The 62,795-nt window shown below is 51.1% G+C and overlaps 4 protein-coding genes across 6 annotated transcripts; 3 read left to right on the top strand and 1 right to left on the bottom strand.

The window, feature by feature from the left end:
- Positions 1–31,385: 31,385 nt before the first annotated feature.
- Positions 31,386–39,766, bottom strand: NYAP1 (neuronal tyrosine phosphorylated phosphoinositide-3-kinase adaptor 1). 3 transcript variants are annotated; one of them, XM_047779691.1, is made up of 7 exons: positions 39,633–39,766; positions 38,211–38,362; positions 36,376–36,725; positions 34,407–35,924; positions 33,367–33,582; positions 33,061–33,170; positions 31,386–32,561 (listed from the first exon to the last, which is right to left on the bottom strand). In XM_047779691.1, the coding sequence occupies exons 2-7, from the start codon at positions 38,276–38,278 to the stop codon at positions 32,304–32,306; spliced, it is 2,520 nt and encodes an 839-aa protein (XP_047635647.1). In that variant the 5' UTR covers positions 38,279–38,362; positions 39,633–39,766; the 3' UTR covers positions 31,386–32,303. The 3 variants fall into 3 exon arrangements, with proteins under 3 accessions (XP_047635647.1, XP_047635646.1, XP_047635648.1); XM_047779690.1 differs by having other exon boundaries at positions 31,546–32,561; positions 33,367–33,585; XM_047779692.1 differs by lacking the exon at positions 39,633–39,766 and having other exon boundaries at positions 31,546–32,561; positions 33,367–33,585; positions 36,376–36,908; positions 38,211–38,249.
- Positions 39,659–43,568, top strand: LOC125126931 (translation initiation factor IF-2-like). The gene is made up of 4 exons (XM_047779267.1): positions 39,659–40,089; positions 42,314–42,441; positions 42,638–42,913; positions 43,459–43,568. The coding sequence occupies exons 1-4, from the start codon at positions 39,659–39,661 to the stop codon at positions 43,566–43,568; spliced, it is 945 nt and encodes a 314-aa protein (XP_047635223.1).
- Positions 42,243–53,236, top strand: TSC22D4 (TSC22 domain family member 4). Its single transcript, XM_047779688.1, has 5 exons — positions 42,243–42,913; positions 43,358–44,383; positions 46,699–46,865; positions 52,102–52,150; positions 52,563–53,236. The coding sequence occupies exons 2-5, from the start codon at positions 43,637–43,639 to the stop codon at positions 52,770–52,772; spliced, it is 1,173 nt and encodes a 390-aa protein (XP_047635644.1). The 5' UTR covers positions 42,243–42,913; positions 43,358–43,636; the 3' UTR covers positions 52,773–53,236.
- Positions 53,237–53,374: 138 nt separating this feature from the next.
- Positions 53,375–57,528, top strand: SPACDR (sperm acrosome developmental regulator). The gene is made up of 3 exons (XM_047779689.1): positions 53,375–54,481; positions 54,749–55,075; positions 57,066–57,528. The coding sequence occupies exons 1-3, from the start codon at positions 54,428–54,430 to the stop codon at positions 57,297–57,299; spliced, it is 615 nt and encodes a 204-aa protein (XP_047635645.1). The 5' UTR covers positions 53,375–54,427; the 3' UTR covers positions 57,300–57,528.
- Positions 57,529–62,795: the final 5,267 nt, after the last annotated feature.

Raw genomic sequence — 62,795 nt, 5'->3', positions numbered from 1 at the left:
AACTTTTGTTTCTTGCAGTGAAAAAAGCCCTGTTAGCAAGCTATTGTGTATAGAATGGATAAACAACAAAGCCCTACTGTATAGCACAGGGAACCGTATTCAATATCCTGTGATAAATCATAATGGAAAAGAATATGGAAATAATGTACATAGATATGTATAACTGAATCACTTTGCTATACAGCAGAAATTGACCCAACATTGTAAATTAACTATACTTCAATAAAAAAAGAAAAGAAAAAAAATTCCTGCTAACATTGAGATATGTGCTTCTTTCAAAACATAAGTTGAGGAGTTCCCGTCGTGGCGCAGTGGTTAACGAATCCGACTAGGAACCATGAGGTTGCGGGTTCGATCCCTGGCCTTCCTCAGTGGGTTAAGGATCTGGCGTTGCTGTGAGCTGTGGTGTAGGTCACAGACGCAGCTCAGATCCCACATTGCTATGGCCCTGGCGTAGGCCGGTGGCTACAGCTCCGATTAGACCCCTAGCCTAGGAACCTCCATATGCCATGGGAGCAGCCCTAGAAAAGGAAAAAGACAAAAAAAAAAAAATCCTTAAGTTGAAAGAGTATAAGGTGTAACAACTCGTCCTTCAAGTTCTCCCCCTTGCCTTCATTTTGAAGGAGACATTCCATTATACGTTATGACCTCCTAAGAACTCCACTGATGTGGCAGGATCTTGTATTTCTGCAAACTTTACCTCACACCCCATTACATTCATGTCTCAACAAGACAACAAAGATACTTGCTACTTCCTCATGTCCAAGGCAGATCAACATGATATTATCAATATAGTAGATTAAGGTGACGTTCATGGAGGAGTAAATTAGTGTGATCAGGCTCCTCTGTTTGCTGGAGACCCAGGGGTTTCCTGGGACGCAGAACTTTCAGATGGTCCTGGGCAAATGCAATAGTTGGTTATCCTTGGTAAAATGAACTAGGTCCCTTTGAAGATATGCTATTGTTATACTTGCCAGCTGAAGGTAAATAGCTTCTGCTGGTATGGGTAAAGAGGTCAGAAAGAAAGCTTTTATCGGAGTTCCTGTTGTGGCTCAGCAGTAACAATCATCCATGAGGATGTGGGTTCGATCCCTAGCCCTGCTCAGTGGGTTGAGGATCCGGCGTTGCTGTGAGCTGTGGTGTAGTACGCAGACGTGGCTCAAACCATGCATTGGTGTGGCCGTGGCATAGGCCAGCAGCTGTAGCTCCGTTTCAACCCCTAGCCTGGGAACTTCCATATGCTGCAGGTGTGGCTCTAAAAAGCAAAAATAAAGCTTTTATCATATATTTAGTACCCACCTAATTAAGCTGGAGGTAACCCTCTGTTATTTTTCAGGTACTGTCTTTGGTACCAACCAGCCTGGAGAATGGAATGATGCTCTAGGAGCCTACCTTCAAGGTTCCCAAGCTCTAGGTCAATAACTGACTGAGGGATGGTTACAGCCAGAGGGCATGTGACTGGATAGTGTGCTGGCTTAAGTTACTTCTTTGTTTGTTAAACTAAGGAATTATTTTTCTGTACAAATCAAGCAGAACCCAGACCTGCCTGTCTGCTCTGTTGCTGCCAACACCTCAAGTACCACACCTACTTGGCTTTTGCTTTTTTGTGGCCACAGCTAGGGGTGATATTCAAAATATTTAGCAGCTGGTTACCACATGGCCACCAGCCAATTAGAATAGACACTGACTTTAGCACTGAGACAGATTTCTGGAGGCCAACAGCTGTGCTGGGTGTTAACCCTTTAGTTGCAGCACGAGAGGGAGGTCTGGTGGCTTGGAGGCAGGTAGATGGTGGTGGGGCATCAGGGGACTCTAGGCAGCAATTTACCAGCCAATAGGAAAGCATTTCAGTCCTTTAACAACCAGTGTGGCCCGAAGCAGGTCAACCTGAACAGCTTGAACAGAGACTAGATGGTCCACTCACTTTGCTTTTAACACCTGCCTCCCCTTGAGTCTAACTAACCATCTGGTATCCTCCTGTCCCAATGTTAGCAGGGATTTCATTGTGGTCAGCCACCCTCCTTCCACATTCTTAGCTGGGACAGCTCTTCGGGTGCCCTGCCCGGCCCCCCAACAAAGAGGTTTTAGTGGTGAATTTTTCTGAGGAAGATGAGGTGTGTGTGTTGGGGGAAGGGAGTTAGCTGTCAGCAGGTCATTGGCGACATACTGTCATTCCTTCTCCTTCAGTCTTGGTATTTTTTTTCATCTAGGATGATGTGCCAAGATCCATCAGGCTCTTCAGTGTCAGCTCGACAAAGTATAATCAGCCAAACCGTGCGCAGGAAGAGAAAGAAAACGGGGGTGGGGAGGAGGGAACAGAGACAGAGAGAAATAAGGGGAGAAAGGAGGGAGGAAGGGCGTGAAGTAATCGTCTAGCCGTGTTTGTTTGTTCCGTCTTCCTCAATTGTGAGCCCATGGAATTCAAGTCCACATAGTCCCTCCCGCAGCAACTCCCTAGAACATTTCTGAGCTCATTTTGCCTCTAATGCCTCTTTTCCCTGCTCAGATTTTGCACACCATCCTCGGTTTCACAGTATTTCCAAACTCCTATGACCAGATGTTCTTCATTACGAGGTGACTCATCACATTTGCTTGGCAGTCGTGGCGAATGCAGTAGAAATTATTTGGAGGGGCCCAGGAGACTGGGGAGTTCCATCCCCTCAGGATAGTGCCCTTCCAGCTGCCAGGATTTCAGGCTTTGAAAATCAAGACATTAATTTTAACCATAGAAACCCAGCACAGTTGTGAACTTAGCAAATGCGGTACTTTGGCAATTTACAGTGTCTTTTTTATTATAAAATATTTGGCAGCAAAGTTTCACGATAACACATTTGAAAATGTACAAAGAATATGTGTTACATGTATTATCTATGATGCATAAAAATAAACGAAGACTGGTAAACCTGCCACTCAAGTTGAAAAATAGAATATGATCAATGTTCACTTTAGGGAGACTATATGATAAAAAAAAAAAGTCACTGAAATTTAATTTTCAGTGGTTACCAACCACTGGCTGATAGTAAAATGGTTTCTTGTTTCAGGGCCATTGAGTAGCCTTGATTATTGGTATCTGATTCTATCCAGGTACCCTGGGACTAGCATTTTTCCCTTCTTGATTCAAGTCACTTAATGCTGTGAAACATGTCCCTGCGGTGTTTCTATTCCTTATTCCCTTAGAATGTCTTAAGCAGTGGTTCTCAAACTTTGATGTACTTTAGGTTCAGTTGAGGAGAGCTGAAAAATCCTGATGCCGGAGCCCTGCCCCGAAATATCTGTGGATGCAACCCAGGCATCCATGCTTTTTAAAGTACTTTAGGTAATCTAATGTGCCCTAAATAACAGCAATAAAGTCGACCAGTGCATTACTTTCAATGGACATAATACCTGAATATGAAAACTTCATTAACTGTTTGATTAACCCGTGGTCTTTCACCTGCCTATTCAGGGATATAGAAATCATGTCTGCCTTTCTCTACTATATTGCTAACAGAAGGTTCCATACCTCTTCGGAGAGTCTGTTGCTTGCAACTCCACTCCTGGAATAAATTTCTATGTTTTTTAGGGTAGTTTGCAAGAAATAGGGCTAACTCTGAAAATTTTAGGAACAAAAGTGTGTAGGTATACTGTAAGGATACAGGTGGGCTGGAACTGGAAATCTACTTAGAATCTGAGGTTAGACTGGGGACTAGTTACTGTCTCTTCGGTCTCTCAGTAGACCTGTAAAAGGAGATTGAATTACAAAACAAAACAAACAACACACAAAGAAAAGCCCAGGCCCATATATCCTCACTGGTGAATCCTACCAATATAGAAAAGAGAATTAATACCAGTTATTCACAGACTCTTCAAAAAAAAAAAAAAAAAGGATGAAAGGGAATACTTTCCAAGTCATTTTATAAAAGACCAGTATTATCCTTATACAAAACGGGCAAAGACATCAAAGAGAAAACTATGGAGCAGTATGAATATGGACATGAGAATCATCAACAAAATATGAGCAAACTGAATCCAGAAACATCTAAAAAAGATTATACAACTGGCTCAGTGGGATTTATTTCTGTAATGCTAGATCCAGTTTAACATCCCAAAGTCAATTAAAGTAATACACCATATCAGTAGGATAAAAACCAGAAACCATATGACCATCTCAATAGAAGCAGAAAAAGCATTTGATAAAATCCAACACCCTTTCATGATAAAAATACTAAACAAACTAGGATTGACGGGAACTTCCTTCTCCAGTCTGACAAAGGAAATCTGCAAAAAACCTGTACAGCTACGATTACTCTTCATAGTGAAAGACTGAATGCTTCCCCCTGATATCAGAAATAAGACAAGGATGTCCTGTCTCACCTCTTTTATTAAATGTTATACTGGAGGTCTAACCAGGGCAATTGGGCAAGAAAATGAAATAAAAGTCATCTAGATTGTAAAGGAAGAAGTAAACCTATCTCTGTTCACAGATGACATGACCTGGTATATACACAGTTCTTGGCAATTCACTAAAAAAATTATTAGAACTAATAAATGATTTCAGAAAGATTGCAAGATACAAGACCAATAAACAAAAATCAGTTGTCTTCCTATATACTAGCAATGAACCGTCTGAAAGTGAAATTAAGAAAACTCAAAGTACAATAGCATCAAAAAGAATAAAACACTGAGGAATAAATTTAACAAAAGAAGTGTAAAACATAAGTCTGAAATTTATACAACATTGTTGAAAGAAATTTTTAAAAGAATGAAATAAGTGGAAAGACATTTTTTTGGGGGGGGAAAGATTCTTTATTTATAGGTTAGAAGAAAATGTTAAGCTAGCAATACTTCCCAAATTGATCTACAGATTCAGTGCAATCCCTATCAAAATTCCACATGGCTTCTTTACAGAATTTGACAACCTGATTCTAAAATTCATATGGAAATTCAAGGGACTCAGAAGATCCAAAACAATCATGGATGGGAAGACTCATACTTTTTGATTTCAAAATTTATGACAAAGCTACAGTAAGCAATACAGTGTGGTACTAACATAAGGGTTAGACATACAGTTCAGTGGAATGGAATCGAAAGTCCAAAAATAAACCCTATGCCTATGGTAATGTGATTTTTGACAAAGGTGCCAAGAACAGTATCTGAGGGAAATATAATATTTTCAACAAACACTAATGGGACAACTGGATAACTACAGGCAAAAGAATGAAGTTGGACTCTTAACTCATACCATATACCAAAATTAATTCAAAATGAACCAAAGACCTAATTGTAAAAACAAAACTACAAAACTCATAGAAAAAAACATAGACCTAAATCTTTGTGACCTTGTACTTGGCAAAGATTTCCTGGATATGATGCTGCAAGCATAAACAACCAAAGAAAAGAAATAAATAAATTAGACTTCATCAAAATTTAAAAGTTTGTGTTTCAGGAGTTCTCGTCATGGCTCATCAGAAGCAAATCTGACTAGTATCCATGAAGATGCAGGTTCGACCCCTGACCTCTCTCAGTGGGTTAAGGATCTGGCATTGCCCTTAGCTGTGGTGTAGGTCATAGTTGCGGCTTGGATCTGGTGTTGCTGTGGCTGTGGTGTAGGCCAGAGGCTACAGCTCCGATTAGATCCCTAGCCTGGGAACCTCCATATGCTGAGGGTGTGGCCCTAAAAAGACACTCGCGTGCGCGCGTGCGTGCGCGCGCACAGACACACACACACACACACACAAAGTTTGTGTTTCAAAGGACATCATCAAAAAGCAAAAGGATAAACAGAGAATGAGAAAATATTTTTGCAAATTATATATTTTGCAAAGGATAAAAGATTTATATCTAGAATAAAGAACTGTTACAATTCAATATTAATAAGACAAATAAGCTAATTAAAAATAAGCAAAGGATCCAAAAAAACATTTCTCTAAAGATGTACAGATAGCCAATAAGCACACAAAGAGATGCTCCACATCGTTAGTCATTAGGGAAATGCAAATTAAAACTGCAAATCAGTGAGATACTCCTTCACACCCAGGATGGCCATAGTGAAAAAGTTAGATAGTAAGAAGTAGTGGTGGGGATGCAGAGACATCGGAACGCTCATATACTGCTGATGGGAATGTAAAATGGTGCAGCTGCTTTGGAAAATAGTCTGGCAGTTACTCAGAGTTAGGACCCAGTAATTCCACTTCTAGGTATAGATGCATAAGAGTGGAAAACATGTTCGCACAAAACTGGTACATGCATGTTCATAGCAGTGTTATACATAACAGTCAAAAAGTGAAAGCATTAAAAAAAAAAAAAAGTGGGAGTTCCTGTCATGGCTCAGTGGTTAATGAATCCGACTAGGAACCATGAGGTTGCAGGTTCGATCCCTGGCCTCGATCAGTGGGTTAAGGATCCGGCGTTGCCGTGAGCTGTGGTGTAGGTCACAGACGCAGCTCGGATCCCGAGTTGCTGTGGCTCTGGCGTAGGCCAGTGGCTACAGCTCCGATTCGACCCCTAGCCTGGGAACCTCCATATGCCACAGGAGCAACCCAAGAAATGGCAAAAAGACAAAAAAAAAAAAAAGCGAAAGCAATCCAAATGTGCATCAGCTGTTGTGTGGATAAACAAAGTGTGGTGCCGCATGAAATATTATTTGGCAATAAAAAAGGAGTGAAGTTCTGATACATGCTACAACACGAATGACTCTGGAAATCACTACGCTCAGTGAAGAAAGCCAGATACCAAAAAGACCACCTGTTGAATGATTTCATTTAGATGACATGTCGGAATAGACAAGTCTGTGGAGACAGAAAGTAAATTAGTGCTTGTGTGGGACTGGGAGGGGATGGGGGCATTGAGTGACGGAGAAAGGGTATGGGATTATAAAGATGTTCCAAAACTGACTGTGGTGTTTGGTGCACAAATTTGCGAGGACACTAAAAACCACTGAAATGTATACCTACAGAAGTAAATGGACCACGCTCGCTTTTCTTGAGCAGTTGGGAGCTGTGTAGCTGGACGCTATCATGGAAGATTTTCAGCCTGCCCTAGACAAAAGGCCGAGATGGGGAAGGCTGAGCTAGGTCAGTGGTGGGACGTCCTGAAATCTTGGGGTGATGTGCGGCACGTGGGGACTGAGGAAAGGGAAAGGTCCAGTAAGAATCTTCACGTTCCTTCAGTTAGTTACCAAGTCCTGCTAGCTTCGAACCGATCTCCCTGTTGCCTCTCTCTCCCCTGCAATAGACTGTATGTTGTACCCCCCAAATGCATACATTGGAATATCAACCCCCAATGTGATAGAGCTTGGCGACACCGGACTCTGGGGAGTGGGCCCTTTTGGCAGAATCCTCATGAATGTGATTGTGCCTTATAAGAGAGACCCCAGAGAGAAGACAGCTGTCTGTGAACCAGGGAGCAGGCCCTCACCTCCCAGAATCTGCCAGCACCTTGATCTTGGACTTCCAGTCTCCTGAAGGATTAAAAACACATTTCTGTAGTTTATAAACCTTAATCTATGGGATTCCATTATAAGGACAGACTAAGACACCCCTCATTCAATCCATCTTCTAAACCACCACCCTAGTTTCCTTCCTAAAACTTGGATCTAATTGTATCACTTTATCAAAATCTCTCTGCACCCAGTTTTTCTAACTCAGCCTCCCCTCCCCTGCCGTGCATGAGTGGCGGACGCACACAGCTTTCATTATGTGTCGTCTTTGACCTTGCCACATCCTCTTTCGCTCACCCTGTTCCCTTAAGTAGGACTGTCCTTCTGCTTCTACGTCTACAACAAGGATCGAAATTCTCTCCATTCTTCGAGGCCTGATTACAATTCCACACCTTCATGTAACCGCCACCCCCACCCCCCTTTTTGTTCATTTTCCTTCCCGCTCCTGAAGCACACAGTCTGGTAGAGGAGATAGATAAGACAATTGAGAGCTGTATTACAAGGTGAGAAGCCTCCAGCTGTGTGCACAGCATCCTGGGAGAACAGGGGAGGAGGGCAGAAACTGTTCAGTCAGTTGAAGAACTGAAAATTTCACACTCAAGTTGACTTCCCAGCCCAAGGGCTGGGAACTCAGTGAGAAGACATTGATTTAATCTTAATGAATACCTTACCACCAATCTGCTCTTTTTTTAAGACTAGGAACTATGTTTTAAATTTCTGTACCTACAGCACCTACTGTAGGGTCCTGTAGGGTCCTGACCTACTGGTGACAGTAAATCTTAACAGAAGGCTGAATGAATGAGAAGGGTTGTCTAACTCACCTTGGAGAGGGGGCGGGAAGTACTTCCTAAAAGAGGTAACACATGAGTTGAATCCTGGAATGTGGGTGGAGATGAGCCCAGAGGTTAGGGGAGAAAGGAGGCTCCAAGCAGAGGAAATGAGCCATGGCATGGAAGTATGAGAAAGCCAGGGTGGGGGCGGGGCGGGGGGGTTGGAGGGAGGTCAGCAGCCTTGAGCCAGAGGTAAACTGGCTTCAGATGATGTGAAAGATTTTGAGAAAGAAAGTAACACCACTAGACATGTTTTAGGAAAGTAACTAGGATGGTGGTTTAGAAGATGGATTGCATGGGAGGTGTCTTAGCCCATTCATCCTGTTATAACAAAATATCACAGACAGGAGGGACTTAGAAGCAACAGGCATTTATTTCTCACAGTTCTTGTTCTTTCCTTTTTTCTTTTTTTTTTTTTTTTTTTGGTCTTTTTAGGGCCGCACCTGCTGTCAATGGAGGTTCCCAGGCTAGGGGTCTAATTGGGGCTACAGCTGCTGGCCTACGCCACAGACACAGCAACGGGGGATCTGAGCCGCGTCTGAGATCTACACCACAGCTCATGGCAACACCAGATCCTTAACCCACTGAGCAAGGCCAGGAATTGAACCCGCAACCTCATGGTTCCTAGTCGGATTCGTTAACCACTGTGCCACGATGGGAACTCCCCTTTTAAAATGTTTTAATTATAGTTGACTTACAATGTTCTGTCAGTTTCCAGTGTGAAGCAAAGTGACCCAGTCACACACATATATACATTCTTTTTCTCACATTATCCTCCATCATGTTCCATCACAAATGATTGGATATAGTTCCCTGTGCTGTACAGCCCGACCTCATTGCCCATCCACTTCAAATGTCATAGTTTGCCTCTACTAACCCCAAACTCCCAGTCCATCCCCCCTCCCTCCCCCTTGGCAACCACATGTCTCTTCTCCATGTCCATGAGTTTGTTTCTTTTCTGCAGATAGGTTCATTTGTGCCATATACTAGATTCCATCTGTAAGTGATATCATATGGTATTTGTCTTTCTCTTTCTGACTTACTTCACTTAGTATGAGGGTCTCTAGTTCCATCCATGCTGCTGCAAATGGCATTATTTTGTTCTTTTTTATGGCTGAAATATTCCATTGTGTATATGTACCACATCTTCTTATCCATTCACCTTGATGGACATTTAGGTTGTTTCCATGTGTTGGCTATTGTGAATGGTGCTGCAAAGAACATAGGGGTACATGTATCTTTTTCAATGAGAGCTTTGACTGGATATATGCCCAGGAGTGGGATTGCTGGATCGTACGGTTGTTCTATATTTAGTTTTCTGAGGTTCCTCCATACTGTTTTCCATAGTGGTTGTACCAATTTACATTCCCACCAACAGTGAAGGAGGGGTACCCTTTTCTCCACTTCCTCTCCAGCATTTGTTATTTGTAGACTTATTAACGATGGCCATTCTGACCGATGTGAGGTAGTACCTCATTGTAGTTTTGACTTGCATTTCTCTAATAATTAGTAATGTTGAACATTTTTTCATGTGCTTCTTGGCCACCTGTATGTCTTATTTAAAGAAATGTGTGTTCAGAAGTTCCCGTCATGGCTCAGTGGTTAACGAATCCGACTAGAACTATGAGGTTGCGGGTTCAATCCCTGGCCTTGCTCAGTGGGTTAAGGATCCGGCGTTGCCGTGAGCTGTGGTGTAGGTTGCAGATGAGGCTCGGATCCCGCGTTGCTGTGGCTGTGGCGTAGGCCAGCGGCTACAGCTCTGATTAGATCCCTAGCCCGGGAACCTGCATATGCCACGGGAGCGGCCCTAGAAAAGGCAAAAAAGACAAAAGAAAAAGAAAAAACAAATGTCTATTCAGGTCTTCTGCCCATTTTTCTATTGAGTTGTTGGTTTTTTTGCTGTTGAGTTGTATGAGTTGTTTGTATATTTTAGAGATTAAGCCCTTGTCAGTTGCATCGTTTGAAACTATTTTCTTTCACATTGTTGGTTATCTTTTTTTTTTTTTTTATGGTTTCCTTTGCTGTGCAAAGGCTTGTAAGTTTGATTAGGTCCCATGGGTTTATTTTTATTTATTTTTTATTGCTTTGGGAGACTGACCTAAGAAAACAGTTGTATGGTTGAAGTCAGAAAATGTTTTGCTTATGTTCTCTTCTGGGAGTTTGATGGTGTCTTGTCTTATGTTTAAGTCTTTAAGCCATTTTGGGTTTATTTTTGTGCATGGCGTGAGAGTGTGTTCTAGTTTCACTGATTTATATGCAGCTGTCCAGTTTTCCCAGCACTGCTTGCTGAAAAGACTGTCTTTTTCCAATTTTATATCCTCGCCTCCTTTGTTGAAGATTAATTGACTGTAGGTGTCTGGTATTTCTCATAGTTCTGAACCAGAGATTTTGGAAGAGAAGGCAGGAAGAGAGAGAGCCGAAAAGGGCCAGATCATGAGGACTGTGAATGCTGGGTTGATGAATTTGAAATTGCTGCAAAAAGCAGCAAGGAGATACTCAAGGATTTTATGAGAGAAGTTTGGATGCATGTGAGTGATGTTACGGAGATAGAATCTAAGTCCATAGATGCCAGCCTACAGCACAGCCACAGCAACACCAGATCCTTAACCCACTGAGCGAGGTCAGAGATCGAACCCGCATCCTCATGGTTCCTAGTCAGATTCGTTTCTGCTGAGGCACAATGGGAACTCCATAGCATCCAGGTTTTTGATGTCCTTCACTGGAATGATAACACCAGAGGAGCAGCAGGTTTGGAAAAGAGGCACACGGTTTGAGCATATTGAGTTCACCATGACTTTAGAACATGTATGTTATATCCCACCCTAAACCTTAAAATTTCCTAAGCAAGCCTGAAGGGTTTGCTAGGGGAGTGTTGAGGGCATTTGGAGGAAAGGTCAAACAGCCTGAACCACTGCATCCAAGTTCCTTGAACCCATTCTGAGAAGCCAGAGAAAGTCTACCTGCTCCCTTGTCAGGGTGACTAGATTCTCTGCTACTATTCAAGCAATAGCTGAATATCTTGTGAGTGCCCCCTTGGTGCCAAGCCTTGTGTCGGAGTCCCGCTGTGGGGGTCCTCACAGACTAGCAGGGACTACACAGAGAAACACATAATTAAATATGTATATGGGTATAACTGAGTCACTTTGCTGTATAATAGAAGTTGGTACAGCATTGTAAGTCAACCATACTTTAATTTTTAAAAACTGTAATTCAAAATAGTTGTGGTAGTGCTAAAATACGTCCACATATTCTATGATGCTTCTCCCTCCAAAAAGTAGAACCAAATTCCCCTCTTCTTGAATGTTTGCTAGACTAGGGGACTCACTCTCAGCAAATAGAATGCAATGGAAAGACAGTGTGTGACTTCTGAGGCCGGATCGTAAAAGACTTGCTGTCTCTTGGACCGCCTATTCTGGGGGAAGCCAGCTGCCATATCTTGGGGCCACCCAAGCAGCCTGCAGAGAGGCCCATACAGGGAGGATCTAAGACCTCTGCCAAGAGCCAGCACCAACTCGCCATCCATGGGCATGACCTATCTGGGAAAAGAATTCTCCAGCCTCAGTCAAGCCTGTAGGTGACTTCAGCTTTCCAGCCTTCTAGTCTTCCAGCTGAGGCCCCAAACTTTGTGGAGCAGGAACAAGCTGTGTCCTGAATTCCTGACCCACAGACACTGAGATGGTCAATTTTAGTGGTTTTAAGCAACTGTTTTAAGGTAATTTGTTTTGTAGCAATAGCTAGTACAGTGGTGGCAAGTGAACACAGAGCACTAAGGGAACACAAAAATGGGTAGTCGGCTCAACAAGAGCGGTCAAGAAGACTTTCTGAAGGAAAGGAAGGGTGCATGAGAATTGTCCAAAAAGACTGAAGGATATTCTAGGCATAGAGGAAGGCTTAAAAGAGCACAGAGTATGGGAATGAGCTACATATGTAACTTACCCCTTGAATAGGATCCTAAATGAATGGGCTTGATACCCGGTTCTGCTCTAGAATAATTATATTTGTCACACTTTTCCTGTTAGCAGACATACATAGCATGATAGGGAGTCTGACCTTTTTCATCTCTTGACCTTCCATAAAAAGAATTTCTGAAGTTCAAGAGTCTTAGACTCCACACAGTTCAACTTCATTTTTTTTTTAAATCATTGGAATACTGAATTTTCTAAAAAGAGATTTCCAAACTTATATACATATCAGAATCATGTGGGAACTTAAAAAAAAATCAGATTTCTGGGGCTCAACCCAGAGCTATTACATCTTTTCTGGGTGAGGTTCAGGATTTAATCTTTCCAGGTGAGAACAAAAGACACAGGGGACAGAGCTGAGACCTAAAGCCTGGCTTTTTCATTTCTGTTTGTGGTCTTACTGCCTTATTCCTCTGCTGCTTACCAGACTTTCTTTCTCAGCATCACAGCCAATCCCAGCCATGTGATGGTTAAATGCTGGGTGAGCTGCAGAGGTTTAGCCCACAACATAGATCCTGATCTTCACATTCCACGTCTCCACAACCCATGACAAAAAGAGAATTTGATGTACTATTAAAATTTTATGTTACTTAAAGTGTTTTTGTCCTAGCTTTTACTCTTTTTCTCAGCCACATACATTTAAAAAGTTGAGATGTAATTCATATACCACAAAATTCACCATCTTGAAGTGTCCAGTTCAGTGATTTCTAGTATATTCATATAAATGGAATCATACAATATGTAATCTTTAGTGCCTGGCTTCTTTCACTTAGCATAGTGTTTTCAAGGTTCATCCACATTATTCGTATCAGTACTTCATTTTTATGGCTGAATAATATTCCATTGTATAGATATACCATACTCCGTTTATCCACTCATCTGCTGATGAACGTTTGAATTGTTTCCACTTTTTGGCCGATACGAATAATGCTGCTATGAACATTCATTTTCATGAGGACACATGTTTATAATTCTCTTGAGTATATGCCCAGGAATGGAATTAATGGATAGTATGATTAATTCTGTTTAATAAACTGTTGTTGATAATCACATGTATTTTTACAATAAGGAAGTAATTTTTTTAAACTAAAAACTGCTTATCCACAAGGGGAAAAATAATCAGAAGCCCTGTCCCTCAGAGGTAACACAACTTAGAGACTGAGTAAATATGGAGGGCCATTCACATTTACCGCTTCTCCTTCCTGAGCCCCCGCTGAAACGATAGTTTAAATTTTCTTTTAAGGAGCTCCCACTGTGGTGCAATGGGATTAGCAGTGTCTTGGGAATGCTAGGACACAGGTTTGATCTGTGGCCACACCGTGGATAAGGATCCGGCATTGCCACAGCTGAGGCTTAGTTTGTGGCTGCGGCTTGGATCTGATCCCTGGCCCCGGAGCTCCATATGCTACAGGGCGGTCCCCCAATTTTTTTCTTTTAAGATGTAAACCCTCGTGGATAAAGAAGATTAGAAGGAGAAAATGATAAGAAAATGTTTTGAAGTTGAAAAGCAGATGGACCTTGGCAAGTGACTTAGAGCAGATCAAAGAAGGCTAAGACCTAACCTAGCCCTGGGGGAGCTCAGTAGAGCTGACTGGTGTCCCAGGACCCCAGAAAGGCTCAGATGTTAGAGATACCAAGTGTCTCTGAAAGTGAGAGTGAAATGGAGTTGAACAGAGACATCAGGCAAAAGTTTATAAAAAATGTGTACACCCATGTTCATAGCAGTATTATTCACAAGAGCCAAAAGGTGGAAGCCACCCAAACATCCACCGGTGGATAATGGATAAACACAAATGTGGTACTTATATACAATGGAATATTTTTAGCCTTAAAAAGGAAGGAAACTCTGACATGTGCTACAACATGGACAAACCTTGAGGACATTATGCTCAGTGAAACACACCAGTCACAATGATTCTACTCAGATGAAGTACCTGAGAGTCTGAGATGGAGACGGAAAGTAGAGTGGTGGTTGTCAGGGGCTAGGGGAGAGGGAATGGGGAGTTGAATGGGGACAGAGTTGACATTTTGCAAGATGAAGAAGAGTTCTGGAGATTGGTGAATGTACTTGATACTGCCAAACAAATCGTAGGCTGGTTAAGATGATAGATTTTATGTTAAGTATATTTCACCCCGGTTAAAATAAAGTTGAGGAGTTCCGTCGTGGCACAGTGGTTAACAAATTCGACTAGGAACCATGAGGTTTCGGGTTCAGTCCCTGGCCTTGCTCAGTGGGTTAAGGATCCGGCATTGCCGTGAGCTGTGGTGTAGGTTGCAGATGTGGCTCGGATCCCACGTTGCTGTGGCTCTGGTATAGGCTGGTGGCTACAGCTCCGATTGGACCCCTAGCCTGGGAACCTCCATATGCTGCGGGAGCAGCCCTAGAAAAGGCAAAAAGACAAAAAATAAATAAATAAGTAAAGTCGATAGGCATTCCCGTCGTGGCTCCACGGAAATGAATCTGACTAGGAACCATGAGGTTGCGGGTTCGATCCTGATCCCTGGCCTCGCTCAGTGGGTTAAGAATCCGGCGTTGCTCTGAGCTGTGGTGTAGGTTGCAGATGCAGCTCACATCTGATGTGGCTGTGGCTGTGGCATAGGCTGGCATCTGTGGCTCCAATTTGACACCTAGCCTGGAAACCTCTCTGTGCTGTGGGTGCAGCCCTAAAAAACAAAAAACAAAAATAAGTAAAGTTGATAGAGTAACAGAGTCTCAGCTCCCCTTCCTCACCCAGCACAAGATGACAGTCCCTCCACCAGTCCAGATGGAAGACGTGATGCTGACTCTCTGGAGAGGCTGAACAAGAGGAACTCTGGGTCGGAGGATGTAACACAGCTGAGGGCAAGGGGCTTAGCAGGGCGAATGAGACCTCCAGCAGCCCCTCTCCTGTCACTCACCTTTCTAAGTGCTGGAAGCCAGGATAATGACCTCCGTTCCCACCCCCACCTCCCCACTGATGATTGGTGAAGTCCTGTCTGGATTAATAGACTGGCTCAAGAGGAAGGCCTTTGGATATGGATATATAACCTGTAAACAGAGAGCTGAAAGTCACACCACAGCCTCTGACATAAAAGACAGAAACCAAAGCAACAAAGAGAAAAAATGACCTTGGGAGAAGCAGGAGCAGAAGAAAACCTTAGAGAAAAAAATTCATCTTGTTGGTTGTTGAATAAATAAAATTGATATTTCATCCTTGAAAGCTATACGAAAGACCATACAAAAGGAACATTCAGAGAGGAAGAAAAGCTCTTCAGAATGAAAACTGTGGTATTGAAAATGAAAAATTCAGCAGATGGGTTAGTGAAAAAAGCTACCTGGATAGTAGGACCAATGACAAAGGCAAACAAAATAAGAAAATTCCAGGATCCATTTAGGAGGTGGATCCAACATCAAAAAACTAGACAGGAAGAAATTATCAAAATAAACCTCTAGAAAAATCACCAAATTTGAAGAAACTAAATTTCTAGGTGGGATGGCCCATGTGTGGTTAATACATTGAATTAAAATAAACCCATGTGAGGACAGATCATCTTGAAATTTCAGAATGCAGACACCAAAGCAGAGATCCTGCAAGTTTATAGAAAGAAATAACAGGAAATCACTATGACTTCAGAATTTTCAACAATATCATTGAAAACTAGAAAACAATAAAGCAATGGCTCCAAACTTCTGAGGAAATATATCAAATTATTATATTGTATACCTAAAACTAATACAATGTTATATGTCAATTATAGCACAAATTTTTCAAAAAGCAAACCTTCCATGAAAAAGCATGGTATTAGTCATAATACAGTTTTGTTGAAAAACTATTATTGAAAGAGACTGATTATAAAATTTAAAAAAAATTCTGAGGAAAGAGGATTGCAGACCCAGAAATCTGTACTTTGCCAAACTATCAGTCCAGTTAGGGTTAAAAAACATTTTCAGGTATGTGAAGTTGCAAAAAAATTACCTCCCTGGCACACTTTCACAGGAAACTATTGAAGGATGGGGTCCAATAAGATGAGGGAATAATCCAAGAAAGAGGAAACATGGAACTCAGGAAGAGGAGCTGGAAGAGAGGTGAAAAGTGTCTCAGGACTAAAGATCAATAATTAATTCTTTTAAAAAAAGGAGTTCCTGGAGTTCCTGTCGTGGCTCAGTGGTAAATGAATCCGACTAGGAACCATGAGGTTGCAGGTTCGATCCCTGGCCTTGCTCAGTGGGTTAAGGATCCGGCATTGCCATGAGCCGTGGTATAGGTTGCAGATGTGGCTCGGATCCCACGTTGCTGTGGCTCTGGTATAGGCTGGTGGCTACAGCTCCTATTGGACCCTTAGCCTGGGAACCTCCATGCGCCTCGGGAGTGGCCCTAAAAATGGCAAAAAAAAAAAAAAAAAAAAGGAGTTCCTGTCATGGCACAGGAGGTTAGGTACCCACTGTAGCGGCTCGGGGTGCTACAGAGGTGTGGGTTTGATCTCCGGCCCAATGCAGTAAGTTAAAGGATCCAGCATTGCAGTGGCTGTGGTGTAGGTGGGCAGCTGCAGCTCTGATTAGACCCCTAGCCTGGGAACATCCATATGCCACAAGTGTGGCCATAAAAAGAATAAAAAAACAACTGAATGAAATCGAGAAATAGCTGTACAGGCATGCTGTTTAGAAACAAGGAGGTACCTACCAGAAGGAACAGTTGAAAGCCTTGAAAATGATTGAATCTGAGAAGCAGGTCGAGAATGTAACCAGGTGGGGTTGCTTTTCTTCAGGATTAGCCTTTGAGTATTTGACTTTTAAAATGATATACATGTCCAACTTGATAAAAATAAAAACATATTAATTAAATAAAAGCCCCAGGGAGTGAGCAATAAAATGAAAGAGAGGCTTAAGTGCAATTATGGAACTTTCTGTCCCTTTGCATTTTATTCTTCATTTTTAAAATTGTTTTATTATAGTCGATTTACAGTGTTCTGTCAATTTCTGCTGTACCGCAAAGTGACCCAGTTATACATATATATACACACATTCTTTTTCTCACATTATCCTCCATTATGTGTCATCACAAGTGATTTGATGTAGTTCGCTGTGCTTTACAGCAGTGTCCTTTTGCATTTTAAATTAGGGGCAGGGCACATCAAACAGTTTAATATGTGCAATGAATAATAAAAGATATACTCAGGACTTATATGGGACCAATTATAGAGGAAAGATGAGGAGAGACAGATGATGAGAGAGTGTATGATAGCAAAATAAGGAAAGGAAGGAAGGGAGAGAGAGAAACAAATGCTAAGACACAAAACGAGATATGGAAAGACAAATGCAGATGCACATACACAGGTGAGAAACGTGAAGAGATACAATAGGAAGAAATCCACAAGCATGCGCTCCTGGAGCTCCCCGCCCCCCCCCCCCCCCCCCCCCCGAGTGCCTGCACAACCGAGTAAGGACAGAAACCCGAGTCTTCGTAGGTAACGTCTCAAATTTTGTTCAGTTGCACAGATTAGGGTATTATCGCTAAATGGCACTTCTACCCCCACCGTGGAACTAACACTCTGCTTTTAAGACTCAGCTGAAGACCCCCCTTCCTGGGAGCCTTCCCGGCCACAGGAGTCTGCAGCCATTGCTCTTTCTCCTTAACTACCAGAGAAAGAATGTCTTGTCTTACCACTCATTTTGGAAAAAAAAAAATCATAAATGGCCTTGTGACATTCTGACATAGCTGCTGTTTCTCTCTTGAGTAGCTGTTTAGCTTGCCAATGTTCATATGACATTCTGTTTTTTTCTTGTCTTTTTTTTTTTTTTTTTGGTCTTTTTGCCGTTTCTTTGGGCCACTCCCGCGGCATATGGAGGTTCCCAGGCTAGGGGTCGAATTGGAACTGTAGCCACCAGCCTACGCCAGAGCCACAGCAACATGGGATCCAAGCCACGTCTGCGACCTACACCACAGCTCACGGCAACGCCGGATCCTTAACCCACTGAGCAAGGGCAGGGATCGAACCTGCAACCTTATGGTTCCTAGTCAGATTCATTAAGCACTGCGCCACGATGGGAACTCCTTTTCTTGTCTTTTTTAGGGCCGCACCCACAGCATATGAAGGGTCCCAGGCTAGGGGTCGAATTGGAGCTACAGCTGCCAGCCTACACCACAGCCACAGCAATGGGGGATCTGAGCCGCATCTGCGACCTACACCACCACTCATGGCAGTGCTGAATCCTTAACCCATTGAGCGAAGCCAGGGATCAAACCTGCTTCCTTATGGATCCTAGTCAGATTTGTTTCTGCTGAGCCATATGATGGCAACTCCCGTATAACTCCCATAGGTTATAAGCATATGGCGGCAGTGGAACTAAACCTTACTCACTGAAGAAGTTTCCATAGGGCCCACTTCCAGGGAACCTTTGAATTGGAGGCTCTTCTCTGCCATTCACTTGCTGTGTGACTTTAGGCAAGTTACTTGACTGCTCTGTGCATCAGGATCCTAATCTGTAAAGCAGAGCTAGTATGGGATTGAAATATACAGAATTGCCAGTATTCTACCACATTTGACCCCCCCCCAAAAAAAGGCAAATATGTATGGTTCAATCTAATAAAACCACTGCCTCTCAGGTGGTATGCAGATTAAATGCCGTGCCTGTTGAATTGTAAGCAAGCACCCTCCTGCTGCAGGCAAGGTGAACCTGGAAGTAAGCCTCTCAGACCTTGCGGAACAAAGGCAACACCCTTGGAATGCAGGGCAGGCAAGTAGAAAGAGGAAGAGCCTGCCCCCCCGGACACCTTGGAGCCTCCAGTTCTGCTATGAACTGCTTATGTCTAGATGCTTATGTGAACATTTAGGTTAAACCACTGTTGTTTGGATCTCTTTGGAAGCAGGTACATTGATATCCTAATGAATAAAGTGCGTGTGGTGTGTGTGAAAGGGTGAGGAAGCAAGCGTCTCTGGAGACTGGATGTGATGCCCTTGAGCTGGGCAGCCTGAGACAGGACACACACTTTCAGGGGAGGATAACCAGGGCGGGAAACTGTCCTGTTCTTCTGGAACCTGGGAGATAGGGTGGACATATGAGTGGGGACTCACATGTGTATACGGTTACTGTCATCTTGGAAAAGGTGTGATCACTCTGGCACAACTTACAGATGCAGAAAAAAAAGGACACCGTTAGCCAAGTGTGTCATGAAATTGTGAGAATGGGAATGAGCACGATGATCGTGAGCACTGCTGAAGCACTTTTCCATGTGCCAGGCAGGCTCTGTGCTAAATGCTTCAAGTGTGTCAGTTTAATCCTCAGGATAACCCCTTTGGTGATTATCACTAATCCACTTCTACTGACCAGAAAACAGGCTTAGTGGATGGCAGATCTTGGATTTGAACCGATGTCTGATGGACTTCAAAGCCCACATTTCCCATCTTTACTCCATAAATCTAAACATATTTGTTATTTTTTTTAAACTGGTGGATGCAGGCATATAGAGCTGTCTGAACTCATCCAACGGAAGGCTTGAAATGGGTACATTTTATTATCTGTCAAGTATACGTCAATAAAACTGATCTAAAAAAATAGAAATGTGGAGTTCTCGCTGTGGAGCAGTGGGTTAAGGACCCGGCATGTCTTGCAGCAGCTCCATTCACTGCTGAGGCATGGGTTTGATCCCTGGCCCAGCGCAGCAGATTAAGGATCCCACATTGCTGCAGCTGTGGCATAGGTTGAAGCTGCAGCTAGGATTCCATCCCTAGCCCAGGAACTTCCACTGGGTACAGCAAAAAAAAAAAAAAAAAAAAAGTGATTTCAGAGCTGTCTTCATTGTGCATGCATCAGGGGTCAATAACCAGTTGTTACCAGAAAATATAACCTTAAAGAGTTAGCAAGTGATAAAGTTAGAACTGAAGGAAGGTTTTGTGTAATTCCTCACCCCCACCCAATCTGAATTAGAAACAAGTCTTGAAGGAGTTCCCATTGTGGCTCAGTGGGTTACAGATCTGGTGTTGTCACTGCTGTGGCTTGGGTCACTGCTATGGTGTGGGTTCCATCCCAGGTGCTGGTGCGGGGACTGTCTTGTGCATTGTAGGATGTTTAGCAGCAACTCTGGCCTCTACCTGCTAGATGCAGGAGAAACTCCATTCTCAGTTGTGACAACCAATAATATTGCCAGATGTCCCCTGGGGGACAAAATCGCCCAGTTGAGAACCAGGCTCTAGCTACCCATTAGCACATTCCCCTGGGTGGTAGAGTCTCCTTTTAGGCTGCAGTACCACTAGAGTCAGGTACTCTTGTCCCCGGGACCCTCCCAGGGTGCCGAGCATTCCTCGGTCACTTTCTGGCCACCTGAGCTCATCCCATTCACCCTTCTGGGAGGGGCAGCTTCTGCTTGCCTCCTGGGCAGGATACCCCCATGATGCGCCCTGTACATCCTCTCCCTGCACCCATCTGGTGGTCTACACTGTTTCTTCCTCTGCACCTCCGGGAGCGATGGCTGGCCTCTCTGAGGTCCTCTTGTACCCTCCCCACTGCACACACTGTAAAACCCAAGTGGTCTCCCCTTCCAAAGTGTGAAGAGCAGTGGCCTCTTGGTGGACAAGAGCAATGCCCCTTCTCCCAAAGCCCGCTCCCCTACCTCTTCCTCAGAAAGGCAAAGGAAAGGGAGTCCTCCCTCCATCACAGGAAGGGAGGGCAGGGCAGGCCTCTTTCAAAACAGTGATCAAGAGTGGCAAGGTTTGGGTGGGCAGCCTCCTATCTCTCTTCCTGGGAAAGAGGTAGACACCTGCTGCCCCCACCCCAAGAGGGAATTCTAGAAGCTGACTCTCCCTCAGGTCTGTTCTGTGGTCAGCAGCCCTTCCCACCCCAGGGAATGGCTTTGCCTCTTGAAGAAGTTCTTATTAGGAGTGGGCTTCTCTCTCTTGCCTCAGTACCTGCTAGGTGGGAAAGGAAGGAAGAAAAAGGAGGCAGGGGAGCTTTTCCCGTAGGCCGTTCCACTCACCCAGGCTCAACCCCCAAATGGAGTGGGGACGTGTTCTCTGTTCTTTAGATTTCCATATCTCTAAGCAGACCAACCCTGACAGTTTTATCACCCAAATGCAAGAATGCATTTTATGTTACTAAACAAACAAAATGACTTTAGATCTGAATGGGCAGGGAAATAAATAATATATACATATTTAAAAATTTCCCTCTGGTTTTCTAATTTTTCCACAAAGTTTCCCCTCATGACTCTGAAATTTCTGGAATGTGTACATCTCACCGTCCCACCCACCCCTGGGCTGAATGTCAAACACAATCAGTGTAAGGTCACCACTTGGTCAGTGGAAACTTTTTTAAATGGCGGCAACACCATCTCTGGTGTCTCCGGTTTGTGGTTTCTGGCGCCCTGCCATCTTTCGGTGACGAAAGACTGCCCTGCGGTGGTGGCAGAGGCCAGTGGGTGGCACCGATGAGCCCCCAGCCAACATGCTCCTCACTCACTCATCCCGGAGGGCAGTTTGGAGGTGGCAGCAGAACAATGGAAGCTGGACCCTCAGAACAGGCTACCCCCTGAAGGTGCATCTATTAGGGGCACCTAGGTCTGAAGAGCAGGTGCCAGGAGGCTCTGATTGTGCCTATAAACTTCAGAGGCACTTTGCGGAAGCAATGAGCAAGTGCACAGAGTGCAGCATTTTACAGGACAACCTGCTCAGGCTCTTCCTCAAGGCAGAGTTACTGGGAATAAGGGAAGCAAAGACAATGTGTCAAATTAGAGGAGACAAAGAAACACCCCCCCCCCCCCCAGATGCACTGCGACTTCTGGATATAGCTGAAATGAAAATCCTAAATTGAAGCCCTAATGTGATAGCATTTGGGAGACCTTTGAGAGGTGATTAGGTTTAGATGAGGTCATGAGGGTGGGACCCTAATCCTTAAAGGGATTAGCGTCCTCTCAGGAGAAAGACCAGAGGCCCTCTGTCCACCACTGAAGACACAGTAAGAAGGTGGCTGGCTGGCTGCAAGCCAGGAAGAGGCCTCTCCCCAGCTGCGGAATTGATCCTGGACTTCCTGGCCTCCAAAGCCGTGAGAACTAAATGTCTGCTGTTGAAGCCACCTGGTCAGTGGTATCTTGTTGTGGCAGCCCACAATGACTAAGACACTGGGACACTTTGGGGCACAGTTAGGGAAATATATATACAGCCTGAATATTAGATAAGATGAAAATCTACTGACATGGGGAAGTGGAGACCATTAACAGAGAAAAGCAACTTTCAAAACAGCATGTGCAAGATAATCTCATTTTGTTAAGAAAACATATATATGCATAGGAAAAGTCCTGTCATGTTATATGTACGCTGTGAAATGGTAATAATCTCTGCATGCTGGAAACATGGTGTTTATTTTTTCTTTCCAGTACTTGATGACTTTCTACAATGCATCTATATTGCTTTGTAAAAATAAAAGATTGTTTTTAATTAGAGAGGGAGTGTGATCTGGGAGGGGCTTCCTAGATTGTTTGCTCCCAACCCTCATTTTTTTTCCAAAGGAGGAAGATTTTTAACTCATCTCATTGACTTTAAAAAAAAAAAAAAAAAGGAGTGAGGACCTAGAAAAGTCAAAAAGACAAAAAACAAAAAAAAGCAAAAAAACCCACCAGAATGACAACACTTTTTATTGTGGAAAATTTCAAACAGACCCAAGTGCAGACAAAATATTCAACTGGCCTCAACAGTGATCAACTTGATTGTTCTTGTTTCATCTGCCCCCACCCCCAATCCCCCCCATGCACTTTCTCCCTTTCATTTTTATTTATTTGTGTATTTATTTTATTTATTTTTGTCTTTTTGCCTTTTCTAGGGCCACTCCTGCAGCATATGGAGGTTCCCAGACTAGGGGTTGAATCGGAGCTGTAGCCACCGGCCTACGCCAGAGCCACAGCAACACAGGATCCGAGCCGCGTCTTCGACCTACACCACAGCTCACGGCAATGCTGGATCCTTAACCCACTGAGCAAGGCCAGGGATCGAACCCACAACCTCATGGTTCCCAGTCGATTCTTTTTGTAAACCACTGAGCCACGACGGGAACTCCTTTCATTTTTATTTTGAAGCAATCCCAGACCTCATATAATTTATCCCATTAACATTTCAGTACTGTCTGTTTAAGGACTCAAAAATACATAACCACAATACATTATCACACCTCACAAATGAATAATAATCCCTTACTTAATATCATCAAATATCCAGTCAGTGGTCATACTCCCAATTGTCTCATAAATGCAAGAAGTTAGGTTTTTGGTTTTGTCTTCTGTCTCTTTTTAGGGCTGCACCCTCAGCGTATGGAGTTTCCTAGGCCAGGGGTCTAATCGGAGCTGTAGCCACCAGCCTACGCCACAGCCACAGCAACTTGGGATCTGAGCCTCATCTGCAACCTACACCACAGCCCATGACAACTCTGGATCCCTAACCCACTGAGCAAGGCCAGGGATCAAACCCGCAACCTCAAAAAAAAAAAAAAAATGAGGTTGCGGGTTCGGTCCCTGCCCTTGCTCAGTGGGTTAACGATCCGGCGTTGCCGTGAGCTGTGGTGTAGGTTGCAAACGCGGCTCGGATCCCACGTTGCTGTGGCTCTGGCGTAGGCCGGTGGCTACAGCTCCGATTCAACCCCTAGCCTGGAAACCTCCATATGCCGTGGGAGCAGCCCAAGAAATAGCAACAACAACAACATAAAAGAAAAGACAAAACAAAACAAAACAAAACAAAACCCCGAAACCTCTTGGTTCCTAGTCAGATTTGTTTCCACTGCTCCACAATGGGAACTCTCTGTTTTTTTGTTTGTTTGTTTTTTAAGTGTAACTGAATCAGGATCCACATAAGGCCCATCAATTGCAATGGGCGATAGTCCTTTTTAGTCTCTTTTAATCTGCAGGTTCTTTTTCCATCTCATTTTCTTCCCTGGAGATGTATCTGTGGAAGAATCCAGGCGGTTTGCCTGGAGGTGTTTCCCACAGTACTGATTTTGCTGATTGCATCCTCCTTGGTTCAAGTGTTCCCCTCTCCTCTGTATTTCCAGTAATTGGTAAAGGCATCTAGAGGCTTGCTTATTCTCCTGGGTTCGACTCGGGGGGTGGAAGGCAAGAACACGTCATAGGTGGTGGTGCATTCTTCCATCGGGAGGTGTATAACGCCTGGTTGTCTCTTATACTGTCGCATGTGCTGTGAGCTGCTGGTGACGTTCAGTACCTGGATCCATTACTTGGGGGTGATGCGCCAATTCTAAAATTCTATCTTCATTTATTAACTGGAAGTGTCCTATAAAGAAAAGCTTCCCTTCCTCGGCCATCTGATAAAGGCAGATAGGTACTCGATTTTCCCCTTTTCTTACCAGTTTTCAAAATAATGAGTTGATTCTCTGGCATCCTCCAAAGGTGAGCAATTTTCTGGTCATCATGAATTTAACCATGTTTGTCTCTCAGTCCATTGCCGTTCTTATCCTTCTTGATGCTCCAATTATCTCATCCTTTGGCCATTGGGAGCCTCTTCAAGTTTGCTCCTGAGTCTTTTTGACATGATCCTGGTAATCTTTGATAGAAATCTCTCTTTGGAGCTGAAATATCTCAGTGCGCAGAATGGGCCATGAAAGATAAGGCAGGATGTTATTTTCGAGGTCTTTTCTCTCCCCTCTGGCTGGAAAGCATTCCTTCCCTCCCAGAAGCTCTCCCCTATGCAGCTCCTGTCTCCTTCTTGGCTTGAATGCTCCAGGACCCTCTCACCTCTGGCTGTGCTGCCCTAGAGTTCCCTGCTTTGCTGGGGTTTCAAATGGTGGAAAGTCAGTGCTGGAAGTGCTTTAGTGCCCCCAGGTAGGGATGTGGAGTCCCAGGTGGCAGGGCTGCGCCCAGACTGACTTCCCAGGGGACGCTCATCCCTCCAGCCCCCGTGTGAGGTTTATAGTTACAGCACTACTTAAGTTCTTTCAACTTCTAACTCTCCGCAGCCTCTGATCTTTGCATCTAGAAGGGCTGTGTAGGCCTGGCTCAGGGCAGCCCCCAACCCCTGCCTTTGTCTGAGCCCCTCCTACCCTGACTGTCTACTCCTGCCTCTCACACCAGCCTTGCTGAGGTTCTCATCTCCCCGTCTGTCTCTATCCCTACCCGTCTCTCTTCAGCCTCAAAGGAGGCATTGCATTATCTGAGTCAGTCTCCGCAAGAACCCTCTAATCAGCGCCATGTTTTTAAAAATTTGTGCTTCCAATAGTTGAAAATTTTATCGAGGGAACAAATAGGTTTAGAAAGTAGCTGCTTTAATACCAATCCCATTATTATTGTTGCTCTTTTTTAAAAATTACTAATGAATTTTATTACATTTATAGTTGTATGATCATCACAACCCAATTTTATGGCATTTCCATCCCAAACCCCCAGCCTTCCCCCTAACCTTTCTCATTTGGAAACCATAAGTTTTTCAAAGTCTGTGAGTCAGTACTGTTATGCAAAGAAATTCATTGTGTCCTTTATTTTATTTTATTTTATTTATTTATTTTTGTCTTTTCTTGGACTGCACCTGCAGCATATGGAGGTTCCCAGCCTAGGGGTCCCATTGGAGCTATAGACGCTGGCCTATGCCAGAGCCACAGCAATGCAGGATCCGTCTGCGACCTACACCACAGTTCACAGCAACACCGAATCCTTAACCCACTCAGTGAGGCAGGGATCGAATCCACAACCTCATGGTTCCTAGTCGGATTCGTTAACCACTGCACCACGATGGGAACTCCTGTCCTTTTTTTGTAAGTGATAGCATTTGATGTTGGTATCTCACTGTCTGACTTCACTTATCATGATAATTTCTAGATCCATCCATGTTGCCGCAAATGCCGTTATTTCTTTTAATGGCTGAGTGATAGTCCACTGTGTATATCTATCACATCTTTTTTTTTATTACTCAATGAATTCATCAGATCTGTAGTTGTATAATGATCATCACAATCCAATTTCACAGGATTTCCATCCCACAACCCAAGCACATCCCCCACCCCCCAAACTGTCTCCTACAGAGACCATACGTTTTTCAATGTCTGTGAGTCAGCATCTGTTCTCCAAAGAAGTTCAGTCTGTCCTTTTTTCAGATTCCGCATGTCAGTGAAAGCATTTGATGTTGGTGTCTCATTGTATGGCTGACTTCACTTAGCATGATAATTTCTAGGTCCATCCATGTTGCTAAAAATGCCGGCATTTCGTTCTTTTTGATGGCTGAGTAATATTCCATTGTGTATAGGTACCACATCTTCTTGATCCACTCCTCTGTCGATGGACATTGAGGTTGTTTCCATGTCTTGGCTATTGCAAAGGGTGCTGCAATGAGCATTGTACCACATCTTCTTAATCCACTCCTCTGTCAATGGACATTGAGGTTGTTTCAGTCCCATTTTATAGATAAAGAAAGTGAGAAACAGCTCTCAGTGCTGATCTCAAATTTGAACCCACATATGCCAGCTCCCCAGTACCTGGCACCAAGAGCTTGCCTCTGCTTGTCACTCAGCATGACCCCTGCCCCGTCTTCATTCTCCTTGAACACTTTACTTCTTTTGTAAAAATCATAAATATCTATTTTCTGATTTCACAATGAAGACATACACATAAAATTTCAAGCAATGTAAATTTACTATTTTGTTGTTGTTGTCTTTTTGCCATTTCTTGGGCCGCTCCCGCAGCATATGGAGTTTCCCAGGCTAGGGGTCGAATCGGAGCTGTAGCCCCTGCCTACGCCAGAGCCACAGCAGCGCAGGATCCAAGCCGCGTCTGCGACCGACACCACAGAGCTCACGGCAATGCCGGATCGTTAACCCACTGAGTAAGGGCAGGGATCGAACCCGCAACCTCATGGTTCCTAGTCACATTCGTTAACCACTGCGCCACGACGGGAACTCCTATTTTTTATTTTTATTTATTTACTTATTTGGCTGTGCCCAAGGCATGTGGAAGTTCCTAGACCAGGGATCGAACCTGTCCCACAGCAGCGACCTGAGGCACAGGAGGGACAACCCTAGATCTTTAACCTGCTCTGCTATGAGGGAATGCTTACTGTTTTGTTGTTGTTGTTGTTTTGTTTTTTTTTAGGTAAAATTAAGTCCCCTCTCTCCTCAACCTCAAAATCATCACCATCAACTATTTTGTGTATTTCCTTTTGACCTGTAGGCATTTATGAATTTTTCTAAAAATGTGCTGGAGTTCCCATCGTGGCTCAGTGGTTAACAAATCCGACTAGGAACCATGAGGTTGTGGGTTCGATCCCTGGCCTTGCTCAGTGGGTTAAAGATCCAGTGTTGCCGTGAGCTGTGGTGTAGGTTGCGGACACGGTTCAGATCCCGCATTGCTGTGGCTCTGGTGTAGGTGGACGGCTACAGCTCCGATTAGACCCCTAACCTGGGAACCTCCATATGCCGAGGGAGCAGCCCAAGAAATGACAAAAAAAAAAAAAAAGGCTTTCTCTGTACTCTTTTGCACGTTGCTTTATTCACTTATTAATTTGTTGTGAACTGCTTCTTGGATTTAGAACATCTATGTCTTCTGCATTTTTTTTTTTCTGTCTTTTTAGGGCTACATCCACAGCATATGGGAGTTCCCAAGCTAGGGATCGAATCAGAGCTACAGCTGGCCTACACCACAGCCATAGCAATGACAGATTGGAATCTGTGACCTACAGCACAGCTCACAGCAATGCTGGATCCTTAACCCACTGAGCAAGGCCAGGGATCGAACCCGCATCCTCATGGATACTCGTTGGGTTCGTGACTGCTGAGCCACTATGGGAACTCCTATATCTTCTCATTCTATTTAACAGCTTCATTTTTCCATTGTTACCATAAATTATGTAGTCAGTGCCATTCCAGTGGACTTTAGGGTTGTTTCCAGTTTTTCGTTATTTCAAACAATGCTGCCATTAACACCTTTGTGCATCTAGCTTTGCACACTTGTGTAACTATTTCCGTAGGCTAAATTCCTGGAAATGGAATTTCTGAGTCAAAACCATGCACATTTAAAATTTTAATAAATATTCTGACCTCCAGGACTGTATTAATTTACACTTACACAATGAGCACCCGTTTTATGCACATACTTGCCAGATTGATGCTATAAATTTTTTTGTTTTGTCAGATAGGTGAAAAGTATTTTATTATTGCATTATTTTGCATTACTTATTGTTAAGGTTGAACACATTTGTTAGTAATTTCTGTTTCTCTGGTGAATTGTTTATTCGCATCCTTTGTTCACATTTGTTTGGGTTGCTTTTTCTTTTTCTTATCAACTCATAAATCTTTCTTATATATACTGTATCAATCTTTTCATGTGTGTTAGAAACATTTTCCTAGTTTAATGCTTATAGTTTGACTTTTCCGTATATAAGTATTAGCTGCAAGTGGGATCAAATGTAAACCTTTTTGGTTTGTTTCTGGCTTTCATGTCATTTTAGAAGGACCTCCTCCCCTCCAAGATTCTAAGAACGTTCACCTACTTTTCCCTTTTAATGTTTTGTTTTTACATTTAAATCGTTTGGTGTAATGAATGAACTAGAAATCTAGCTACCCACACGCTTCCTTGACTGGCTAATTGTTCAAGAAACAATTATCAAATGATCTTTTTCCCCACCACGCATGTGCCATCTTTATCCCAGGTGCAGCTAAATTCCCAGGTGCATTTGCTGCTATTCCTGGACTCTCTTCTGATGATGTTGCCCGTCCTGTGCCAATCCCAGATTACTGTGCTTTCTTTTCAACTTTCAGTATTTAGTAGGCCAGGCACCTCCGTTACTTATAGGTTTCAGAATGTTCTGGTTTTTCTTATTATCATTCTGGATGAAATTTTTGAATTATTTTATCAAGTTTCCCAAATTATCCTTTTGGGATTTAGAGATGAAGTTGAATTTGGAGGAAATTTACATCTCTTAGCTTATGGACTTCTTACCTAAGAACTAGTTATCACTCTGCTTAGTCAAGTCTTCCTTGGTTGAGTAACTCAAAGGACTTTAGTTTTATTGATTAACCGAAGGTAGGTCCTGTACATTTCTTGTTAAATGTTACTCCTAGATATTTTATGATTCTTGTCACTCTTATAAACGAAGTATTTCCTCTTGTTAATTTTCTAACTAGTTATTAAAAAGCTGTTGGAAATCCTGCCACTTTTGACAACATAGATGGACCTTGAAGGTACAATGCTAAATAGGTCAGAGAGAGAAAGATAAATACTGTATGATCTCACTTAATGTGGAGCCTGAAAAAAAAGAAAGAAAAAGAAAGACAAAGAAACCAAATTCGCCAATCTCATAGTTACAGAGAACAGAATGGTAGTTGCCAGAGGTGGGGGAAAATGGGGGAAGGTAGTCAGATGGTACAAACTTCCAGTTAAATTACTACATCCTGGGGAGGTATAGCATGGTAACTATAGTTAACAATACTGGATCGTGGAGTTCCCGTCGTGGCACAGTGGTTAACGAATGTGACTAGGAACCATGAGGTTGCAGGTTCGATCCCTGCCCTTGATCAGTGGGTTGAGGATCCGGCATTGCCGTGAGCTGCGGTGTAGGTCGCAGGTGCGGCTCGGATCCCTCATTGCTGTGGCTGTGGTGTAGGCTGGTGGCTACAGCTCCAATTCGACCCCTAGCCTGGGAACCTCCATATGCCGCAGGTGTGGCCGTAAAAAGAAAAAAAAAACAAAACAGACAAAAACAATACTGGATTGCATGTTTGAAAGTGGCTAAGAGAAAGTAGATCTTAAAAGTTCTCATCACAAAAAAAAGAAAAAAAATTAACTATTTGTGGTGATGGATGTTAACTTATTGGGGTGATCATTTCACAATATGTACATATATCAAATCATGCTGTGCACCTACAGTGTTATATGTCAATTATAGCTCAATTTTTTAAAAATAAGTAAAACATTGAAAAGCTATTCCTTGTTCTTAACTTTTTTTACTTTATTTATTTATTTAAATTAGTTAGTGGATTTTATTACACTTAACTCTTATCTCTGTCCACACCCTCTCTTATGAAGCTCATTCTTGGCCTTGTGTACCAGTTTTATCGTGATGACTCCTGGTTGTCTCTCCCAAACCATCATCATTTCATCTCTAAATTGGTATCTACTAAATTTCAAAAATTCTCATACCACTGTCATAATTTTTCATATTCTCTATACCACCTATACTATTATTTACTATTTTTCTTTAAACCAACTCATTAAAAATAAATTTAGCCTTATCTCGTGCAATAATGGCCATGAAATAACAAATAGCCTGATGTCCTGATTATAACTTCTCTAATGTGCGTGAAAATAATTTCAAAGCTATTAATGCTTTAAAAATGTCCTTCATACCTACCACTTAAAAACACCTCTGGTGTTGTCTGTTACATTTTTGAATCTCTGGTCTAGCTGATAACAAATCGTTCACCCCGAGTATTCATCATTGCTTCAGAGTCAACATTCTTCCCTCAAAGCCCCTCTCAGCTCCACTTTCCATGCTTTGTCAAGCTGATTACTTCCTCAACCACTTGAGCTCCAACCTTGAGCTTCTCAGATGCCCCATTCACATCCTTCATCCCCATCCACAGGATGTTTTCTTTCAGCTGTATCTTGCAAACTGTCCCTTGCCCCCCCCATTCTCCCAGACACTCTTTTTATCCTCCTTCCTGGATTCATTCTTGAAGACCAGCATCTTGCTTTGAGGCCTGTCTTTGTGAACCAGCTTCATCAAGGTTGACTCACTGCCCTCTGCATTATTTAAACACAGATGCTGCCCCCACCCCATCCCGGCAGATAATCACACTGTGAGCTTGGGACTTTCCCTCCTTCCTCTGCTCATCCAAACCTTACCTGTACTTTGAGGCTCACTGTCCAGGAAGCCTTGTCAGATGAGTCCAGCCCTTTCCCTCTCTCACTCCTGGAGCACTGCCTTGTGTCGAGCTCATCTCCCTGAACAGACTATAAGCTGCTTGAGGACAGGCTGCAGTCTGAATGTTCATTGTGCACTGGTGCATGGCCACGCACATGTCATCAGATGCTCAGTGAGTGCTTGCTGAGTCACTGCATGGTGGCATTCCTAAAGACTTACCTCCAATTCCTCCTCTCCCTTTCACTTGTCATAGTAACCCTCCCTGTACCACCTCCAACTCCCACCAACCAAGGGCAAGAGGGAGAACAAAACAGGTGTAAGAAAGGCAGCACACACTGAAATATAAGAAGCCAGCTCTAGGATCGTTAGTCTTTTAATATATTATTCTGAAAAGAAAGGAATTAAAAAAAAATTCCTGACATCTCTTCTGTTTGTTTTTTTTTAATTTAAATAAATACCCTGCCCGCCCCCCACCCGCTAAAATTTCCCTCCTTCCCCATCACCCCACCCATCCCTGGTGCTAGACCCTCACCCCCCAGCTAAGTAAGATGCCTGTTTCAGAGCAGGCCACGCTCACTACCAAATACTGGCGACTTGTAAATACTGTAAATGAGTCCTCTGACCCTCAGCTCACCGGAGCCCCTCTCTTCTGCTGCACTCCCCACGCCAGACCAGTCCCCAGCTTTGAGACTGGCATGGATGCGGGGTGGGGGGCGGCGCTTTAGGCACCGGGGAGAGTGCCAACTTGGTTCCCTTTACTTGCCTGCCATTCCCCGCTCCCTGTGCAGGAGTAGGTCAGAAGGGCCCAGAATTGCCTTCCGGACTAAAATAAATAACAAAATAAATACCACCTCCCCCAGTCCCCACTCTCTAAGAGTCCCTCTATCTCTCACTCTCTAGTACCGGTCACTGACCCGCCCCCTTCTTCCTCCCTAACCCTTCCCTCCTCCCCCATGCTGGCCTCCAGCTTGGCCTTTGCCCTTTCAAGAGGAGGGGGTCCACTTTGCTCAGTGGGGAGAGCAGCGAAGGGCCTCACTCCCGACCTCAAGCAGACCCTCCCCCAAATTTCTGGGGGTGCCGCTTGGCGCCCCAAACGCGGTGGGCCTGGCAGACCCCCCCCATCTCGGGGGTGGGGGTTAGGGTGGAGGGAGGGGTTCTCCCTGGCTCTCTCTCACCTGGTCTTTCAAGTGCCCCTCTTTCAAGGCAAGTCTCCTGGGGAGAGCCCGGGCACCCCCGCCCCGACCCCAGTTCGGGTGCCCCAGCCCCCCGCCCTCCTCAGATGGCAGTGTCCCAGAGGACGGTGTGCTGCCGGCGGCAGGGCGGGGTGCCGGACTTGCGGGGCTCGGGCCCGCGCCGCCAGCTGGGGAGGATGGGCATGCTCTCCTGCTTGCAGAGGCCGCGGTCCGGGCGGTGGCGCGCCTTGATCTCCTTGCACACGCAGCGCTTGCGCTCGATCACCTCCAGCAGCTTGCCGTCGCGCTCGCGGGCGGGCTGGGGCGGCAGGGGCAGCGGCAGCGGCAGCGCAGGGTGGGTCTGTGGCCTTCCTCCCGCCGCCGGCCCGACGGGGGAGGAAGGAATACAGGGGTGGGGGTCAAGGACCTCAGAGACACCAGGCCCTGTCCCCACCTCCGAGACCGGGGCATCGCCCAGAAGCAAGTCCTCGCCTGCCGGCCGCCAAGGCCTCGTCCTCTCCCCCACCCCCACTCCGCACCCTGGTGCAGGCAGGGCCTCTTTCACCCCAGGAAGGGGCGCCTTTTAAACACTGTCTTCCCAGTAGGGTGCGGTTTTTTTTTTTTTTTTTTTTCATCCAGAGGGGATGTCTTTTTCTAAACGCACAAAGGCGCACGTCGGCCAGTGACGGCCCTGCCAGGCCAGGCTACCCATCTTAAGCAGCCTCTTCCCAAGATCTCCACGCCCTACCCCTTACACCCCGGCGGTCCCGGCCTGAACTCTTCCCATTCTTCCACACCCGGGCCTTCTTCCCTACCTGCTCCTTCACGAATAAAAAGCCCAACCCCATCTCCCTCCTCACCTGGCTCAGGGCATCCCTGGGCTGGCTGCAGGGCCGGGGAGTGTGGAGCGCGGCCTGCCGGACTCCTGAGGTGGAGGCGGAGCGCCCCAGGCGGTAGCCTCCCGTGAAGTCTGAGGCCAAAGAATGAGGGGTGAGAAGATGAGGCCTCCGGGTTCCCCTCCCCCAGTTCCTTGAGGACAGCCCCTGCCAGGCTGCCCCCTCCCCGCCACTCATCAGAGGAGGAAAGGGGATGGAGACCTGGTATTAGGATATATATATTCCCCCAACCCGCCCCATCTGTGCACCCGGCTATGCAGGCAGTGTCACCTCCATTGCGGTGGCAGGCGGGGAAGGTCTGGCAGGGTATGGGCAGCGCCGTGCGGTTCCCTCCTCGGTCTCCTCCGTGGTGGATCCTGGCCAGCAGGCCCTCTGCCCCCTGGCTCCTCACTGGGATCCCTGATGTCATAGGGCCTCTGTCCTCACGCTCCACCTTGCTTGGACCCTCGGCACTGCCATTCCAGGCCCGGGCATTGTCCCCAACTGCTGCTGGGGTGACAAGGAGAGTTCAGAGTCTGTACAGTGGAAAGGGTCTTGCCGTCCCCCCAGCTACACACACCGTGGCCTGGGTGGACCAGAAGTAACCTCGGGTAACAGCGGGGAAGGGAGGTCCCCTGCTTCACGCTCCCCCAACACATACACACACAGGAGGGACTCCAGTCCTGGCACCACTCCTGGGCTAAGAGTCCTATTTACTGCTGCCAAACCCTTTTCCCTGTTCAGAGGGATCTCCCCTACCTCAGCTTTGCCGTTAGAGCCCCTCCAGCCCTAGACAGGGCCAGAATTAACACTGAACAGAGACCAGGGGTGCTGTTCCCCAGGAAGGAGAAAAATCCCAAATCCTGGGGTGGGGGGCATTGGGGGAAGGGCTGCATGTGAGCTAAGCTCATCTCTGAGAGTAGGCCTGGCAGAGCATTGCGTTGCCAAGCAACGGTAGGGGCCTCCCTCTCCTCTCCTCTCCCTCCTGTCTGGATGGGTTGCCATGGTAACAGCTGGGAGGCAGCTGTGTTTAGCTCCTAGTGTGCGCACACTCACAAACACACACCCCTGCAGCCCAGCAAAGGGAGGGGCAGGGAGTCGAGTGGGACAGGGCAGGAGGAGGAGGCTGCTCTTGGGGCCTGATTCTACCCTGTCCCCCTCCCAGATCTTCCTGCCCATCCAGCACACACATGGGGCCCCCATCCCTGTGCTCTCCCAATGAAGTTCCCAGTTCAGGACAATGGGTTATGGCTTCCAAGTAACCCCTTCAACACCTCCCCCAAATCACAGACATCCCTGGTCCCCCTCCCCTTTCCCCACTCCTCACTCACTGTCCAGCTCTTTTGCCTTCCTCCCTCCATACAGGACCTTCCTCTGCAGAGCCCAGCCTGCCCCAAATGTCGAGGCACCCATCTCTTCTTCTTCCTCCTCTGGTGTTCCCGTGCTGGCGATGACGTGGGCACAGGAGATGCTGGCAAAGGCCCCCCCGTCGGTCCCTTGCTCCTGCAGCTGGATCTTGACCATGGGAGATGGCGCCCCTATTCCACAGCCCTTATTCAGCACCCCCCCAGCCTTGAGGCTCTCATAGGCAGGGGGTCTCTTGAGCCCAGCTGCTGCAGCTGGGTAGGTCCAGAGGGGGGTCAGGGGGCCTGCGGTTGGGTCCGGAAGGCTGTGTGGGGAAGCCAGGCAGGCGCGGTGATGGAGAACCCCAGCTGCTGCGCCCATGGCCCCGCTGTGGGGGCTGGACTTCCCGGGCACGGGGGGCCTCGAGCTGGTGCACAGCATCCCGTGGAGGACTGAGATTTCTTTCTCCGTCTTTGGCTCCCCAGCACCAAGGGGCGGCCCAGCTGGCAGGACAGAGTGCGTGGTCACCTTGACTGCTGAGTACACCATGGTGTAAGACACGGCCTTGTCCTTGGGGGGTCCGGGAAGCAAGGCAGCCGCGGCAGGAGGGGCTGCCGGCACCCCTGCTGCCTTGGGGCAGATCATGCTGTGGGAATTGGGGAGCTCCCGCTCCCCCCGGGGCTGGCCAGAGCCCTGGGGTGGCAACGGGGTCGAGTGGCTCCGGGCTCGGCCCGAGGGTCCCAGCAGCAGCAGGTTGGCAGCGGGAGGCGGAGGCGGTGGGGGAGGCGTCTCCCGCTCCCGGGCAGGCACTTGGGGAGCTGGGGTGGAGCCGGCTGGCTCCTTGGAGTGGCAGAGGACTGGTAGCCTCGAGACCCCATCGCCAGGGGTTCGGGAAGCAGACTTGGCTTGGGGGAAGGCCAGGAGTGGAGGTCGGTGCTGGAGGAGGTTGGGGAAGGGCGGGGGGATTTCACAAGGGGTGGTCTTGGTGGGCGTCCCGTCCCTCCGGCTGGGGAGGGCAGAAGCTGGACGGCGGTGGGTGTGAGGCTGAAGGGCGTGAGGCTGGTGTGGTGTGGAGGTTGCCGTCAGTGGAGGGGCCCCATTGGCCCGGCCTTCCCCTGCCTCCTCGGGCAGCGGGTACTTCATCTCCTCATATATGGCCTCGCTCTCTTCCGAGTCCGAGTCGGCACCAGCCGGAGGGGTCGGGCCCCCACCCCCAAGAGGGGGCCCAGTCAGGCCCCCTCCACTTCGCCCTCCTCCCCTGAAGACATCCCCCACCATCTCAATGTACACAGGCTCTTCTTCCTGGGCACCCACCTCAGGGTCCCCAGCTACGCAGGACCCCCGACTGAGGCGCTGAAGGGGCAGGTTCCCCCCTCGAGGAGATGGGGCTGGGGGACAGGACTCATCGAAGGAGACAGAGAGCTGGGTGTTGGGGCTCCGCCTGGGCTTCTGTGGCGGAACCTTCCGGCTGGACTCGCGGCCCTCTGGGGTCGGCTTCTGTGAGCCTGGGCGGGACGTGAAAGAGAAAAAGAAACCGGGGTTGTAGTCGGGAAAGGAAATGGGGAGACTCATGGTTGACCTCTTGACTCCTTTGCAAGGACATTTCTGCCTCTATTTTCCCCACAGCTCTCAACCTGCAGCCCTAGTGGCTTCTTTTCCTACCAGTGAGCCTCCAGTCCTAATGAGCTCCCCAGAATCTGCAGCTCCTACCTTAAATTCTCTCCCACCCGCCAGGCCCTCCAAGGCCACCCATTTTCCAAGAATGAACTTTTCAAGGAGCTTCCCCTGCCCTTGGATGGTTCATCTCAGGCCCTTCCAAAAAGGACCCCCCACTCCCTCTGAGAATGGAACCTTCCACTTCCTTGGTTCTTCCCTGAATGAACCCTCCAGGCAGGCCTCCCCTGGCCTGGAATGGATCCTCCCAGCTCCCCCTGGGGAGGGACACGGGTGTCTCACCTGCTTTCTTGCTGGGGGGCGTCTCTGCCCCCGACCCCACCATGCTGAGCTTGGTGCTGGGGTGTCTCCGGGGCTTGGCCGGGGGTCTTCGGCTGTCCTCCGTGAGGCCCCCACCGCCGCCCCCGGGCCCGCCCCCCACACTGTCCATGCTGCCCACCGAGTGGCAGGAGAGGGAGCGTGGGGCCATGGCGCTCCGGCAGGGGTGGGGGGTGTGCTCCTGGGAGGCGGGCATCGTCATGAAGCCCATCCTGAGGGAGCGGCGCAGAGAGGCGATGTCCCGCACTCGCACCCCGGGCCCTGGGCCAGCCCCGGGCCCTGCCGGGCCTGAGGGAGCCACCTCCTTACTGGAGCTGAGGAGAGAAGGCCCAGATGGAGCAGAGGTCGGGCCTCAGGCCTGGGCCTCCCTCTCTTCCATCCTAAGAGGGGTTTGCAACCCTGTGGCCCCCCAGAGAGGAGGAAGGAGGCTGGGTGGGGATGGGGGGAGCCCGAAGGTCCAAAGCATTAATGTAGAAGCTTCAGCTGGAATCCCTAGGCTTTAAAAAAAAAGGCCAGGAAATTGAGGGCAGGGATGAGAGAAGGGGTGAGCCTGTGCTCAGAGCGGCATCACTGGAGGTGGCCGATCCCAGCCTGGGCAGCTCCGGCACACAGACGTGCGGACCGCTTCATACGTGGAGATGCAAACCCAGGCGGCACAGCCCCGCCTGGCACATGCACCTGCCACCACAGCTCTGCTGCTTCTCACTCTCACGCTGGCCCACACCTGGCCTCTGGCCTCCCCTTGTGTCCAGCTACTGCGGCCTACGCTCCCACACCCCACCCCACCTCCTTCCCAGACCCCAGCTGCACGGCATCGTCAGAGCAGTCCCCCTGCCACTGATCCTTTTCCCTCATATCCTTTCTTCCTTCCCTTCTTTCTTCCTTCCTTTTTTCTTTCTTCCTTCCATCCTTCCATTCTTTCTTTCTTTCTTTCCCTCTCTCTCTCTCCCTCGGGGCTGTCTTCTCTGTCACCCTCCCAGACTCACCCCCACTCCCTTTCACTGTCCATGAGCTTCTGTGTGAAGGAAAGGGGGGCAGCTGGCAGGGAAGAGGGGAGAGCTGCTGTGGGGTGGGCTCGCATTAAGGCCCTGTCTACTAACCCTTCATTAGGGAGAGATCACTGCAGTGATAGCTCTGATTAATCTAATTAACAACAAGAATTAAACTCCACAGTTTTGAGGGAGAAGGGAGCAGGGAGGTGGTTCTGACTCAGGCTCCAAGAGGCTGTGCCATCAAGGGGAGTGAAGAAGAGAAGGGAGCAAGAGGGGAGAGGCCAGGCCCCAGGGCCGGGGGAAGGGTCAGGAGAGGGGGCAAGCAGGGAGGGGCCCTGGCCCTGGACCAGGAGGGCAGCATACACACACAGCCCTGTCACAGGAAGGGGGCCAAATGGATCTTCTCAAATGACCCTGTCCCTGGACCAGGAGGGCAGCAGGGCCTGCCCCTTCCAAGGTCAGGTGACAGGGGAACCAGGAGCCAGCCCCACACTGACAGAGGGGAGGAGATTACAGGCCAGAGGTGAGTCAGGAAGGAGTGACTTGGGCCTCCGAGGATGGGGAGGAGGTGACAGGTGCCCCTGAGCTGGAAGCTGCCAAAGAGGCCAGGGCAGGGGCTGAAGCCAGAAGCCAGGAGCAGGGCAGGGACAGGGCGTGTGCAATTCCAGGCCTTCTGTACTGAGCACAGACTCAGAGACCGGGCTGATGACCAGGCTGTTGGACTCAGGAAGGGCAGAAGGATGTGGTCCAGCCAGGGAAGAAGCCAAGGTGGGACAGGCAGGGGGCAATCTGGGACTGCAGCCTTACCTCCTCTTGGCCTCCTCTTCCTTGTGCTGCCTCCACTCCAGCTTGGTTTTTCGGTAGAGGAGGTTCATGTCGCGGGGCAGGAGGTGGGGGCTGGGGGGCCCTGCTCAGCGCCACCAGGCCCGGGGGGCGGCCCTCCCTGGGTCCCGGATCCACTTGGGGGGGGATGGAAAGGAAGAAAAGAAAGATGTGGGGTGGGTGGGGGCCAGGAATGAATGAGAGAGAGGGGGAAGAAAAGGAGCAGAGATGTGACTCGGGTTCTCAGAGAAAGGAAAACAGATGGAGGCTCAGAAAACCCAACACCGCCTCCAGGACCCACAGACAAACAGACATGGACAGACATGTATACACAGAGTCACACACCCTGACAAAGGTGTTCAGAGCCACAAATGCACACTCTGGAGAGATCAGACTGACACAGAATCCCATCCTGTAAATACATCTTGATCCACCACATAGACAGGCCCCACAAACGTACAGCAACCCGGCAGCCACACAAACACACATTCAGACACACACACCACCAGGTCACAGACCCATATCTACAAACAGAGGACCAGACACAGAGATTGGCTAGGTAAACACAACCTAGGAACAGCCAGACATACAGACATAAACACCCCGACACACCCACAGCACACACAGACCTCCAGACCCACACAGATCAGCTGCAGAGAACTGGACGTACCTATAGACAAGGAGTTATGCCAGGGCCTACTTGCCTACACTGCACCCCGCTGGGGAAGGGGGAAGAGTCAGACTCCCCACCCCCTCTTGGGGCCTGCGGCTGGGGGGTGTCATGAGGGCAGGGCGGGGATGCTGGAGAAAGGGTGGGGGCACTGTGAGTTGGGCATCTGGAAGACCACCCATCCCTGTATCTCCATTCCCTGCCCTGCCGTCCCCCGTCCCCCTCTCCAGTCCTTCGCCTGGGCCCGGGCTTCGGTCCACCCCTATTCCTGCACCCCGGCCTCTTAGCGGTGGTCTCCACCTCCCTCGCTGATGGCCCAAATCACCTTCTTCCTCTTTCAGGACCTGGGAGGCTCCCGGCTTCCCTCCCCCAGTCCCCGCCCCTCCATCCCACCCAGGGGTCTCCAGTCTGGCCCCATAGCTACCTTCTGAGCTGCGGCCTCCATACCTGCTCTGGTTTCCCTTCCCCCAAACACACTCTCCTCTGCGCTTTCAGCCTCACCTCTCCTCCAAGGCGCCCCTGCTCACTGTCGTCCTCTCCCTTCCCTGTTTGCTCCAAACCTGGCCGGCTTCATCCCCCTCTCCATCCAAGGGCCCCAGGTTCCTGGGCACCCCTCCCCTTCTCCTTGTCCTGCTACCCTGGGTTTCTCCGTCTCTCGCCCCGCCAATCCTCCCTACCCCTTGTCCCCCCATCCCACCTCCCCGCACCAAGCCTCCCCAATTTCAACATCACCGTACCTGGCCTGTCGGGCGCCGGCCCCCCCATGCCGGGCTCCGCCCGGAGCAGGAGGAGGGAGGAGGAGAGACAGAGAGAGACCGGGGGGGAGCCGAACAGGGCCCTGCCGCAGAGACAGCCCCGCCTCCGGGTCCGCCCCCAGACCCGCCCCCGGCCCCAAACCCACCCTTCCACACCCTCCAAGGACGGAGCGGGAGCGGCTGCGCCGCGCCGCGCCGCTAGGCTGTGGTGGGCGGCCCCGGGCCAGCGGAGCCCGCGGGGGCACTCGGAGAAAGGTCGCGGGGTGCGAGGGACCCGGCGCCAGCCCGCCCCCGCTTTGGGGCGTCTGCTCCTCGCCGTCCCTCGCCCCCTGCCCGACCGGCCCGTGCTGGCTTTGGTGTCCAAGGCCCCGGCGGAGCGAGGCGGGGCGCAGCGCGCAGCGACGCCCCCCACCGGCGGCCCGGGGATGCACCCACGCGCGTAACGCGTGCGCCCGGCGCTCCCCGGGTGCGCCCCCCGCGTCCGGCCGGGGCGAGGCTGCGGCTGCGGGGCTCTGGGTGCAGTGAGGCGGCGAGGCCGGCAGGGGGGGCCGGTTTCCGGGGCCGAGGGGCTCTGAGAGTTGGGAGCCGGACCATCCACATCTTTGTCCAGCAGAGGGCGTGCTCCCATGGCCGCGCCCCATCTTCCAGACGCCCCCCCCAGGTACAGGGAGGGCACCGGAGCTGGCTCGCTTGGTGCTTGTTGCCTCTGCCCCCTGCTTCCCAGGCGTCCAGACCTTGATTCACCGCCTGGGCTCAAAGTCTTTTGGCGGCCCGCCCCCACGGCCCAAGTCATCCTCCCAGTAACCTTTGACTCCGCAAAATAATGAATACAAAGAGCTTCGTAAATTGTAAATGGCTCCGTACGTTTAGAGGCGATTATATACGCCCGTGGGAGAGGTAACCTTAAAATACGTAACAGTCCTTTCACATTCACACCTTAATGTGAATAAACTTTATTTATTCATTCTACAAGTATTTCCACAGAGGCCAAAAATGCCCCTAGGACTGTAGGTACGCAGGAGTGTCTGAGTTGGTGGAAAGGGGAGGGTCCAAAGCTAAGTTTGAATAGTTGGTAGCGAGTCAGCGCCGAAGGAAGGAGGATCTGGGGGCGGAGCAGCGGGGCTGCGTTCTGAACATCGCCAGAGGGGAGAGAGTCTGGGGTGGGGGTGGGGGTGGGGGTGGGGGTGGGGGTTTTGTGTGGGAGGCTGCTTCCTGGACCCCACCGCTTGGGAGGCCTCAGGCTCTGGCTATGGTAGCCTTTGCTGCCAAGAAGGGAGAGAGAGAGGAGTGCAGGTTCGTTTTAACAGAGATAAAGAAAAAATATATATAAACTGGGGGCAAGGGTTTTTGCATTGTTTTGTGTTTGCCTAACCCTAACGAGTGGTTAAAAATTTCCATGAGCTAAAGCTGAGGAAGGAAGGATGTGTCAGCCAGCCAGCCCAGAGCTAGTCTCAATGCCATCAAATGCTAGCGCTGAGGCCTTGGGCAAATAACCCAATGCCTGTGAACCTCAGTTTCCTTAGGAGAAACACTGGAGCAAAACCCACCCCAACTGTGCCCAGGGCTGTTTTGAAAATTCATGAGATAATTGTGTGGAGTAGACAAATACGAAGAATTTTAATATGTTTGAAGAGAGTTCCATATGACCAAAATCAATTAGACTCCGTTTCCTTCTGAACCTGGGAATGAAGGCAGATGTGGTCATTAGACACTGCTTTTGCTAAAACAGTTCCTCTCAGGATGTTGCTTGGGGGACCAAAAAAGAGAGAATGGCAGCTGGAGGTTTATTTTTTCATGCCAAGCACATAGTAGGTCCTTTATGAGTGTGTGTGGATTCTCTGTGGTGAGCAAGGGATGGGGTGGGGAGGTGAGACGTGGGAGAGGTGGGGGGGGCAGGGGTAGAGTCCATGCTTGTGGCCTGCCCGGTGGTTCCTCCTCAGGTCTGTATGTCTGCTTGGGTGACTGTGTGTGACCAGGAGTTGGAGAGAAAATGCAAGTCAGCACGTTCTTGAGTGTGTCTTCGTTGTTTCTCTACATGGGAGCCAGACAGGGACACACCTGAGTGTGAGAAATGTCTCTGCTCTATCACTGTGGACCTTGCTGAACCTCCTGGGTCTCCATGTCCTCACTGAGGAATAATATGATGCCTGGGATTTGATTCAAATACGCCATCACAATACAACAAAAGATATTGTAGGGATAGATGAAAGCAGATTGGCTGTGAGTGGGTCAATGTTGAAACTGCATGCTGGCTGCCTGGGAGTTCACTGTACCATTCTCTCTACTTGGAGGCATGTTTGGAAATTGTCACAAGGATCCACTTGAACACATAAGGGCGGGGAGAAAAAAGCGGTACCTTCCTCATACAGTCACTGTGAAAACCAGGGGAGAGAGGACAGTAACAGCTGCAGCAGCACCACAACGACTTGCCGGGCGCTTATGGGGTGGCAGGCACCCAGCAGGATCCTGGTAACTTCCTTCCCACTCTTCTGCGCGCCTGTAGGCCAATGGCAGCAAGTGCCTACAAGTAAGGGAATCCCTGGCCTCCCCGCAAACTCCTCCCCTCTCTCTCCGCCCTCCACGGCCCCGCCCTCCGAGGAAGCGCTGGGCTGGGGCCCAGCAGGTGTGGGGTTAAGGCAGCCCGTTCCGGGCCCCTGGAACAGCAGCGGCGGCAGCAACTGCACCAGCGGCGGCGGTGGCAGGCCTGGCCCCGGGCCAGCTGGCCGGGAGCCCCAGGAGCGAGAGAGGGCGGAGGAAGGGGAGGAAGAGGGGAAGGAGGAGGAGAGGAGCCGTCAGCAGGCCCGAGGAGGCAGGACTTCCTGGTGTGGGGGTTGTCAACAGCCCAGAAGAGAAAGACCGAGAGGAGCGGAGTAGCGGAGAGAGACCCAGCGGTGCCACGCGGGAGGAGACTTGGGAGGGCCACTCGCCGCGACCACCGAGGCGGCTCGGTCTGGAGGATCGGGGGGCTGACCCACCCTCTTCCGCAGCAGTCCGCACACCCTTGGGGCTTCACGGGCCGCGCCTGGGCCCCTACCGAGGAGGCGGGGGTTCCTTTTCTGGACGGCAAACTTTCCGCGGAGATGCCTTGCGGGGCGAGGTGCAGCCCCCGAAGAGGACCGGACAGCCTCTGAGCGCCACCTGCGCCCCCCGCGCTCCTGGGGCCAGGGGGCCCCAGGGAAAGGACAGCTCAACGTCTTGGGCGGCCGGGACCCCCCCGGCCCCCGCCCCCGCCCCCGGCCCCGCTCGGTGGCCGCGGCCGAGAGGTAGGGCTCTGGGCTGGGCGGGGCGCTGGGGCGGTGGGGCAGGGCCTGCCCCAGGGATGGGGGAGCTGGGGTGCGGGGGGCCTCGCAGGCCGAGCACAGGCCTCCTGGCAGCTTGGCCAGGCTGAGGAGCGGCTTCACCCCTGTTCACCCAGGCTTTGGGTGGGACCACTTGGGTCCCGTGAGTTGGAATCCCAGCTAGAAATGCCCCACTTTGGGTCTGGGCCGCCTCTTCCTGCTCTCTGTGCCCGCCCGGATCTGTCCCCTCTGTTCTGGTCTCTGTCATCTCTGCCTGTATCTTTGTCTCTGGGTCTCTGGCGGTTTCCCCTTCCTCCCCCATTCTGCTCCCCAGAGAGGAAGCCCCGGAGGTGCTGCCCACTGCTTTCTCACACACACACATACACACACACACTCTCTCTCTCTCTCTCCCCGTTTCTCTCTTTCCAGTTTGCAAACTCAGCTCTGGAGTTTGGAGGCAGCGACAGCAGCAGGAAAAACCTGCCCCTGCCCTCTCCCTCCCCCCTGCCTCCCCTGCCCTGTTCCTTCAGCAACCAGGCACCCCCAGTTCCTGCAGGGCCCTCCTGCCATGTCGGACCCAGACATCCCCAGGGGCCCTGATGTCCCCGCCATGTGGCCCCCCTGTTCTAGGGGTGCCTGAGCCTCTCCAAGAGCTCCCTCCCCCCCCACCCCCCTGCCCACCTTGGCCAGTCCTGAGACCCAGGGACCATGAGTGGGGGCAGGAAGAAGAGTAGTTTCCAGATCACCAGCGTCACCACGGACTACGAGGGTCCAGGGAGCCCAGGGGGTTCAGATCCCCCTGCCCTGCCAGCCCCCACTGGGCCACCGCCCCGCCTGCCGAATGGGGAGCCAAACCCCGAACCAGGGGGCAGGGGCACCCCCCGGAATGGCTCCCCACCGCCTGGGGCCCCAGCCTCCCGCTTCCGGGTGGTGAAGCTACCCCAAGGCCTGGGAGAGCCTTATCGCCGAGGCCGTTGGACTTGTGTGGATGTTTACGAGAGAGACCTGGAGCCCCCTAGCTTCGGCCGGCTCCTGGAGGGAATTCGAGGGGCCTCAGGGGGCACAGGGGGCAGGTCTTTGGATTCCAGGTTGGAGCTGGCCAGCTTGGGCCTGAGCGCCCCTGCCCCACAGCCAGGCCTGTCTCAGGGCCCCACCTCCTGGCTCCGCCCGCCCCCCACCTCCCCTGGACCTCAGGCCCGCTCCTTAACCGGGGGGCTGGGCCAGCTGGCAGTGCCTAGCAAGGCCAAGGTGGAGACACCCCCCCTGTCAGTCTCCCCACCCCAGCAGCGCCCCCCAGAGCCCGGGACAGGGGATAGCACGGGCACGTCCCGGGCTGCCACGCCCCTGCCCTCCTTGAGGGTAGAAGTGGAGGCAGGGGGCTCAACAGCGGGGACCCCTCCACTGCCCTGGACGAAGGATGGAGCCCTGCGACTGAGGATGGAGGAGACGGGGCAGGTAAGAGCCGGGTCCCAGGGTTGGGGGGGGACACTTGAGGGGTGGAGGTTGTCTATCCGGACCTGGGCCTCCGCCTCCATACTGACCTCCCTTGGCTCCCTCGTCACCTGTCTGTTGTTTCAGACAGCCCCTCTTTTTTCTTCCTGCCATCTCACTTGCGGATCCATTCCTGCTCCTCGCCTGGCCCGTGTTTTCTCTCTCAGGCTCTGTCTGCCCCGCATTCTGCACTTTCTTTGCTCTTTGGCCTTTCACGTGTTGCCTGGGGCCCCTGTCTCCGTGTCTGGGGAGCCCATGTCCCCTCTCGATCGTGAAGCTGTGACCACCTCCCTTTGGCCTTCCCCTTCTGTCTGGGTCTACTTCTTCAGGCATTGAGGGGGAGGCCCCAGGCTGGGCCTGCGAGCTTGGGCCTCTGGGAGAGGAGCTGCTGGGGCTGGGGGGAGGGGCAGAAAGTAGGCCTTCCACCCTAAAATCTCTCCTCTGCAGTCCCATCTCCAAGTGGGGAAGGGGCTGCTGCTTTCTTCCCACCAGCCGCCCTTGCAGCCTCATCTCCAGCTGTGTCCCAAACCAAACGTCTCTGAGACCTCGAGGAATCGGGTGGAGATGAGGGGGCCCCTTACAAGGATGGGGTTTGGCTGGTTTGTCCCGTCCTTTGTACACCCTCTTGACTGTCCTGGTTCCCCGCTTCTGGGCCTCTCCAGGACCCGTCACTGGGGGTGGCCACCATGGAGTAGGAGAACAGTGGGAAACAGTCGAGAAAGTGTTAAATCCTTTGCTCATTCTGCTTCCTGTCTCCAAAAGAGGAACAAGTCTGGGCTGGGGGGCAGGATGCCTGGGTCCTCGGGGTGGGGAGTGGGCAGCCAGGGATGTTGGATGTGTCTGTCCTGAAGGAGAAAATAACACCTTGGATGCAGGAGGAAAGGCAGCGAGTGTGAGGATGAGAACTTTTCCCCTTCCTGGCCTTGGGCACAAACCACAGTATAAAAATAACCTGAGACTGTGCGTCTGGGCCCTGTCAGGACCGGTCAGGACTGGCTCCCCCCACCCCCTCCTGGCCTCAGACTCACATCTCTCATGCCACCCCCCCCTTCTTGAGTTCTTTCATTCACTTCCTACCCCAGGGAAGAAGATGTGTTTCCTTTACTGGTCCCTGTCCCCACACTCTTCCAAAGCAAGCCCCCTTTGCCCCCAGCCTCCACTGTTCCTATCCTTAAGCCCTGCCTGAGCTTCCCTTGGGCCCACAGACCCTGCCCTGCTCTCCTCGGGGCCCCCAGCTCCCTTTCCTTCCCCCACCTCCTGGTCTCTTCCTGCGTGTGTGCATCTGTGTTGCTGTTCCCTTGCCTCGGCGTCTGTCTTCTTTCTACACTCCCCCTGTCTCTTCTCTTCCTTCTACACAACCCCCTGTCTCTGGGTTGCCTCGAACAGGGGCCTAGAGGAGGGCCGGGGGCACCACCTGGGCCCCCTTCCCCTGTGCTGTCCCTCTAACCACTCTGGACTCCCTGTTCTTGGCTTTTCCGAGAACCTGGGGCCTCCTGGGGCCTCACAGAGGCGTCTTGTTCCTGTGGCCCCCGCCCTTCTGCAGCCACCCCCAGCGCCTGTTGGGCCGTGTGGGTCCACGCCCAGGCTCCGCCTCCCTCCATCTCCGCAACTCCCCCCCCCCCAAGATCCAGGCTCAGGAGCAGAACTTCACCTGAGTCTGAGAAGTTTGAGAGGAGAGGCTAGAATGGGTAGAGGAGGGTTGAGGGGGGGAGGAGGTGGAGGACCAGTTTCTGAGGATTCATTCATTCTACAAATAGCTATTGAACAAACTGTAAGCTCTGCCCTCTGGAGCTTACCTTCCAGTAGCAGAGAGGCAAAAATACTTTAATTTCAGATAATATTAGGTGCTGTAAGAAAGAAAAAATAGAACGGTGCAATGGAACTCACAAGTCAAAGGATGGGGAAATCCCTCTCTGGAGACATGATGTTTGAGTAGCCATAGGAAGTCCCGATGATAGAAGGTGGACACTCTCTGACTAGCCTCTGATGAAGGGTCCTGGTTCTGGTGGTGGAAGGGTGCTGGAGTGCAGACCAGAGCCCCTCTCTGATACCCCATAGCACCTTTTTGGGAGCCACTCCCCCAGAGGGGCATGGGGGCAGGACACCTGGGTCCCCAGTCCTCGGAAGCTGGACAGGGTGTGTGGGGAGGTCCCCAGTCCTCAGAAACTGGACAGGGTGTGTGGGGAGAGGTGGGGAGGGAGGAAGCTACTAGGAAAGTTGTAAGGTAGCTGGATCCTTTCTCTCACTCAATGTGATGGTTCCTACCTGCCTTTCTCCAGGTGCCCCCACTCGACTCTCGCCCTGGCTCCCCCGCCCTCTACTTCTTCCCCGAAGCCAGTCTGGTTCGCAAGTCTCCAGACCCCTTTGGAGCAGCAGCTGCCCAGAGCCTCAGCCTCGCCCGTTCCATGCTGGCCATCAGTGGCCACCTGGATAGCGATGACGATAGGTAGGTGGGCTCCGGCTCCTCACCCAGCACCTGGGATAGCCGCGTGAAACTGCCTGGTAGGTGTCCTTCCCCCTCTTGAACTTGGAGAGGACCTCTTAAACAGAAAAGCCTGACCTGGGCATAGCACACTGGGCAAAGCTGATTTGAGACCTCCTCCCTCTCTGTGGAGAGTGCTGGGTGGGACTCCCTGGCTTAGGATTGTCAAATCATACTTTTTTAGAGTTTGAAGGGAGTCATTGTTGTCAAATTCCAGAGCTCTTGCAGATTTAGCGATCATCTGGCCAACCCTAAGAATTTACTGGCAAATGTGCTGGAGACCAGAATAGGGAGTCGGTCTCCTCCCAGTCCTCCTTCTCCCTCTCCAGGGGAATGGGACTCCTGCTTCTAGAGGTAACATCCTTGGAGTCCGTGCAGTCTACTTTAGGATCCTGGGACCTCTAGTAACAAGCAAGCATGTCCCTCAGGTTCTGTTTTCTGTGCTAGGGACATCACGGGGGCTGAGCCTTCCTGGCGGCCAAGGCCAAGCCATAGCCGTCGAGAGGCTGGCTATCGGTCACAGGGAAGGCACAGGAGAGCAGGATCTGCTGGGGTTTGCCCTTCAGGGGAGAATGTCCTGTTCACGGCGTGGTGGGCAGAACTTCCTGTTTCAAGGGCCAGGTTTCAACATAGGAATGTCAGCAAGCTGAAAAGGGAGGAACAAAATCGAGAGTCAGATAGCCAAGCAGCTCCCTCCTGGCTGTGGACTGATAGGCACCCAGGAGAGAAGCCAAGGAGCCGCCACTTTTATTTTGGAGGGAGGAGTGGGACTTCTTGTTTGAAGCCCTGGGGGAGGAACTTCCTGTTTGAAAGGCATTAGGGGCGGGGCTTAGTGTGTGCTTGGGGGGCCTATTCCAGAGGAGTCTCTCCTTCCAGCCTTCTGCTCTCCTGGTGCCCCCGCCCCGCCACCTTCCCCCCCAATCCCAAATCAGGGACTGAGTCCCACCTGTGAGAAGGGCCTGGGCCCTTGGGGGACCCAGAGTGGAAAGAGAAGTGATAGGAGCCAATGGGATGGAGGGCAAGGGCCTGGTGGAAGCATTTGGAGAATGGGGGGACAGAGGGGGGCTGGACAGGGCAGGGCTGCTTCCGGGCTCCCAGCTCTAAGGAATGTGTGAGGTTTGAGGTTGGCCAGGGCACCTGCCCCCTATGTGCTGTTCTCAGAGCTTCCCAGCCGCCCCACCTCCCACTTAGGAGGTTCCCTGGCACTGGAGGGCTCCCTGTCCCTCCCCCAGCCCTGTTGATTTCAGAAGCCAGCCTCCTGCTTTCCCTTAGAGAGTTCTACCTCCAGAAGCCTCCTCAGCTCTATTCTTTTAGCTTGTCCCCTCCCTCTGTCCCACCCCCTCGAACACCCCAGTCTGACCGGTCCGCCTCCCAGCCTCCACTTTACCCTGCCGAGCTCCAAGCCTCTGGGGCTCAGGCCCAGCCCAGCCCCTCGTGCTCCACCCTGCTGGGCCAGCGGGTTTGGGTTGGGCCACCTCCTTGGCCCCCTGGAATGAGGTGCGTAGCCCCCACCTCACCTCTCTGGTGTGCCAGGAGCTGGCAGAACAGGGTCTGAGTGGCATGGGACCTTCCTTTTAGAGGGAAAGTGGCCTGGGGTGTGAAGTGCTTGGATCACCCCATCTTATGGGGAGTTAGGGATGCCTGACCAATCCTAGAATCTGGGGATGGGATAACTGAGGGTGCATGGTAAATTCAAACTCTTTATATGTACCTCAGCTGCAAGAACCTTCATGCCCCCAACAGGGCCTGGCTTTTGGGAGGTACTTAAATAAGTGGGTGGATGGATGATGAAGGAATGGGTGGATGGGTGAGTGGTGGATGGCCAGCATGGGGATCCAGGCATTCTAGGGAATGAATTCCAGGCACTCAGGAAAGAAAAGGTGTACTTATTTATCCAGTGTTTCCTTGGGGTTAAATGCTACCTCTTATTTCACATAATTCTAAGAGCAGCCCCATGATCCCGGCCTTCCAGATGAAGAAACTGAGACTCAGAGGAGAAAGGTTTTAGAGCCTTGCCCAGGGTCACCCAGCTAGTAAGTGGCAGGACTGCTGTTGGAGCTTGGGTCTGACCCCAGACCACTTTCTCTCCACTAGGATGCCTGTGTCCCAAACGACAACCATCTTTTTTTTTTCCTTTCTTTTTGTCTTTTGAGGGCCACACCCACGGCATATGGAAGTTCCCAGGCTAAGAGTCTAATCGGACCTGTAGCTGCTGGCCTACGCCGTAGCCACGCTAGATCCTAGTCGCATCTGTGACCTACACCACAGCTCACGGCAACGCCAGATCCTTAACCCACTGAGAAAGGCCAGGGATCGAATCCACAACCTCATGGTTCCTAGTCAGATTCGTTTCTGAAGAGACAACCATCTTTGGGATACCCGTTCTCTCCAGGACAGAGGCAGGAACAGCTCTCCCAGCCCTGGCCAGGAGCCATTATTCTCCCGCCTCCCTGGCCCTGCCCCGCCCCAAAGGCACCACAGATCTGGAGGGAGTGTAGACAGGGCAGCCGGATGCCACTTTCTTGGCCTCAGGCCCTGCCCCTGGGGGTTCCTCAGGACAGTGAGGGAGCAGGGCTGGCCCTTGTCTCTGGCATCAGACCCTCCCCAGCTCTCCCAGATGTCCTGATTCTTCATCTGATCCTCATTTTGAGGCTGTTTCATTTGACCTTCAAAAAGGAAGACCAATGTCTACAGCTCTCTCTGCCCCAGGACCTAAGAGTCTTGCAGGGCCAGAGTCCCCAGTTGTGCTTGCTGTGCCCTGCACAACTGCAGGGGGCACCACTCAGCATTCGAATTGTTGACACTGGAAGTCACGACGGTTTTCAAGAAGATGGCAATAAGTGCCTTGAAGGACTTTATGCTAACTCACCCAAAGTTGCTCTAGGGGATTGTGGGGAAGGCTGATCCCATGCTGCTCAGGGTTCCGGCACAGTGCCAGCCGTCCCAAACCTGGGGTTTCTCAAAGGGAGGGCTTGGGTTGCCAGAGTCCTGGCCCTTTGAAGTGTTAATGTTAGAATGTGCCAGTGGAAAGTGCTGTCAAAAACTCTCCAGCGCTAGACAAACAGGAGATAATCATCAATCAGCCAACAACTGTTTATTGTTGTATTATTCCTTTATTTCTGGCAAGAAGGAACGATTTACTTGGCATCTTTACCGAGTGTCTGCCAGCAAGGCCGGTGTTCCCATTCCTGTGACTCTGCCCCCTCCTTGGTCTCTGTGTGGCTGTGTGTCCTGGGGCTCTGTGGTGGCCTGGTCGCCACCAGGTGTTTGCAACAGTGTGAAAACTGCTTTGACTCTCCAGCTGGCTGGCCCCCCATCCACCCTGAAACTGGTCCTCTCCCCCGAGTCCCAGGTGTCCTCCCCCTCGACCCCATCCTGCTCTCTCAGGCCTGATCCCTCTCTTGGTTACTCCACCTGCCAGCACCTTCTGCACCCTGAGCTCAGATGGGAAGTGGAAAATTCCCAGCACCCTCGTGCTCCCTTCCTGGCTACAAGGCCTCATCCAAGGGTCACCTTGGATTGAGTGCTGATTCTCCCCACAGGGAAGCGAGCTGGAACTGACAGCCAGGAGAGAGGGCTTGACAAGGGAGCACAGGGCGAGAGATGTGGTGTGTTGGGGCCACCTTCTCGGGGAGGGGTGCAGCGGGGGCTGGAGGTCAGGACTGGTGATCCTGCAGTACTGGAAGGCATGCGTGCAGGGCTGGCCCCGGGGCTGAGGCAGCTGAGGCAGAAGCTGGACAGGGGTGGGTGGTGAGCTTTGGGGTGAGGAAGGGGCCTGACTGGTGGGGAGATGAAGCCTTGGAGGACAGAATGGGGTGCCAAGGACGGCACAGGCCCCGGGCCACGGAGAGACTGGCTTGAGGGAAAGCCAGGTTGAGGGACCCTTGAGCCAGGCCTGAGTCGACCTCTGGTGGCCACTTCACAAACTGCATCAGGCTTGCTCTCACCTCCCTGTCTTCGCTCCCAGGAGTCTTCAGAACTCCTGCTCCTGTTCCCAGTACCCCACCTCCAGCCTCACCTTCTCAGCTCCCCGCAAGCCCTTGCTCCCTCCAAGATCCCAGACACCAGGCTCGAGTCCCAGGTCCATAGGCTGAACTTGTCTTTGAGGCTCTGTTTTTTCATCATCATGGCAACCTTTCCCATTCATTGCTCCTCACCCTCACCTTGGCAGGTAGGGGACCCTCTGGCTAGGCCCCAGGGGTCACCCAGGATGTGGGCTTTGTGTTTCAGGGAAGTGCTTGTAGTCCAAGGAAGACTGTGAGCACATCAGAAACCCCCTCCCCGCCCCACCCGGCGCATCCCCTCCATCCCCTTACCTCCCAACTGAGAGCTGCCGAGGCCTTAAGGGAGTGTTTGTCCAGAGGGGGCAGGATGGGGTCAGAGGTGGGACAGGGCCTCCCAGTGCCAGGCTGTCCCTCACCCTCACACCCCTCCCTGACCCAGGCCTCTGGCCCTGCAGCCCCTCCCCCGACCCTGCCCACCAGCTGACTTTCCTCAGCCAGCCCTCTCCCCTCTGTTCTGGGATTGGTGCCAGGGTGAGAAGGGGACACTGGCACTGACCGTGTCTGGGAATTCCCGCCCACCGTGGAGCCAGCGGGAGGGGGTCCCCGTGTCCCTGAGGAACCAATAGCAGCCAGGCCTTGCCCTGGGGGGCGGTGTATATCTTTCAGGCCAGCACCCCCTAGGCACTGTCTCCCTTCTGCCTGCCTGGCACCAGCCAGACCCTGCTCTGCCCCGGGGGGCTTTGCGCCCCCCAGGCAGCCCTTCTGATACCAGCCCTCTCCCTCTGGGGAGGCCTGAGGACCCTTTCCCCCCTGGGGATGGCCCAGCCAGGGGTCTCTGTCAAGTCCCTGGTGTCCTCGTATGAGACCCGGGTTGGGGGGACGGTTCCCGGGCCTCCCCGGAAAAGGGGCTGTGTCTCCTCTCCCTGTTCCCCTCGGGGAGCATCCCCCATCCGAGGGGCGTCTGGACCCCCACCGCACCGGGGCCTGGGAGGGCCTGGGCAGCGGCCCTCACCCCGCCGGGGGATGGACAAAACCCTCCTCTCCCTGATTCTCTACTGTCACAGGTACAGGTAGGGGTGTGGTGGGAGGCTGCAGCGAACGGGCTTGCAGAAGAGGCGGCAGGCTGGGTGTCCAGACACCTGGCTTGACACCCGCTCCTCCTCCTCCTCACCTCTCGTCTCCCCGTGTCCCTCCAGTGGCTCCGGAAGCCTCGTTGGCATTGACAACAAGATCGAACAAGCCATGGTAAGAGAAGCCATCTTGGTCCCAGCACGTCCCGGCTCATGCGCTGCTGCCCAGGCCCCTGCTTGTGTCAGCTGGCTGATGCTCCATCCCTGCTGTCCTCATTATTAGGGAATCCCGACTCCCAGCTAACCCTAACCCTAACCTGCTCCCCGCTGGGCTCCTTGGAGCCTCCGTCCTTTCTTGTGTCTAACCTGAACGCCGGCCGTCTCTTGGTTCCTGGCCTCTGTCAGGCATCCTCGCTCACCTCCGCAGCCCACGCCTGTCCCTTCCCTGTTTTACTTGCTTCCCCAGAGGGTCCCCATCGTCTTGGAGCAGGAGGCTCTCTCACACCCAGCTCCTTAAGACACGGGGCAGGGGCTGAGGCTGGGGCGGCCTGGGACCCCTGACGCTTTGCCTGTCCCCGGACCCCCAGGACTTGGTGAAGTCCCACCTCATGTTTGCGGTCCGGGAGGAGGTGGAGGTGCTGAAGGAGCAGATCCGGGACCTGGCCGAGCGGAATGCCGCGCTGGAGCAGGAGAATGGACTGCTGCGTGCCTTGGCCAGCCCCGAGCAGCTGGCCCAGCTGCCTTCCTCGGGGGTCCCGAGGCTCGGGCCCCCAGCGCCCAACGGGCCCTCAGTCTGAGCCTCCCTTCCCTCACAATGTGCCTTTGGGGGCTGTCACAGCTGCTAGACCTTGCGCCAGCTGCCTGCCCCCTCTTCCTATGCAGCTTTAATGTCCCTTGATCCCCGGGGATGGGAGTCAAAGGCTCAGAAGTGGCCTGTCCCCCACCCTTCCTCCGTCTCCCCCCAGTGCCCAGGGACCGGACTGGGCATCCCTAGGCGTTGATGAAGGAGGGAGGGTATCAGGATGGGGTGTTAGATGGAGCCCCCCTCCTCCCTCCTTGGGCGTCGGTGTTCTGGGACCCCCGGCAATAGATGGCTTGGGGAGCAGGAGGCTCCCTGGCAGACATCCCATCCCCTCCTAGTTCCCTGAGTGCCCCCCTCTCCTCTGCCCAGGGGAGGGAGTATGGACAGTATCTGCAAGTTCTGGGATTCAGGTTGTTATTAAAATAATAATTATAATTAAAAAATCCGGAGAAACTTGAATCTGGAGGTTGGCATCTCGTTGCTTGTGTCCAGACAGGGGACCCGCACCAACAGGTTCTTCTTGTGCGAGAAAAACTGAGGCTGTGGGCTCCCCTGGAGACCTTGTCCGGGCTGGGGAGGTTTAACGAGGCTCAGAGTGGAGATGCGGGAGGAAAAGGGAGCCAATGGCCTGGGTCCTGGGAAGGGGCAGGCGAGGCGAGGCGGAGGGAGGAGGGGGGCGTCGGCCCACGTGCTGGTGGGGGACAGGGAAACAATGAGGCCTTTGGTGATTGTGCGGGATCCACCCCCAGCTTCCCAGCGTGTCCCCTCTGCGGGCTGGATCCGGGTGGCTGCTCGGGGGCGGGGCGGGGGGCCCTGAATGGGCCCCTTGTCTCCACGCTGGGTGTGGGCCAGGCTCCCCGGGCACACGGTGCCCTCGCCAGGGCTGGCCGGCCTCCGTGGCCTCCACCCCCAGCTGGCTGAGGATGAAGCCTAGTGGGTGAGCAGCCCCTCCCTGGCAGCCTCGGCTCGGTCCCAGATGGAAGGGCAGGTAGGGAGAGGGACCCCATCTAGTGGGGAAGGAGGGAAAGCAGCAGCCTCCACGTGAGGAGAACCCAGGTCCTACTAGACGGGACCTTTGGAGAGCGGGACACCGGAGGCCTACTGAGTTTGGACTCCCTGCCCTGTGCAGATTTACGACTTGGGCAGGCTCTTTGGTTTTTCTGAATCTCAGTTTCCTCCTGGGTGAAAAGGCCCTAGTGGCAATAACCTACACGAAGGGCAAATGCGAGGATTACATGACGTCATCCAAGGGAAGAGTCCAGGGAGTTCCAGGTGCCCGCTCAGTGTTAGTTTCCGTCCAGGGGGAGCAGGGCTGAGGGTGCAGGGATTGGCTCCGGGGGTCCTGGAAGGGCCTCGGGGGTTGGGGTCAGGGCCGGCAGGCGCTCACAATGGGCTAGAACTCTCCCTCCCTCTGGGTTCTCATCCACTTTGACTCCTCTCCCTGTCCCAGGGAGGGGAGGAAGGGCCGAGGATGAGTCATTGGGGGGATCTTTCCTCCTGGATTCTCTATTTCTTTCTTCCCTGTTGCGCGTGAAGCTCCCGAGAGACCCCTTAGGTGGCGGCCACTGGCCCGCAGCCTGTTCCCCTCCCCCTCCCCCCTGAACTAAATGCTGGTTCTGCCCCCTACTTGGGGCTTGTGTGTCGGGAGAAATGGCTGCGGTTGTGAGGTTCTTCCGATGGATTTGGAGCAAGATTAGTCGCTGGGTGAGTTTCAGAGACTGCCCCGTCCTCTTGACAGGGGGTGGGAGATGCTGGTCAGCAGAAACCGCCCACCCCCTCACCTGACTTCCCTCCCCTCCCGGCCTCTTGGGACCAGACAAGACTGGAAGGGACGAGGTCAGGTTCAGGAGGGCTGGGGAGCGGGCAGGGACACCCACTGCCCCTGTCTCCTCTGGGCTTTCCCTTCTCCTGACTGGTGTCTCTTGCTCTGCCCTTCTCTCTGCCTCTCCTCTCCCCCGTCTTGGCTCTTAGGTTTTCTTCTGGAGACACCAAGCGAAGTCAGCCGTCGGGGAACACAGCGACTCCAAGAAAAATGCATCGAAGGTGGAGAAGATACCCAAAGTGGTTGAGACTCTCAAGTTGGTCGAGGCCTCCAAAGAGGCTAAGGTCTCCAAAGTGGATGTGTCCTCCAAGGTGGCTGATCCCTGCGTGGTGGCCAAGACCACCACAGACCGGGCCGCGAAGGAGGCGGGCCAGGGGAGGCGATCGCTGTTGCAGCTGCCCCGGACTGCTGTCAAGTCTGTCTCCACGCTCATGGTCTCAGCCCTACAGTCTGGCTGGCAGATGTGCAGCTGGAAGGTCAGCGCCATATCCACCTTGTCCCCGGCGGCCGCCCCCCACCCTCTCTTACCCCCCATGATTCACTCACAGCATGTAAAATGGTATGGCCACTCGGGAAAAATGGTTTGGTCGGTTCTTAGAAAACATGCAATTATCATGTGGCCCAGTAACTGTACGCTGGGGCATTTATCCCAGAAAAATGAAATTTTATGTTCACACACACATCTGTATCTGCATGTTCTCAGCAGCTTTATTCATAAGAGCCCAAACCAACCCAAAGGCCCTTCAGTGGGTGAATGTGGGTAAACAGTGATATACTGATACCATGGGCTGCTCCTCAACCCTAAAAATGAGCCCTGTGGATGCAAATGCAACCACTTGGATGGATCTCAAGGGAATAATGCTGGGTGAAAACAATCCCAAAAGGTTATATCGCCTAAGATTCCATTTATATTATATACCATTCTTTTTTAAAAAGTTTCATCTTCTGTTGGAGTATAGTTGATTTACAATGTTTTAGTTTCGTGTGTACAGCAAAGTGATTCACGTATGCGTATACATATATCTATTCTTTCTCAGATTCTTTTCCCATATACGTTTATTAGAAAATGTTGAGTAGAGTTCCCTGTGCTATACAGTAGGTCCTTGTTATATATACCGTTCTTGTTTTTTTTGTTTTTGTTTTCGTTTTTTCTTTTTAGGGCCGTACTGCGGCATATGGAAGTTGCCAGGCTAGGGGTCGAAGCAGAGTTACAGCTGCTGGCCTACACCACAGCCACGGCAACACTGGATCCGAGCCATGTATGCAACCTACACCACAGCTCACGGCAATGCCGGATCCTTAACCCACTGAGCAAGGCCAAGGATCGAACCCGCAACCTCATGGTTCCGAGTCGGATTTGTTTTCTCTGTGCCACGACGGGCACTCCAATAATAATTTTTTAAAAATTCACCTGACCGCCCTGTAGAGGGAGGTCAGAAAGGGCCAAGAGGAGAGAGGCAGGAAGGTCCACTGGGGGTTGCGGTCCAGGCTGAGAGGGAAGGATGTTCTGGATGGGGAGAGAGGCATTGGGAAGTACAAGTTAAGAGATTGGAGTGGTATTTAGGAGGTAGAATTGTTGTACCAGGTGGTTGGATGTGGTGAGGGGAGAGGGGGAGACGGAAGTACAAGCAGGCTGGAGCCATTTGCTCAGAGTGGAGCGGACTTAGGGGAGGAAGTGATGAGTTTAGGGAAATGCGGCAGGATGAGTGAAGATGTTGGAAGGACATGTGTGCAGGGAGATGTCTAGGAGGCAGTGGGATATACAGGCCTGGAGGCCAGGAGAGAGCTCTGGGTTGGACACAGAGGTCAAGGTGTCATTCTGTCCTTCATTTTAATACACTCCCCATGAAATCCTAGTGGGGACTCAAAGGTGAGTCAGACATGGTCCTTGCCTTCCAGGAGCTTGTATGCTGGTATTGAGAACAGATGAGTCTACAGAACAAATAGCATATAAAACATATAATATGCTGGTATTGAGAACAGATGGGTCTATAAAACAAATAGCATATAAAACAAATGGGGAGTTTCCATTGTGGCTCAGCAGGTTAAGAACCTGACACAGTGTCTGTGAGGATGCAGGTTCCATCCCTGGCCTTGCTCAGTGGGTTAAGGATCTGGCGTTGCCACAAGCTGCGGCGTAGTTTTGCACATGTGGCTCAGATCAGGTGTTGCTGTGTCTGCCATAGGCCAGCAGCTGCAGCTCTGATTCAACCCTTAGCTTGGGAACTTCCTTATGCTGCAGGTGCGGCCCTAATAAGAAAAAGACAAAAAAGAAAAACCTGATATGGACAAACACAAGAGTAGAGACAACCCGAGAAGGCCTCCTGGAGGAGGCAGTGCCCAAGCTAAGGCCTGACGGAGGAGGTGGAATTAGACAAGGCCTTGCTGTTTATCTGCAGGTGGTTCCACCAGCAGTTTCTCCCTAGACTGTGCTATTCACTTGCGCTCATCTTCTCTTTTTCACAGTCATCTGTGAGTTCTACCTCAGTTGCCTCCCAAATGAAGACTCGTTCCCCTTTGGAGTCTCGAGAGGCTGAGATGCTTCGGGAAGTGTACCTGGTGCTGTGGGCCATTCGGAAACAACTGCGGCAGCTGGCCCGCAGGCAGGAGAGGCGGCGTCGGCGCCACATCCGGGCCCACACCTGCCCCCAAACTGACCCAGTTCAGAGCCTGAAACAGGATGCCCGGAGTCCCCTCTAGGGTGGGAACCCCACATCCTCAGCCCTCACCTCACTCTTAGGTAAGGTTGATAGGAGAGGTTGGGGCAGCAGGCCACGAGTTGTGAGTGAGGAGAAGTTTTCATACTTTCACCTCTTATCAGGACCCCAAGGCCTGGCCTGGGGTCACACATATTCCCCTTCATTCCTTTTATCCAATTTGTAAAAAATTATCAAACTGTTGGGAAATAAATATCAGATATTTCTGAGTAGATGTAGAAGCGTGTTTGTGGTTGACCAGAGGCAAAGAGGGGAACTTGAGTGGGACAGGGAGAGTCACCTGAGAACAGGGAGGGTGGGGGGGCGCGGGATTGGGCCCACAAGCCTTTTAGGAGCTGATTGCCTTTGGCAACTCTGCCCGGCCAGTAGCAATAGCTTCGGCGCCCATCCATCGAGGACACGCTGGGTACCAGATGCGGAGCCCACGCTCTCCCTGGAAATCCCACAAGTGAGACTGCTGCAGATGTTATGGGACTTGTCAAAGACCCCACAGCGAATGACACCTCGCAGGAAACTCCGCCTCCGCAGCCCACGGCCCTGCCTCTCTGGCGCTCCCCGGCTCCGCCAGGGCGAGGGTCAGTGCCCTGCGCCTGGGGTCGGCGGACAAACAGCTGGCCATCTAGCCACGCCCCCACTGAGAGCTGCGGAAAACTACACTTCCCAGGGTTCCCCGCGGCGACGTGGCGCTGCCGGGGGCAGAGGGCCCGGGCTGGGGGCGGGGCCGCCGGGGTCGCAGTCGGAAGACTCGCGAGGGTGTCCGCCTGACGCCGCGGGAGCGAAGGCCGGGCGGGAGGCCTTGGCCTTCCGGAGGGCGGGGGGGGGAGGCAACAACACAAGGGAAGACCGAGGAGCCGCAAGTTCCCTCTACGGCTTAGCCCACCCGCATGCCCAGGCCACGCGGAGGCGCAGAGGTGTTTCGCCAAGGAAAAGCGTGGATATTTCGCCAGACGGCAAAATTCTGGGACGTCAGAGTTACAGGGCTTGGAGGTGGGGGAGAGCAAAGGTTGGCAGCAGGTCCCGAGCCTAGAGGGCAGCAGAGGCCCTGGGACCGGGGGAGGGACTGCTGTGTCGCTGGGTCTTGGTCTGGGAGAGGTCGGCTGTGAGGAGCAGGTGGTGGGCGTGAGCAAGGCTGGGGGCCAGAGAGGAACAGCAGGGACGGTTTGCAGATTCCCAGCACCCAGTTCACTAGAAGAGTCAGCAAATTCTCCTTCGGCCCCCATCTCCCTCATCCGCAACTCTGGCAGGGTTGGGCTCCATTGCTGGGAATCTGGGTGGCCTCTCCCAAAAGACCGGAGTAGCAGTGGGCTACCCAGCCCTATGCCCTGCAGCTCTGCTACCCTGATCCTGTTAGCTGTGCACGGTGCCCCAACATTTACAGTCCTGGTAATATCGCTCACACTTATCAAACACCCACTGTGACTATTCTTATATCTTGTTCTAAGTAACTCTCACAATAGCTTTATGATGAAGTCTTATCACTTCCATTTTTTCGCGAGGAAAATTGAGGGACAGAAAGGGTATGTTTAAGGTCATGTAGCTTTTCATTCGTCCTATGAATGAGTCTGGCTCCCACAGGACATATTACAGGTACACACACGTTACACAGCAGGTGTTCCATACATGAACACGGTGACTTCGCCAGGAATGAGTCCTGAGTTTAGCCTGAAGCCAGGCAGGGCCTCAAAATATTGTAATACCCAGGGGCTCAAATCTGGGGCTTTCACTTACTGGTTATTCACCCCATGTCCATAAGTGCCAGGAACTTTTCTGGGGCTGAAAAGGTGGTACAGGGTCTGTGTCCCAGGAAGTTTGAGATTTAATGGGTCTTAGGGCTTTGGAGTAGTGCCTCTCTGTCTAAGATCCAGCATCAGCCCCTCCAAGTCCTTAGAGATGTGTTCCTCTTCCTACTGGGGACCTAGGGTTCCAGTGAGAGGAGGGTAGGGTAGGGTAAAGCCCCCTGAGAGTCACTGCAAGTAGCTATAGGCCCAGGAGCCGATGGACTTGAGGCTGTGGGCTTGGGGGAAGGAATACTGCTTCCGTTCTTCTTTGGTTTCTTCAGCATCTTGGGAATGTGAGGAGAGAGGAAAGAAAGGTGAGTTCAGCCAGCAGCCAAGCTGGCACCTCCCATCTGTCTCTCTCTCCCCAGGCGTGATAGAGTCTTGTCTGGACTTGGCCAAGCGGGGGCTGGAGACCTGTGGGAGAGAAGAGGATGGGAAGGAGGGGGAGAGTCCATAGAACTTGCTTTTCCTAGATGTCTCAGTGCACCCGGGCGGTCTCCTTCCTCCCCATCCTAAATAATCCAGTCCACACCCCTGGAGAAAATTTGTGTTGGGACATGAGGAAGAATTTCCCAACTGGAAGGAAAGCATATAGGATCTCCTGGGGTGGAGATGTGGGGTGGGGGGGGGAGATTCTTACCCACCCAGCCCTCTCTTCCTAGAGAGCAGTGGAGGATGGCGTGACCTCTGGAGAAATCTGCCTCCCAATGACAGTCTTGAGCACAAATCCTACCTTGGACACCTCCTCTGACCCCATCAGACCCCAGGCATTCCCTCCCCTCTCCCAAGGCTGCTCCACTCCCTGTGGCAGAATTGGTAGGGCTATGGGTGGGCTCGGCTGGGATAGAGGTCTGCTTTTTTTTTTTTTTTTTTTTTTTGCTTTTTAGGGCTGCACTTGTGGCACTTGAAAGTTCCTAGGCTAGGGGTCAAATCAGAGCTCCAGCTGCCAGCCCCAGCCCCAGCCGCAGCAATAAGGGATTGAAGCCTCGTTTGTGACCTACACCATAGCTCATGGCAATGCCGGATCCCTGACCTACTGAGCAAAGCCAGGGATTGAACCCCATGTCCTCACGGATGCTGGTCGGATTTGTTTTCCGCCACGCCATGATGGGAACTCCAGAGGTCTTTCTTTATTTTCAAAATCCACTTACCCTATTAGAGAAGGGGTCCCTGGGGATGTGGGGAGCCAACAAGAGTGCTGGTCCCAGATGCTCTTGCTCAGTTCTCAGTTCCGCCCCATCTCCCTTACTTCCCTTCATCATCGTGATTTACCGAAAGTGTCAAATCTCATCTTTTTCCCTGGGATTCCCTACAATCTATTCATCACACATCGGAACATGTCCCTACCCTGCTTAAACCCTGCAAGGGCTTCCTATCACCCTTGGGAAAAAACTCAAACTGTCCCCTTTGTCTAGAATGCCCTTCTTGGAGTTCCTGTCATGGTGCAGCGGAAACGAATCCCACTAGGAACCATGGGGTTGCAGGTTTGATCCCTGGCCTTGCTCAGTGGGTTAAGGATCTGGTGTTGCTGTGAGCGGTGGTGTAGGTCACAGATGCGGCTCAGATCCCGTGTGGCTGTGGCGGTGGCGTAGGCCGGTGGCTACGGTTCTGATTTGACCCCTAGCCTGGGAACCTCCATATGCTTAGCGTTCGGCCCTAAAAATAAAAAAATAAAATGTCCTTCTCTCAGCTCTTGGCATGGTGGGCTCCTTGCCTGTCTGGGTTCTGTGTGCATGTCGCTCCATCTTTGAGGATTCTTTGCCCAAGCACTTGCCCTAGAGATTGAGAGCGAGCCACTGTCGAGGCCATCCTCTCTCATCATGCTTTATTTTCTCATAGTACTTAGCAGTGTCTGAAATTACCGTATCGATTTGTTAACCCGTATTCTTGGGCGGCAGCAGTGCAGTGCAGTAGTTGAGAGCATGGGAAGTGGTTTGAACAAACACTTCCTGGATGCGTAACCTTGGGTAAGTTGGTTAACCTCTCTGAGCCTTGGTTTCCTCATTTGTCAAGTGGGCGAAGCAGCAGTCCCGGCGTCCTGTCCTGATGGTCAGGGAGATGATGGCTGTCACACCCTCCGGGCTCAAGAAAAGTTGGCTGCTGTTATTATGATGCTGGTTCTGATCTACGGTTTACGGCGAACTAGTTCTGTGACCTGAAACAGTACTGAAGGAACCGGAAAGTAAACCTTCACCTAGGGTGTGGGACGCACTCTCCACGCAGCTGTGTGGTGCAGGGAACACCATTTTGGAAGTGACAAGAAATGCCGCGTCCCTGAGTAGCCCAAACAGTTTTTGAGAGAGAGTCAGGAGACCTTGGTCCTGGCGTCAACATTGCTACCGCTTTGGTGCAGGTCACAGGTTGCTGGTGAGGCCCTCACCTTCCTTGAGCCTCAGGTTCTTCAAAGAAAATGATGGGTTGAGGAGTTCTCTTGTGGTGCAGTGGCTTAAGGATCAGACATTGTCACTGCAGTGGCTCTGGTTGCTCAGGCCTGGCCTGGGAACTTCTCCATGCTGCAGGTGTGGCTTAAAAAAAAAAGGGGGGGAGTTCTTGTCTAGGTTCAGCAGAAATGAATCTGACTAGGAACCATGAGGTTGCGGGTTTGATCCCTGGCCTTGCTCAGTGGGTTAAGGATCCGGCATTGCCGTGAGCTGTGGGGTAGGTCACAGACACAGCTCGGATCCCGTGTTGCTGTGGCTCTGGCATAGGCCAGCAGCTGTAGTTCCTATTCGACCCCTAGCCTAGGAACTTCCATATGCCAAGGGTGCAGCCCTAAAAAGCAAAAAAAAAAAAAAAAGGGAGGGGGGTTGCTCCCTGCCAGCTTCCAGGGGTTCTAGTTGGGCCCTGTGCTCCTTTATCCACTGCATACTCTTCAGCGTCGGGGACACACAGTGCCCCCAACTCCCTCAGCTCTGCTTCCTAACTCTTCAAAGCTGCCACAGAGAGAGCTGACCTGGGGAAAATATTGTTGGTCTTAAGCCTTTGATCCCAGAGACAAAGTCCCAGCCCTGGACACCGGATCTTCTTTCTGCCCAGGTCTGGCCCTCCCCTTCAGCCTCACCCACTTTCATATTTGAGCCCATGGGGAGGGAGAGCCAGCCCCGCCTGAGCCACCCTTCCCCCACCACAGGCATGAAGGCCTTGGCCTCAGACATGCAGGCAGAGCATGCGGACAGCTGGAAGTACGCAGACGCATGTGCCTGGGTGTACTTGTGGGTCTCTGCAGTTATATTTTAACTTGTTCCTGTTTTTTTCTCAGTTGTGTCAGGACTGAGATTAGAGGAAAAGATTGTAGGATGGCAGGGCTGGCATTCTCTACCCTCTGCCTGAGGGAAGAAGCCACCTGTCAAATGAGATGTTAGTCTCTAGGGCTGTTGTGGGGGTCGCTTCCTTTGTCTGCCCCCCCTCCCTGCAAGATATGCCGGTGGTCCAGCAGGATTTGAGGGAGGAGGGGCATGAGACGGAAGCCCCGGTGGGACTCAGAGGGCGGGAGCTTTTCCAAGGAGCCAGGAGGGCTGCAGGCCTGGGAGCAGGTGTGTCTGGTGGTGGCCTCATGCTGAGTTCTTTGCCCCCTTGGTCCCTGCTGCCAGATTGTCAGCTGTCCACTCCTTACTGGAGCCGCCTCTCCACTCACTGGTCAGTCTGGGGGACTGGGTTAGATGGCCAGTGAGATCTCCAAGGGGAAGATGGACTAAGGGAGG

This window comes from Phacochoerus africanus, chromosome 5 (assembly GCF_016906955.1).
Source record: "Phacochoerus africanus isolate WHEZ1 chromosome 5, ROS_Pafr_v1, whole genome shotgun sequence".
Lineage (NCBI taxonomy): Eukaryota > Metazoa > Chordata > Mammalia > Artiodactyla > Suidae > Phacochoerus > Phacochoerus africanus.
The sequence above is the reverse complement of the archived record's forward strand: the minus strand, read 5'-3'. Positions and strand labels throughout refer to the sequence as shown.

Coding starts and splice junctions, on each gene's coding strand:
- NYAP1 (XM_047779690.1), bottom strand. CDS start 38,278: ATGAACCTCCTCTACCGAAAAACCAAGCTGGAGTGGAGGCAGCACAAG. Junction 35,925..36,375: donor GCCCCCCAGCAAGAAAGCAG/GTGAGACACCCG, acceptor CGTCCCGCCCAG/GCTCACAGAAGCCGACCCCA. Junction 33,586..34,406: donor GAAGGCAAAAGAGCTGGACA/GTGAGTGAGGAG, acceptor TTGTCACCCCAG/CAGCAGTTGGGGACAATGCC.
- LOC125126931 (XM_047779267.1), top strand. CDS start 39,659: ATGCCGGGCTCCGCCCGGAGCAGGAGGAGGGAGGAGGAGAGACAGAGA. Junction 40,090..42,313: donor CCGGGGATGCACCCACGCGC/GTAACGCGTGCG, acceptor CCCCTGGAACAG/CAGCGGCGGCAGCAACTGCA. Junction 42,442..42,637: donor GAAGGAGGAGGAGAGGAGCC/GTCAGCAGGCCC, acceptor CCTCTTCCGCAG/CAGTCCGCACACCCTTGGGG.
- TSC22D4 (XM_047779688.1), top strand. CDS start 43,637: ATGAGTGGGGGCAGGAAGAAGAGTAGTTTCCAGATCACCAGCGTCACC. Junction 46,866..52,101: donor CTGGATAGCGATGACGATAG/GTAGGTGGGCTC, acceptor GTGTCCCTCCAG/TGGCTCCGGAAGCCTCGTTG. Junction 52,151..52,562: donor ACAAGATCGAACAAGCCATG/GTAAGAGAAGCC, acceptor CCGGACCCCCAG/GACTTGGTGAAGTCCCACCT.
- SPACDR (XM_047779689.1), top strand. CDS start 54,428: ATGGCTGCGGTTGTGAGGTTCTTCCGATGGATTTGGAGCAAGATTAGT. Junction 54,482..54,748: donor GGAGCAAGATTAGTCGCTGG/GTGAGTTTCAGA, acceptor CTTGGCTCTTAG/GTTTTCTTCTGGAGACACCA. Junction 55,076..57,065: donor GGCAGATGTGCAGCTGGAAG/GTCAGCGCCATA, acceptor TCTTTTTCACAG/TCATCTGTGAGTTCTACCTC.